This window comes from Theropithecus gelada, chromosome 19 (assembly GCF_003255815.1).
Source record: "Theropithecus gelada isolate Dixy chromosome 19, Tgel_1.0, whole genome shotgun sequence".
NCBI lineage: Eukaryota > Metazoa > Chordata > Mammalia > Primates > Cercopithecidae > Theropithecus > Theropithecus gelada.
In genome coordinates this window covers 2,758,375-2,829,259 of record NC_037687.1, presented here as the reverse complement: position 1 = coordinate 2,829,259, position 70,885 = coordinate 2,758,375, and the positions used below count along the sequence as shown (strand labels likewise).

At 48.3% G+C, this 70,885-nt stretch overlaps 2 protein-coding genes across 3 annotated transcripts; one reads left to right on the top strand and one right to left on the bottom strand.

Annotated features, from left to right (window-relative positions):
* Positions 1-13,066: 13,066 nt before the first annotated feature.
* ZNF77 (zinc finger protein 77) lies at positions 13,067-27,125 on the top strand. The gene is made up of 4 exons (XM_025367854.1): positions 13,067-13,195; positions 21,447-21,573; positions 23,298-23,475; positions 25,517-27,125. The coding sequence occupies exons 1-4, from the start codon at positions 13,193-13,195 to the stop codon at positions 26,841-26,843; spliced, it is 1,635 nt and encodes a 544-aa protein (XP_025223639.1). The 5' UTR covers positions 13,067-13,192; the 3' UTR covers positions 26,844-27,125.
* Positions 27,126-41,916: 14,791 nt separating this feature from the next.
* ZNF57 (zinc finger protein 57) lies at positions 41,917-66,820 on the bottom strand. 2 transcript variants are annotated; one of them, XM_025369246.1, is made up of 4 exons: positions 66,675-66,820; positions 44,506-44,632; positions 43,932-44,100; positions 41,917-43,259 (listed from the first exon to the last, which is right to left on the bottom strand). In XM_025369246.1, the coding sequence occupies exons 1-4, from the start codon at positions 66,675-66,677 to the stop codon at positions 42,062-42,064; spliced, it is 1,497 nt and encodes a 498-aa protein (XP_025225031.1). In that variant the 5' UTR covers positions 66,678-66,820; the 3' UTR covers positions 41,917-42,061. The 2 variants fall into 2 exon arrangements, with proteins under 2 accessions (XP_025225031.1, XP_025225032.1); XM_025369247.1 differs by lacking the exon at positions 66,675-66,820 and adding an exon at positions 60,375-60,426.
* Positions 66,821-70,885: the final 4,065 nt, after the last annotated feature.

Genomic DNA, 70,885 nt, shown 5'->3' with positions numbered 1-70,885 from the left:
GTAGTGGTGCGATCTTGGCTCACTACAACCTCTACCTCCTGGTTCAAGTGATTCTTCTGCCTCAACCTCCCAAGTAGCTGGGATTACAGGTATACACCACCATGCCTGACTAATTTTTTGTATTTTTAGTAGAGATGGGGTTTCACTGTTGTTGGCCGGGCTGGTCTCAAACTCCTGACCTCAGGTGATCTGCCCACCTTGGCCTCCCAAAGTGTTGGGATTACAGAAGTGAGCCACCACGCCTGGCCTTGTATTTTTTTAGTAGAGACGGTGTTTTGCCGTGTTGGCCAGGCTGGTCTCGAACTGACCTCAGGTGATCTGCCCTCCTTGGCCTCCCAAAATGCTAGGATTACAGGTGTGAGCCACTACGCCCGGCTGGGATATATTTATTATACATGCTGTTTATCAACATGGTTAACTTTCTGTCCCTCTCTACTGGAATCTAAAGGATATAGAGAAGGATATCTGTGGTGTTTACTGCTGTGTTTCCCAGTGCAGAAAATAGAGTCTGAGACATAGGAGATGCTTTATGAGTATTTTTTTTTTTTTTTGAGACAGAGTCTCGCTCTGTCGCCCAGGCTGGAGTGCAGTGGCCGGATCTCAGCTCACTGCAAGCTCCGCCTCCCGGGTTCCCGCCATTCTCCTGGCTCAGCCTCCCGAGTAGCTGGGACTACAGGCGCCCGCCACCTCGCCCGGCTAGTTTTTTGTATTTTTTTTTAGTGGAGACGGGGTTTCACCATATTAGCCAGGATGGTCTCGATCTCCCGACCTCGTGATCCGCCCGTCTCGGCCTCCCAAAGTGCTTGAGCCACCGTGCCCGGCCGCTTTATGAGTATTTATTAGACAATAGGCACACATTTTTGCATGCATACACACAATGTCTTTTTTTTCTTTTCTTTTTTTTTTCTTTTGAGACAGAGTTTCATTCTTGTTGCCCAGGCTGGAGTGCAATGCTGCAATCTCGGCTCACCGCAACCTCCGCCTTCCAGTTTCAAGCGATTCTCATGCCTCAGTCTCCCAAGTAGCTGAGATTAAAGGCATGTGCCACCACATCCAGCTAATCTTTATATTTTTGTAGAGACAGGGTTTCACCATGTTGGCCAGGCTGGTCTCGAACTCCTGACCTCAAGTGATCCGCCCACCTCGGCCTCCCGAAGTGCTGGGATTACAGGCATGAGCCACCGTGCCGGGCCACACACAACATCTTTGGAAGGTGGTATCCAAGGTAATCACCATACAGGACTTGTCTCTGGGGATGGGGCGAGAGAGGTGGTAAAACTGTTATTGGAAAGGGGTCCCGATCCAGATCGCAAGAAAGAATTTGGGGTGCGACCACAGCGTTGAGTGAAAGCAAGTTTATTAAGAAAGTAAAGGAATAAAAGAATGGTGGCCGGGCACGGTGGCTTACGCTTGTAATCCCAGCACTTTGGGAGGCTGTGGTGGGCAGATCATGAGGTCAGGAGATCGAGACCATCCTGGCTAACATGGTGAAGCCCTGTTTCTACTAAAAATACAAAAATTGGCTGGGTGTGGTGGCGGGCACCTGTAGTCCCAGCTAGTTAGGAGGCTGAGGCAGGAGAATGGCGTGAACGCGGGAGGCAGAGCTTGCAGTAAGCTGAGATTGTGCCACTGCACCCCAGCCTGGGCAACAGAGTGAGACTCCTCCATCTCAAAAAAAAAAAAAAAAAAAAAAAAAGAATGGCTACTCCATAGGCAGAACAGCCCCCAGGACTGCTGTCTGGCTATTTTTATGGTTAATTTTAGATCATATGCTAAACAACGGGTTGATTATTCATGAGTTTTCCGGGAAAGGGGTCAGCAATTCTCGGAGCTGAGGGTTCCTCCCCTTTTTATTATTTATTTATTTATTTATTTATTTATTTATTTTGAGGCGGAGTTTCACTCTTGGTGCCCAGGCTGGAATGCAATGGCACGATCTCTGCTCACCACAACCTCTGCCTCCCCAGTTCAAGCGATTCTCCTGCCTCAGCTTCCCAAGTAGCTTGGATTACAGGCATATGCCACCACACCTGGGTAATTTTGTATTTTTAGTAGAGACGGGATTTCTCCATGCTGGTCAGGCTGGTCTCGAACTCCCAACCTCAGGTGATCTGCCCGCCTCAGCCTCCTCCCCTTTTTAGACCATATAAGGTAACTTCCGGACATTGCCATGGCGTTTGTGCGCTGTCATGGCACTGGTGGGAGTGTCTCTTAGCATGCTAATGCATTATAATTAGCATATAACGAGCAGTGAGGACAACCAGAGGTCACTTTCTTCACCATCTTGGTTTTGGTGAGATTTGGTGGCTTCTTTACCGCATCCTATTTTAACAGCAGGGTCTTTCTGACCTGTGTCTTGTGATACCGTCCTGCCAACCTCCTGTCTCCTCCTGTGACTAAGAATGCCTGACCTCCTGGGAATGTGGCCCAGCAGGTCTCAGCCTCCTTTTACCCAGCCACTATTCAAGATGGAGTCACTCTGTTTTTTTTTTTTTTTTTGAGCCGGAGTTTCGCTCTGTCGCCCAGGCTGGAGTGCAGTGGCGTGATCTCAGCTCACTGCAACCTCTGCCCCCTGGGTTCAAGCGATTTTCCTGCCTCAGCCTCCTGAGTAGCTGGAAATTACAGGCATGCACCACCATGCCCAGATAATTTTTTTTGTATTTTTAGTGGAGATGGGGTTTCACCATGTTGGCCAGGCTGGTCTTGAACTCCTGGCCTCAAGTGATCCACCTGCCTCGGCCTCCTAAAGTCCTGGGATTACAGGTGTCAGTCACTGCACCCAGCCAGGCTTTTGCATTTCTGACAACCAGATGGATCCCCCCATCCCATCCTGTGGCCTCCACCCAGAAGTGGACTCAGGGCATGAGGGCCGTGTTCCATATCCCTATGATTGTATCCCCAACCAGCCAGCAGACCCAGACCCTAGCCTCCTGGCCACCATACTATCTTTGAAAAACCCGCCTGTAATCCCAGCACTTTGGGAGGCCGAGGCGGGTGGATCACGAGGTCAGGAGATCGAGACCATCCTGGCTAACATGGTGAAACCCCGTCTCTACTAAAAATACAAAAAACTAGCCGGGCGTGGTGGCAGGCGCCTGTAGTCCCAGCTACTCGGAGGCTGAGGCGGGAGAATGGCGTGAACCCGGGAGGTGGAGCTTGCAGTGAGCCGAGATCGCGCCACCGCACTCCAGCCTGGGCGACAGAGCGAGACTCCGTCTCAAAAAAAAAAAAAAAAAAAAAAAGAAAAACCCTGCCTGGGTGCAGTGGCTCACGCCTATAATCCCAGGAGTTTGAGAGGCCGAGGCTGGTGGATCCCTTTGAAGTAGGAGTTCAAGACCAGCCTGGCCAACATGGCAAAACCCTATCTCTACTAAAAGTACAAAAATTAGCCGGGCGTGGTGGCGGGCGCCTATAATACCAGCTACTCAGGAGGCTGAAGCAGGAGAATCGCTTGAACTCGGGAGGCGGAGGTCGCAACGAGCCGAGATTTCGCCACTGCACTCTAACCTGGGCGATAGAGCCTTGGGGGAGCTTGGTTTGAGTAATGACTCTGTTTCCTGCATGGCATAGCCAGCCTCAGGCCAACTAAACTCTCTTTACTGCAATGCCATGGCCTTTGCGAATCAATTTTGTTTGTGCAGTGAGCAGGAAGAACCTGTCGGGCAGTTACAACTGTTGCTAGTGGGCTGGGCAGGTTATTGGCTTCACTGCACAAATAATTTGAGAGCAAGTCCAAAGTGTGAGTAAGCAAAAAAATGTATTGCAAAAGGGAAGTACTCTCTGAGAGGCAGGGCAGGCTGTTCACAGGGAGAGGCAGCAGCTAGTGGCTTAAGAGAAATTGCTTTTTGGGGGCTGTAGGTACATAGTCAGAAAATACTGGTGAGGTCAGGTGTGCAAAGGTGGACCTGCGGTTGGACTCAGTATCTGCATGCTCTAACACACATCGCATGTATCAATAGTGTACAAAATCTCCACCTAGGGGTGGGTTTTTTTTTTTTTTTTTTGAGACGGAGTCTCGCTCTGTCACCCAGGCTGGAGTGCAGTGTGGCCGGATCTCGGCTCACTGCAAGCTCCGCCTCCCAGGTTCACGCCATTCTCCTGCCTCAGCCACCCGAGTAGCTGGGACTACAGGCGCCCGCCAACTCACCCGGCTAGTTTTTTTGTATTTTTTAGTAGAGACGGGGTTTCATCGTGTTAGCCAGGATGGTCTCGATCTCCCGACCTCGTGATCCGCCCGTCTCGGCCTCCCAAAATGCTGGGATTACAGGCTTGAGCCACCGCGCCCGGCCTTGTTTTTGTTTTTGTTTTTGTTTTTTTGAGACGGAGTCTTGCTCTGTCACCCAGGCTGGAGTGCAGTGGTGCAATCTCGGCTCACTGCAACCTCCGCCTCCCGGGCTCAAGCAATTCTCCTGCCTCAGCCTCGGTTGTTTTTTGTTTTTTGTTTTTTTTGACTATTAAAATGAGGAAAAGGTTGGCTGGGCGAGGTGACTCATGCCTGTAATCCCGACACTTTGGGAGGCTGAGGTGGGCAGATCACCTGAGGTCAGGTGTTCGAGACCAACCTGGCCGACGTGGTGAAACCTGTCTCTACTAAAAATACAAAAATTAGCCAGGTGTGTTGGCAGGCGCTGGTAGTCCCAGCTACTTGGGAGTTTGAGGCAGGAGAATCGCTTGGACCCAGGAGGTGAAGGCTGCAGTGAGCCATGATTATTCACTCCAGCGTGGGCAACAGGGTGAGATTCCATCTCAAAAAAATACAATAAAATGAGGAAAAGTTACTATTGGCTAAACCTTGACTCTAGCTGCACATGTGGGACCTGGAAGAATTCCCTGGCGCCTTTTAACGCAGGAATTTGTAGCTAATAGCTTCTTGGGCTTTTTGATGTTGATTGGCTGGAGATTGGAGAAGCTACAGCAGGAATAAGGGACTTTTGTTCTCTTTTGCGGGCTGTACCGGGTAAGAGGAACTTGTAACCCACCTGGCGGTCTGCTGGTATCCTTTAGGACTGCTTACCTTACAAAAGAGATAGGTGCTCACACACGAGAATGCAAGGGATGTCACACAAGGGGACGAGTCAGTATGGCCTCCTAATCTTACCTATCCTGCCTCACAATGGAAGGTAAAGACTCCTGCATTTTTCCTGGGTCTAAACTCTAAAGCCAGCTTCTCCAACTCAGGGCCTGCAGGCGGGATGAAGCCCAGGATGGCTTTGAATGCAGCCCAACACAAATTCGTAAATTGTCTTAAAACATTATGAGATTATTGGCCGGCCGCGGTGGCTCAAGCCTGTAATCCCAGCACTTTGGGAGGCTGAGGCGGGGCGGATCACAAGGTCAGGAGATCGAGAACATCCTGGCTAACACGGTGAAACACCGTCTCTATTAAAAATACAAAAAAATTAGCTGGGTGTGGTGGTGGGCGCCTGTAGTCCCAGCTACTCGGGAGGCTGAGGCAGGAGAATATCGGGAACCCAGGAGGCGGAGCTTGCAGTGAATGGAGATCGCCCCACTGCACTCCAGCCTGGACGACAGAGTGAGACTTGGTCTCAAAAAAAAAAAAAAAAAGAAAAAAAGCATTATGAGATTATTTTTCGATTTTTGTTTTGTTTTAGCTCATCAGCTATCGTTAGTGTTCCTGTATTTTATGTGTGGCCCAAGATAATTCTTCCAATGTGGCCAAAAAGCCAAAAGATTGGAGACCTATGTCCAAAGCAACACAACAAAATATCCGCAAATTTGAAAATGTGAGCTACGTGGCCATCTAGTGGCCAGAAGGGAATATCACAACACACTCATTAATAAGAAAAGCCACATGTAAATGCATAAAAATGACCCTATTTCTGGAAGAAATAAGAGACATTCAAGGAAGAAAAATCCCAACAATGGGAATATCTTTGTACAGGAGTATGTTAGCACGAGGAATGTATTGACTGGAGGAAATGAGCGTTTATTACTTATTTTAGCGTTTATTATTCAGGGTAATCGGACGCTGGGGGATTGCGCGAAAGACCACGCCCCCAGCCTCGTCCTGGGACCTCGGTCTAGTTTTAGCCACGCCCCGGGGCGGATCCAGTACAAGCCGCGCCTACAGCGCGATTCTGACCCGAGACTTTCCCTCGAGGGGCGGATCTGCCACCAAGGCCAATCACCACCCAGGGGGCGGGAACTAGCTTTTCCTGCTCAGCGATTGGAGGACGCAGGTCGTCCCTCCCACCTTTGAGGCTCCACCAATCCCAAGCTCATTACTAGCCCACTTTTCCGCTCCCGGCCGCCGCGGGTCCCAGATGGATGCTTCAGCTTCCGGTTCCGGGGCGGCCGTCTCCTTTACTGGCCGCAGCGCCTCACGTGAGAGCGGTATCTCCTCCTTTCACTGATGGACCTGGCCCTGTATCTTCTTGGTGGCAGAGGCCAAGCGAGGGGACTCCGGTGCACGGGCGTGGGGGTTTTGGGTCAAAGGATGGGAGCGGAGTTCAAAGGGCAGGGGGCTGGCTCGTTTAATGGCGAATTCCTGGCACCGCGCCCCAGGGAGGAGGCTCCGGAGGCCAGTAGAACCCCGCTGGGCTTCGGGGGTCTTGGTTGGGGATGCGGGGCGTTTTGACCCGCTAGGCCTGAGGACCCATCGGATTTGGAGGGAAGAGTGGGGTTTAGGTGAAATGTAAATACAGCGTGGTTTCCATTTGGCTCAGAGCAAGCCTTTAAAGGAGTCACTCTCGGGTCCGGGCTGCGAAGTGCAGCTGGGTCCTGTTTCCTTGGGAACCACAAGATAAGACCGCTGTAGATTGTTATATCCGGAAACCCCTTATCAGAGCCCTGCACCTGGGTTGGAAATGGAGACGGATTCCCTGTCCAAGACCCTCCGGGCAGAGAAGGGAAGTTCATTCTTACTGATAAAATGTCAATCACTGTGTATGATTGTAATGGGCATGGTATTTAGCGAGCTAGAAGGCATTGATGGCTCAGAAAAAGGTGTCTTTGGCAGAAATATTGTTTTCTGTTAATTTTCCAGCTGATATTATCTGGGTCTGTCTTCCCAGCCTGATGAATGTGTAGGCAGATACTTTCTCAGTCGGAGTTGATTTTTATTTATTTATTTATTTTTTTTTTGAGACAGAGTCTTGCTCTGTCGCCCAGGCTGGGGTGCAGTGGCCGGATCTCAGCTCACTGCAAGCTCCGCCTCCCGGGTTTAGACCATTCTCCTGCCTCAGCCTCCCGAGTAGCTGGGACTACAGGCGCCCCCCACCTCGCCCGGCTAGTTTTTTTTGTATTTTTTAGTAGAGACGGGGTTTCACCGTGTTAGCCAGGATGGTCTCGATCTCCTGACCTCGTGATCCACCCGTCTCGGCCTCCCAAAGTGCTGGGATTACAGGCTTGAGCCACCGCGCCCGGCCTATTTATTTATTTTTTGAGGCGGAGTCTCGCTCTGTCGCCCAGGCTGGAGTGCAGTGACGCCATCTCGGCTCACTGCAAACTCCGCCTCCCAGGTTCACGGCATTCTGCCTCAGCCTCCTGAGTAGCTGGGACTACAAGCGCCAGCCCCCATGCCCGGCTAATTTTTTTTGTATTTTTTTAGTAGAGATGGGGTTTCACCGTGCTAGCCAGGATGGTCTCGATCTCCTGACCTCGTGATCCGCCCGCCTCGGCCTCCCAAAGTGCTGGGATTACAGGCTTGAGCCACCGCGCCCGGCCCGGAGTTGCATTTTATTATCTTGATCGTTGCATCCTGTGCCTAGAGGTTTTCTGCTCAGCTGGGCTCCATCCTGGGGTCCCAGTTGTGGCCCCAAGCCTTAATCAGCTCTCGGGTGATATTAGGCAAGTTGCCAAGCCCCTCAGTGCCTCAGTTTCCACATCTGTAAAATGAAAGTACATGACATGACCTGCACTTGTCAAATAATGAGTGCTGTGTGTGGATGATTATTGGCAGCGCATCACCATTATCACCCTCCTGTAAACGTGTTGGACCCCTTAAGTGAAGACAGCAGGGTTACGGCGGATAAAATGATGGACTTTGGAGAAAAGACTCTAAGGCCAAATAGAATCTAAAGCAGCGATTATCAAAGAGGGGAGGAGAAGTGTTATGCCCGGGGGACACTGGACAATGTCTGCAGATTTGGTTGTCACAGTCGGGGACGGGATTGGGGCTACTGGCAACCAGTGGATGAGGAGGTCTAGGGTGCTGCTCAACACCTTACAATGAATAGCGCGCCAGTCATTTTGGATTTGAGCTCACCTTAACGATCTCATTTTATTTTATTTTATTTATTTTTTTTTTTTGAGACGGAGTCTTGCTCTGTGCCCCAGGCTGGAGTGCAGTGGCGCGATCTCGGCTCACTGCAAGCTCCGCGCCCCCGGGTTCACGCCATTCTCCTGCCTCAGCCTCCCAAGTAGTTGGGACTACAGGCGCCCACCACCTCGCCCGGCTAATTTTCTTGTATTTTTAGTAGAGACGGGGTTTCACCGTGTTAGCCAGGGTGGTCTCGATCTCCTGACCTCGTGATCCGCCCGTCTCGGCCTCCCAAAGTGCTGGGATTACAGGCTTGAGCCACCGCGCCCGGCCTGATCTCATTTTAATGACCTCTTTAAAGGCCTATCTCCAAATACCTTCTGAGGTACTGTGGGTTAGGCCTTCACCTTATGGATTTGTGGGGACGCAATTCACCCCTTAACACTATACATACACAAAAATTCGTAGAATACACCTCAAAAGAAAAATTCAACTTGACCATTTCATACTACAAAATAAAAGAAGGTGCAATACCTGGTTTGTGGTTGGATCTTCGGAGGACCAGCTATAAAGAACATTTTGGGTATAATGGAAGGAAATATGATTATGGACTAGGTATAAAGGAAGGATTGTTAACTATGTTAAGTGTAAATATGAAGTGTGGACTTTGATAAAAATTAGATTTTTCTCTAAAATAGCATCGGGAACTATTTAAGAGCAGAGTGTTACAGTGTCCTCTATTTATTTATTTATTTTTTTTTTTTGAGACGAAGTCTCGCTCTGTAGCCCAGGCTGGAGTGCAGTGGCACCATCTCTGCTTACTGCGAGCTCTGCCTCCCAGGTTCACGCCATTCTGCTGCCTCAGCCTCCCGAGTAGCTGGGACTACAGGCGCCCGCCACCACGCGCGGCTAATTTTTTTGTATTTTTAATAGAGACGGGTTTCACCGTGTTAGCCAGGATGGTCTCAATTTCCTGACCTCGTGATCTGCCTGCCTTGGCCTCTCAAAGCGCTGGGATTACAGGCGTGAACCACCGCCCCCGACCACTCAATTGACTTTGAAATCATTCTATGTAGATAGTGAGTACACACAGGCTGTCAGTCGGCTAGAACAATTGATTTGGAAATATGGGCTCTCTGTCTTCACAGGATACCTGATATGTTGAGTAATGTGAGTATAACACGAATTTCATATTTGTTTATGTTAAGTTTCATCCTCAAGAAACACTAGGTGAACAGAGGAAATTGCACATAACTGAAGAGAGCCTGGTAGAAAAACAGAAAATGCGCATACACACCTCAAATACCAAGTCACACCTGTTTCCTGTGTTTTAAAACTTGCCATTAGATTTCCGACAACTCTCCACCACTGCGTACTAACTCTGGAAATGTAGATTCCCTTGCCAAATTCCACAAGCAACCTTTGGATCTTCTGCAAGGTACACTGCTACATTTACTATGGTAGTTATGTATTTTTTTTCTTTTCTTTTCTTTCTTTTTTTTTTTTTTTTTTTGAGACGGAGTTTCACTCTTGCTGCCCAGGCTGGAGTGCAATGGCAGGATCTCAGCTCACCACAACCTCCGCCTCCCAGGTTCAAGTGACTCTCCTGCCTCAGCCTCCCGAGTAGCTGGGGTTACAGGCATGTGCCACCACGCCCAGCTAATTTTTGTATTTTTAGTGGAGATGGGAGTTTCTCCATGTTGGTCAGGCTGTTCTTTGACTCTGAACCTCAGGTGATCTGCCCACCTTGGCCTCCCAAAGTGCTGGGATTACAGTCGTGAGCCACCGCACCTGGCCTATTTACGTGTTTCTTAATGATTTAATGTGAAAGGCTGTACTACTGTTTCCTTCTTCAGGGACTCCGCTAATAGGCATGTTTTTCTTTCCTGTCTTTTGTTCCCACTACTTCCTCTCTGACAGTTATTCTTATTCCATTCTTTTCCTATCACTTCCAATTCCTTTGTGGTTTCCGTGCCTCTCATCTTCGACACAATGTGAGTATCCTAAGCTTCATTAATACCCATTGATGAAGGCCGAGGCAAACAGATGAGGCAAGCAGATCACTTGACGTCAGGCGTTTGAGACCAACTTGGCCAACATGGTGAAACCCCATCTCTACCAAAAAATACAAAAATCAGCCAGGCGTGGTGGCCCAACATAAGACAAGCTCTGAGTAGCTAAAGATTGGAAACAAGTCTGCTGCCTCGCTGTCTATTTAGAGAACTTGTTACATCAACATATCATCTATCATCTTACACACATTTGTAAGGAGTAAGGAAGTCACCTATGAAGATGAAGAGAGCTGGAGGATTTATTTTTTTCACTGAGCCAGAAAAACAATTGTAATGCAATGTGTACACCATGGTACTTTTTTTTTTTTTTTGAAATGGAGTCTCGCTGTGTCACCCAGGCTGGAGTGCAGTGGCACAATCTTGGCTCACTGCAAGCTCCGCCTCCCTGATTCACACCATTCTCCTGCCTCAGCCTCCCGAGTAGCTGGAACTACAGGTGCCTGCCACCATGCCTGGCTGATTTTTTGTACTTTTAGTAGAGATGGGGTTTCACCGTGTTAGCCAGGATGATCTCCATCTCCTGACCTCGTGATCCACCCGCCTTGGCCTCCCGAAGTGCTGAGATTACAGGCATGAGCCACCGCGCCCGGCCACCATGGTACTTTTAAAAAGTAGTAAAGTTGGGGGAAACAAAACGTGTTGTTCAAATGGCTTTTTTTTTTTTTTTTTTTTTTAAGATGGAGTCTCTGTCACCCAGGCTGGAGTGCAGTGGCCTGATCTCTGCTCACTGCAATCCCCGCCTCCTGGGCTCAAGTGATTCTCCTGCCTCAGCCTCCTGAGTAGGTGGGATTACAGGTGCACACGCCCAGCTAACTTTTGTATTTTTATTAGAGATGAGGTTTTGCCATGTTGGCCAGGCTGGTCTCGAACTCCTGACCTCAGGTGATCCACCTACCTCGGCCTCCCAAAGTGCTTGGATTATAGGCATGAGCCACCGGGCGTGGCCCTAGAGAATTTTTTAAAGTAAAAGACTGTACTGTTCCTATGGCAATTGAATTCTTATTTTAACTCATTTGAGAAAATAATCATAGAAGTTTAAATAAATTTGAACTGGATGTGAAAATTCTGAATACTTTTATTCAGTTGTGCCACAATACCTAAAGCCTGAAACACGACTGCTCATCTCCGAGAAGACCTTCCAGCTTGAGAGAGTGGAAGTATAAACTCTATATCGTCTGCCATTTTATGTACGAACATAATTGTCATAATTCATGTTTTTACTGTGTCAATCTAAATAACGGGCGGTCTCAAAACGATGGTAACAGTGCATTGCAATGAGAATAAGCCTCCACCCCCGCGGGCTCCAGAGATCCTCCGGCTTCAACCTACCAAGTCACTGGGACACACCTTTATTCCCAGCTTATTTTTGTATTTTTTGTATATATGGGGTTTTGCCATGTTGCCCAGACTGGGACAAAGGTTTATAAAGGAAAAAAAATTAAAAAAAAAAAAAAGTGAGGATTACGTCATTGTTCAGAAATAATTATCCTTGTCTGCAAAGATCAGTAACAAGGGTCACACCAGTGACTGTGTCTGTAAAAGTATTTTTTGTTTAAGTCTGTGGTTTTTGTAGAGTCTTTTTTGTTATTAAGCATATAAATGTGAGAACTCTCTCTTAATGACCTTCCCTGGTTCTATTTGTGGGAGGGCTGCTTTTTTTTTTTTTGAGACTCGGTTTCACTCTTGTCGTCCAGGCTGGAGTGCAATGTCGTGATCTTGGCTCACCGCAACCTCTGCCTCCTGGGTTCAAGCAGTTCTTCTGCCTCAGCCTCCCGAGTAGCTGAGATTACAGATATGTGCCATCACACCTGGCTAATTTTTTATTTTTAGTAGAGACAGGGTTTCTAAAAATTATCTAGGAACACACTCAAACTCGGACCTAAAAGTGTCCGCTCCCCCAAGGCCAAGTGCACACTTGAGAGTTTTCTTTCTTTCTTTTTGAGATAGAGTCTGTTGCCCAGGTTGGAGTGCAGTGTCCTGATCTTGGCTCATTGCAATCTCCGCCTCCTGGGTTCAAGCGATTCTTCTGCCTCAGCCTCCCGAGTAGCTGGGAATACAGGCGCCCGCGACCGTTCCCGACTAATTTTTGTATTTTTAGTAGAGAAGTGGTTTTCGCTATGTTGGTCAAGCTGGTCTTGAACTCCTGACCTCTAGTGATCCGCCTGTCTCCGTCTCTCACGCTGCTGGGATTACAGGCGTGAGCAAATGCGCCCAGCCGAGAGTTTTAACACAAGGCGCGCCTGGTGGGGTCCGGCCTCCTGGGGCCTCGGCGCCTGGTCTCCGGATCTCTGGACCCCGGGCGTCCGCGCCCACGCGGGACAGCACGGTGACGTCACACATGCGGGTCCCGTCCCCACGCAGGACTCCGCCCCACGGGACTCCTCGCCCTTCCCCTCCTCCTCGCACGAGAGGCCGCTCCGAGGGGAAACTGAGTCTGGAGTTCCCGCGCAGTCAGGGAGGAGGACGCCGCGCCCTCCCCGGACTGGAGTGAGTTCGCCCAGATCCGCGTGTCCCCGGCTGGAGGGTCAGCCACGCGTGTTCTCGACGCCCCCGTCACTCAGGGGAGAACTATCCAATCAGGACAGGCAGGGGCGGGGCCCAGGGAACTGTCCAATCAGAGACGTTAAGCCGAAGTGGAGCCCTGCCCAATCAAAGGCGCTAGGGGGACGGACTGGGGAACTCTCCAATCAGGGGTGCGGAGTTGACAGTATTGTCCAATCAGAGTCGCGACTTCTCGAGCTATGTCCAATCAGGCCCTGGGGACGGAAAGCCCAGTTCCCGTCTGCCCTGTGCGCTTCCCCGCCTTCCCCCGAGCGACTCAGGTGGCCAGTGGTACTCACCTGCGCCGGCCGCTGGACCGCGGGGCGCTCGCCCCGGAGAGCCCAGGAGCGGGCGGGACATGGTGAGTGCGGGGCGCGAGCCGAGCCCCGGCCCAGGGCGAGGTGGGGCGGCAGGAACCGGCGTCCGCCCGAGTTTGCGGCCGGAGGAAGCTGAGGGACGCGCGGGGCGGCGCAGGACGAGCGCCTGGGCCCCGGGAACGCGGTCACAGCGGCCGACCGGTAGGGCTGGGGGCAGTCTGGGGAGCCAGCAGGGGCGGTCAGGGACTCGAGGGGTAGTGTCTGGGGACAGTAGAGGTCAGGAGTTTGGGGGGAGCTTGCGGGGACAGCAGAGGTGGTCAGGGGCTTGGGGCAGTTTGCGGGGACAGTAGAGGCGGCCAGGGACTCAAGGGCCGTTTTGGGAGAGTGGAGGAGGAGAAGGGCAGTTTGCGGGAACAGACTTGGTCAGGGGCTCGGCGGCAGTTTGGGAGCTCAGTAGAGGGGAGTCAGGCTCAAGGGCAGATTAGGGGGCCAATAGCAGCGGTCGGGAAGTCGGGGGCAGTTTGGGGGGGCAGTAGAGGCGGTCATGGGTTTGAAGGGGGCAGTTTTGGGGAACAGAGGTGATCAGGATCTCGAAGGCAGTTTAGGGGGACAGTAGTTGCAGTCGGGAGATTGGGGGCAGCTCGAGGGGACAGCAGAAGCGGTCAGGGGCTCGGGCACTTTGGGGGGCAGTAGAGGCGGTCAGGGGCTTGAGGGCAGTTTGGGGGGACAGTAGAGGCAGTCAGGGGCTCGGGGAGAGTTTGAGGAGAGGGCAGGGGCCGTCAGGGGCTTGGCGGTCAGTTTGGGAAGGTCTGCCAAGGAGGAGGTGGTGCCCTGTCCTGGAGCCTGTCAAACAAAAATAAAATCCTGGGCCGGGTGCAATGGCTCACACCTGTAATCCCAGCACTTTGGGAGGCCGAGGCGGGTGGATCACCTGAGGTCAGGAGTTCCAGACCAGCCTGGCTAACATGGCGAAACCCCGTCTGTACTAAAAATACAAAAGTTAGCCGGACGTGGTGGCGGGCGCCTGTGGTCCCAGCTACTCGGGAGACTGAGGCAGGAGAATGTCGTGAACCCGGGAGGTGGAGCTTGCAGTGAGCCGAGATCCCGCTACTGCACTCCAGCCTGGCGACAGAGCGAAAACCAAATATATATATATATAAAATATATATAATATAAAATATATAATATACACGCATAGATATATATACACACACACATATATATACACATATACACACACACATATATCTCTCTCCCGGCTAGAGAAGGAGAGAGAAAAATAGGAATAAGCCCCAGCCTCAGAAACCTGCCCGCTCTCAAAATGAACCAGAAAAAGGCTTTACTTTCATAAACAAGAAAGGGTTTGGAGGAACTTTTTAGGGGACAAGCAGAAAGGGGGTTGACAGTAAATGTACCTGCTCGTGGTCAGCTCGCTCAGGGGAGGTGATGAGGGGGCTCCACACTTACTGCTTGCTCAGACTCAGGGCGGCCACTCAAAGTTCAGGGACCTGTGGAGAGGACAGAAGGCTGAGTAAAGTTTGGGGAAGAAACGGGACGCTGTGGTTAAGCCTGTGTCAACCCAAACATAGTAAGGAAACTTTTATGAAAAAGGATTATTGCAAGGTATTGGGGGAGGGGGAGAAGGGGCTGTTGCAATAGGGAGAAGGGTTAGTTGGATTAGGGGAAGGGGAGTAATGCCAGAGGCTTGGGGTTCTATTGCAGTGGGGTGGGGGTACAAGCAACAGGGACATGGGGACAGTTGATGATTGGGCTGGGGGACTAATGCCATAGGCACAGGGAGACAGCTGCAGGGGGAAAGCTCTGTGACCATCAAGTATGCAGGCATCTGAGGAGTTGGCTAGGCCTGGTGCAGTGGTTCATGCCTGTATTCCCAGCACTTTGGGAGGCTGAGGCGGGTGGATCACTTGAGGTCGGGAGTTCAAGACCAGCCTGGCCAACATGGTGAAATCCCATCTCTACTAAAAAATACAAAAATTAGCTGGCATGGTAGCGTGTGCCTGTAATCCCAGCTGCTCGGCAGGCTGAGGCAGGGAGAATTGCTTGAACCCGGGAGGTGGAGGTTGCAGTGAGCCATGATCACACCACTGCACTCCAGCCTGGGCCACAGAGCGAGACTCCATCTGAAAAAAAAGAAAGAGTTTGCTAAAAAAAGTTTTTCTTTTCTTTCTTTCTTTTAGTCAGGTCTCACTCTGTTGCCCAGGCTGGAATGCAGTGGTGCGATCATGGCTCATTGCAGCTTCAACCTTCTGGACTCAAGCAGGCCTCCTGCCTCAGCCTACTGAGTAGCTGGGACTACAGGCATGCCCCACTACACCCAGCTAATTCTTTTTTTTTTTTTTTTTTTTTTGAGACGGAGTCTTGCTCTGTCACCCAGGCCGGATTGCAGTGGCCGGATCTCGGCTCACTGCAAGCTCCGCCTCCCGGGTTCTTGCCATTCTCCTGCCTCAGCTTCCCGAGTAGCTGGGACTACAGGCGCCGCCACCTCACCCGGCTAGTTTTTTGTAATTTTTAGTAGAGACGGGGTTTCACCGTGTTAGCCAGGATGGTCTCGATCTCCTGACCTCGTGATCCGCCCGTCTCGGCCTCCCAAAGTGCTGGGATTACAGGCTTGAGCCACCGCGCCCGGCCTTACACCCAGCTAATTCTTAACAAAAATGTTGTAACGGCCAGGTGTGGTGGCTCACACCTGTCATCCCAGAACTTTGGGAAGCCGAGCCACGGTGATGCTTGAGACCAGAAATTTGAGACCAGCCTGGGCCATCTAGTGAGACCTCGTCATTTTTTTTTCTTTTCTTTGTAGAGAAAAATACATTGCCCAGGCTGGTCTTGAACTCCTGGGCTCAAGTGATCCTTTCCCCTCGGCCTGCTAATGTGATGGGATTACAGGCGTGAGCTATTGCACCTGGCCTTGAAGCAGTTTTTTGTTTTGTTTTGTTTTGTTTTTGAGATGGAGTCTAGCTCTATTGCCCATGCTGAGTGCCGTGGCGTGATCTCAGCTCATTGCAACCTCTGCCTCCGGGGCTCAAGAGATTCTCCTTCCTCAGCCTCCCAAGTAGCTGGGATTACAGGTGTATGCCACCACGCCCAGCTAATTTTTGTATTTTTATTTTTTTTGAGACAGAGCTTCTCTCTTGTTGCCCAGGCTGGAGTGCAATGGCCTGATCTCGGCTCACCGCAACCTCTGCCTCCCAGGTTCAAGCGATTCTCCTGCCTCAGCCTCCTGAGTAGCTGGGATTATAGGCATGGGCCACCACGTCTGGCTATTTTTTGTATTTTTAGTAGAGATGGGGTTTTTCCATGTTGGCCAGGCTGGTCTTGAACTCCAGACCTCAGGTGATCTGCCCACCTTGGCCTCCCAAAGTGCTGAGATTACAGGCCTGAGCTAACGTGCCCGGCTGATGTTTGTATTTTTATTAGAGACAGGGTTTCACTGTGTTGGCCAGGCTGGTCTCGAACTCCTGACCTCGTGATCCGCCCGCCTCGGCCTCCCAAAGGGCTGGGATTACAGGCGTGAGCCACCGCTCCTAACCTAGCGAATCATTTCTGAGACAAAGAATGGGACTTCGGAGGGTCTGAATCTGGCCTTGTCATCTGCATTAATCTTACCTAAGTCGTATGGGAAGGGAGGGTCCTGGCTGTGCCCAATTCCAGAGCACAGCAGGATGGGGTTCCCCTTTGCTGGTTTCCAGGCACACAGAACTGAAGTCAGTTCAACATTGTCACCTGACAGCTGCGAACAGCCTTGTCTGTGTCCAGCTCAGCACTAATATTGTTCCTATTTCAGCCCCAGGTTTTAATAAATGTAAAATAATGAGGCTGGGGATGCGCACCTGTGGTTCCAGCCACTTGAGAGGCTCGGGGAGGAGAATCGCTTGAGCCCACGAGTTTGAGGCTGCACCACTGCACTCCAGCCTGGGCAACAGAGCTACACCCTGTCTCGGGAAAAAAAAAAAAAAAAAGCCGGACGTGGTGGCTCACACCTGTAACCCCAGCACTTTGGGAGGCTGAGGTGGGCAGATCACAAGGTCAGAAGTTCAAGACCACCCTGACCGACATGGTGAAACCTCATCTCTACTAAAAATACAAAAATTAGCTGGGCGTGGTGTTGCGCGCCTGTAATCCCAGCTACTTGGGAGGCTGAGACAGGAGAATCGCTTGAACCCAGGAGGCGGACGTTGCAGTGAGCTGAGATTGCGTCACTGCACTCCAGCCTGGGCAACAGAGCTAGACCCTGTCTCAAAAAAAAAAAAAAGAATAAATGCTTTTTGTCATTTTTTCTTGTCCTTAGTGAGGGCAGTCAGTAGTGTCTCAGATGTGTTCTTTGCCTTCTGCCACTGCCTGGTGTAATTCTGTGGCTTAGCCTGAGAAGGCTGCTGTGGAAAACTCTCAAACTTGGAAAACTTTGCTTCTTCCATTAGGACGAGGGGAAAGGCGCACACACAGCCCCACGCCTTATTGTGAGGTGGGCGAAGGTGTGGATTGAAAACATTCATGAAACTAGCACCGACTTAGGCAGGGTGCAGAGTTTGTGACAATGTGTGACCCTGCTCCGTCTCGTGTTAGTATCTGCGCATCAGATGGATGCACATTCTGTAAAATGTGGCCCACAGTACTGACAGCCACAGTACAGAGAAGCGGCAATTCCGATTAGGGGATTGACGAGCAATTTATCATGAGGATAATCGTGAACTGATACCTGTTTTCTGCACGGGACCCGCTGTGGGATAAAAAACCTTCTAGATTAGTCTTTTAGAATCCAGCACTCACCCCTTTGTCCTTTAACACGGGCTGAAAGTGGTGATTTGACTGTGTTCTTATTTTTATTTTTTGAGACAGTCTCGCTCTGTCGCCCAGGCTGGAGTGCAGTGGTTTGGCCTCGGCTCACTGCAACCTCCGCCTCCTGGGTTCAAGCGATTCTCCTGCCTCAGTCTCCAGAGTAGCTGAGATTACAGGCGCGCCACCATGCCCGGCTAATTTTTGTATTTTTAGTAGAGACGGGTATAAGGTTAGCTGAGAGAAAGGATGAGAGAGAGACCCAAGGTCAGGCAAGGAAGTTTATTGAACCTACTGGCTGCTCCACTACAGACAGAGGAGGCAAGCCTGAGCTTACAAAATGAGGGGTTTCTATGGGGGACAGAGACCCTGGGGTTGTTTGCTGGTTACTTTTGCCCCATATTACCTTGTGACATTTATTACGGGAGGGTGTAGGTAAAGTTTGTTTATGCTTCCCATGACCTCCCTCTGTGCGGTCCGGATGGTTTGTAATTGGGGTTTGCTTATCGCAGCAAGGTCTGATCAGTGAGAAGTCTTCACTGCAGTGAGAAGCTTCACTAGCTTCACTGCGTTGCCTAGATAAGGGCTTAAAAATGTAAAGAGGCGCTGGGCGCGGTGGCTCACGCCTGTAATCCCAGCACTTTGGGAGGCCGAGGTGGGCAGATCACGAGGTCAGGAGATTGAGACCACGGTGAAACCTTGTCTCTACTAAAAATACAAAAAATTAGCCGGACGTGGTGGCGGGCGCCTGTAGTCCCAGCTACTTGGGAGGCTGAGGCAGGAGAATGGCGTAAACCCAGGAGGCGGAGCTTGCAGTGAGCTGAGATCCGGCCACTGCACTCCAGCCTGGGCGACAGAGCGAGACTCCGTCTCAAAAAAAAAAAAAAAAAAGAAATGTAAAGAGGCTCGAGGGAAGGGTGGATACAGAAGAGTTGCAGAGCATCTAGGGGAGGGGTGGGCAGCGCCAAGAAGCTTTTTTGAGGCTGTTTGTCCCTAACAACGGGCTTTCACCACGTTGGCCAGGCTGGTCTTGAGCTCCTGACCTCAAGTGATCCACCTGCCTCAGCCTCCCAAAGGGCTGGCGTTACAGGCATGAGCCACTGTGCCCAGCCTCAGCTGTGTTTGTATTCAGACCCCAGGTTAAGGGACTTTGGTTGAAGCGGGTGTGGCACCTGAGGTGGGACCAGTGTGCTTCATGCCATTCGTATGTCTGTGGATGAACACCGCTTTGCGATGCAGATTCCCACCTGATACTTCTCAGATTTTTGGATACGGCTGGATGGTGGATAGAATAAACCGCTTGTTTGGGGCATCTATGAAGATGACTTGGCAGTTTTCCTTTAATGTGAATTATGAGTTCATACCATTTTTGTTTGTTTGTTTTGAGACGGAATCTCACTCTGTTGCCCAGGCTGGAGTGCAGTGGTGCCATCTCGGCTCACTGCAAGCTCCGCCTCCCGGGTTTAAGTGATTCTCCTGCCTCAGCCTCCTGAGTAGCTGGAACTACAGGTGCCCGCCACCATGCCCGGCTAATTTTTTGTTTTTTTTGAGACGGAGTTTTGCTTTTTTGCCCAGGCTGGAGTGTAGTGGCGCAATCTCGGCTCACTGCAACCTCTGCCTCCCAGGTTAAAGCGATTCTCCTGCCTCAGCCTCCCAGGTAGCTGGGATTACAGGCATCCACCACCATGCCCGGTTAATTTTTTTTTGTATTTTTAGTAGAGATGGAGTTTCATCATGTTGGACAGGCTGGTCTTGAACTCCTGACCTCAGGTGATTCACCCGCCTTGGCCTCCCAAAGTGCTGGGATTACAAGTGTGAGCCACCGCGCCCAGCTAACTTTTGTATTTTTAGTAGAGATGGGGTTTCATCATGTTGGCCAGGCTGCTCATGAACTCCTGACCTCAAGTGATCTGCCGGCCTCGGCCTCCCAAAGTGCTGGGATTACAGGTGTGAGCCACCTCGCCCGGCCTTTTTTTTTTTTTTTTTTTTTTGAGATAGGGTATCACTGTGTCACCCACGCTGGAGTGCAGTGGCAACATCTTGGCTCACTGCAGCCTCAACCTCCTGGGCTCAAATGATCCTCCCTCCATCTCAGCCTCCCGAGTAGCTGGGACTCCAGGTGTACACCACCATGCCTGGCTGATTTTTGTATTTTTTGTAGAGACAGGGTTTCACCATATTGTCCAGGTTGGTCTCGAACTTCTGGGCTCAAACAGTCCTCCCACCTCAGTCTCCCAAAGTTCTGGGATTGTAGGCATGAGCCACCAAGCCCAGCTGCTGATAGCATTTTATTGTAGAATAGAACACATGTAGAAAACTTTTGTAAGACAATTACAGAATCAGCTTAAACATCCTAAAGTGAACAGTGTGTAATGCCAGCCAGGCCTTGACATCCCGTTTGAAATGATACATAATGGTAGGCTTCTCCCTCCAGTTCAGGCCAATATGCTAAATTCTTTTAGCTTTTTGTGTGTGTGTGTGTGTGTGCGAGAGACAGGGTTTTACCATGTTGCATAGGCTGGTCTCGGACTCCTGAGCTCAAGTCATCTGCCTGCCTCAGCCTCCCAAAGTGCTGGAACTACAGGCGTGAACCACCACACCTGGCCAGTGTCCTAAATTATAAGGATATAGTCTCTTTTCTTTCTTTTTTTTTTTTTTGAGACTGAGTCTCGCTCTGTCGCCCAGCCTGGAGTGCAGTGGTGTGATCTGGGCTCACTGCAAGCTCTGCCTCCCGGGTTCACACCATTCTCCTGCCTCAGCTTCCCAAGTAGCTGGGACTACAGGCGCCCGCCACTATACCCAGCTAATTTTTTTTTTTTTTTTGTATTTTTATTAGAGACGGGGTTTCACCATGTTAGCCAAGATGGTCTCGACCTCCTGACCTCGTGATCTGCCTGCCTCGGTCTTATTTTATTTTTTTGAGATTGGGTCTTACTCTGTTGTCCAGGCTGGAGTGCAGTGGCACAGTCATAGTTCACCGCAGCCTTGAACCCCTGGGCTCAAGCGATCGTCCCTCCTCACCCTCCTAAGTAGCTGGGACCACAGGTGTGTGCCACCATGGCTGGTTAATTTATCATATTTTATTGTTTTTGTAGAGACAGGATCTCGCTATGCAGCCCAGGCTGGTCTCCAACTCCTGGCCCTAAGCAATCCTCCCACCGCAGCCTCTCAAAGTACTGGGATTACAGGCATGAGCCACCAGCCTTAGCTTAATGATGTTTTCACATTTTTTAGTGTTTACTCTGCCCTGCAGATCTGAGATCTGCCATTTCTCAGTAATTCCTTGTAAGTCTCCCGCAGAGGCCATCATCGCGCCTTGCTTCCTGTTGGGAAGGTACTCACAGCATTGAGCGTACCGCACCTTTTCATATTGTCTGTCACCTCTCACAAGAACATAAGCTCTGTGTGGCTCAGTTCCCCAGGCTGTCGGCCTCACCCCTCTTCCTGCGCACATGGGGGAGGATGGTGCCTTGCTGAAGTGGGATGTGTGGAATGTTTTAGGACTCCGTGGTCTTTGAGGAAGTGGCTGTGAACTTCACCCCAGAAGAGTGGGCGTTGCTGGATCATGCTCAGAGGAGCCTGTACAGAGATGTGATGCTGGAGACCTGCAGGAACCTGGCCTCCTTAGGTAAGACTGGCATCATTCCTTCCCTGTGTCCCTGGAGAGCAAAGATACCTTGTTTTTCTTTTTATTCGAGCTCAGAAATTGAAATATGTTGGAAAAGAGATAGACATGATCCCAACCCCCATGGAACATGGGAGTCAAAACGCTTCTCCCTGAAAACAAAGTTTTGTGTATTATTGATATTTAGGTTTTCTTGATCACCAGTCTTTTGGCTGCCCACGTTTTATAAGTGTGAGCAGAGTATTCTGTGTCACGTTGGGGCAATGGAGGCAGCTTTGTGGTTCACCACACAGAGTAACTGTACTTGGAAAATCAAAGTACACTGTGATAAAGTAAATCAAAGTGACACGGTGAGTAATCCATATTTGACATGGCAATTATGCTGCAGTTAAAACTCACACTCAGTCATCATCGGTGGTCTGGGAGGTCAAAGTGTTGGCCTGTCTCGGGGAACATTTGTTGCCTTTCACAATCCTTCCTCATCATGTGATTCTCAAGGAGTGGGCGGCGCTCACACCTGAGGGCAGCCGGGCACAGCGGAGAGGAAGGACTCCTGGAAGGGCCCTGTGCCTGTGAGCACCAGGAGAGCAGCAAGCAGCCCTCGGGCAGAGTGGGTTCTGGATAAGAAGGTTGTGTTTGGCAGTGTGGGTTAGAAACACAGACCCTTCTCTGAGAAGGAGGACGTGTGTCCTCTCTCAGCTGCCCTGTGTGGCTTTTCCTCCATCCTCCCGCACCGTCCTCCTTCGCAGGGGAAAGCCTCTGTATTTCCTCGTATAAAAGGAGCATTTGTCCATGTGCATTTTGCCCACCAACTTCGTACTTTGTTTTTCTCATAGTATTTTACTTAACATCAGTCTCCATCTCTTTGGAACTATTCTGTTTCTTAGTAAACAGGCTGCCATGTTCATCTCTTCTGTTTTTTTGAGACAGAGTTTTACTCTTATTGCCCATTGCCCCGGCTGGAGTGCAATGGCGCAACCTCGGCTCACTGCAACCCCCCACCTTCCAGGTACAAGTGATTCGTCTGCCTCAGCCTCCCAAGTAGCTGGGATTACAGGCACGTGCCACTATGCCCGGCTAATTTTTTGTATTTTTAGTAGAGACGGGGTTTAACCATATTGGTCAGGCTGGTATCGAACTCCTGACCTCAGGTGATCCACCCGGTTCGGCCTCCCAAAGTGCTGGGATTATAGGCATGAGCCTCTGCGCCCGGCACTATTCTTTTTTTGAGACAGGATCTCACTCTGTCACCCAGGCTGGAGTGCCGTGGTGCGATCATGGCCTACTGCAGCTTTGACTTCCTGGGCTCAAGTGATCCTCCCTCCTTGGCCTCCCAAGGAGCTGGGATTATAGGCACACAACACTAATACCACGCGTGGCTAATTTAAATTTTTTGTTGTTGTTCAGAGATGAGGTCTCCTTATTTTCCTACGTTGCCCAGGCTCCTCTTGAACTCCTGGGCTCAAGCAATTCTCCTACCTTGGCCCCCCAGTGCTTTGGGGTTACAGGCATGAGCCACTGCACCCGGCTCATCTGTTTTTTATTATTGCCAAATTCTCAAATAGATGAGGTCATCAGAGTCTCACTTTGATAGCATGTCTATTCTTCCTTATAAACTGTGGTTACATTTTTGGATTAGTATATGAAAAGAAATCTATATGTGGTCTATTTTCTTTTCTTTATCCCAACATATTTCCCCTAAGAAATTGTGTAATTGATTGTTGCAGATTGTTGCATTTATGTTAGAACCAGTGGATCAAGTTCTCAGAGGGACGTTCTGGGGAATGGAATATCCAATGATGAAGAAATTGTAAAGTTCACAAGTGATTACTGGTCTATTTTTGGAGAAAATTGGAGATTTGATAACACTGGAGATCAGCACCAAATCCCAGAGAGGCATTTGAGGTGAGTGGCTCACAACCAGAGAACCAGAGGGATCGCCTCTCCGCAGAGTGTCAAACTAACTTGCAATTAAACGAAAAGTATTGGCCAGGCTAGGGGGCTCACGCCTGTAATCCCAGCACTTTGGGAGGCCGAGGCGGCCGGATCACCTGAGGTCAATAGTTCGAAACCAGCCTGGCCAACATAGAGAAACCCCGTCTCTACTAAAAATACAAAAAATTAGCTGGGCGTGGTGGCCCATGCCTGTAATCCCAGCTACTGAGGAGATTGAGGCAGGAGAATCACTTGAACCTGGGAGGCGGAAGTTGTGGTAAGCCGAGATTGCGCCATTGCACTCCAGCCTGGGCGACAAGAGCAAAGCTCCATCTCAAAAAAAAAAAAAAAAAAAGTATAAACCAGCTACGCAATTGTAGACGCACAGAGACTTTTTTTTCTTTTTCTTTATTTTCACTTTTTAAAAATATATTTTAATAATTACTTTTATTCATTTTTTTATTTTTTTTATTTTTATTTTTTATTTTTTTGAGACGGAGTCTTGCTCTGTCGCCCAGGCTGGATTGCAGTGGCCGGATCTCGGCTCACTGCAAGCTCCGCCTCCCGGGTTCACGCCATTCTCCTGCCTCAGCCTCCCGAGTAGCTGGGACTACAGGTGCCCGCCACCACGCCCAGCTAGTTTTTTGTATCTTTTAGTAGAGACGGGGTTTCATCGTGTTAGCCAGGATGGTCTCGATCGCCTGACCTCGTGATCCGCCCGTCTCGGCCTCCCAAAGTGCTGGGATTACAGGCTTGAGCCACCGCGCCCGGCCTATTTTATTTTTAAATTTATTTTTGAGATGGGGTCTCACTCTGTCACCCAGGCTGAAGTGCAGTGGCACAGATCTTGGCTCACTGCAACCTTCGCCTCCTGGGCTCAAGCAGTCCTCCCATCTCATCCTCCCAAGTAGCTGGGACCACAGGCACACACCACCACACCTGGCTAATTTTTGTGTTTTTGTAGAGGCAGAGTTTCACCATGTTGCCCAGGCTGGTATCAAACTCCTGGACTCAGCAGTCCACCTGTCTCAGCCTCCCAAAGTGCTTGGATTACAGGTGTGATCCACCGTACCTGGCCGAGACTTTACCTAAGAGAGTATTTTCATAAATGTGATGTCGATGTCACTTGTCTGAAACAGTTGGAAACAATATCAGGAAACCTCATCTATAAGAAACACTGTGGGCGGGGCACAGTGGCTCACGCCTATAATCCCAGCACTTTGGGAGGCCAAGGCAGGTGGATCACCTGAGGTCAGGAGTTCGAGACCAGCCTGACCAACATGGGGAAACCCCATCTCTACTAAAAAAAAAAAAAAAAAAAAAAAAATACAAAAAAGAATTAGCCAGTGCATGCCTGTAATCCCAGCCACTTGGGAGGCTGAGGCAGGAGTATCACTTGAACCCAGGAGGTGGAGGTTGTGGTGAGCCAAGATTGTGCCATTGCACTCCAGCCTGGGCAACAAGAGCAAAACTCCATCTCAAAAAAAAAAAGAAAGAAAAAGGCCAGGCACGGTGGCTCATGCCTGTAATCCCAGCACTTTGGGAGGCTGAAGCGGGCAGATCATGAGGTCAGGAGATCGAGACCATCCTGGCTAACATGGTGAAACCTCGTCTCTACTAAAATACAAAAAATTAGCCAGGCGTGTTGGCGGGCGCCTGTAGTCCCAGCTACTCGGGAGGCTGAGGCAGGAGAATGGCGTGAACCCGGGAGGTGGAGTTTGCAGTGAGCCAAGGTGGCGCCACTGCAATCCAGCCTAGGCGACAGAGTGAGACTCTGTCTCAAAAAAAAAAAAAAAAAAAAAAAAAGAAACACTGTGAAATTTATGGCTGCAGTTGAGCCTTCAGCTGGAGCATTAAGCTTGTTCTCTATAGAAACCAGGCAGACAGTGCTGAAAATAGACCCATTCAGTGAAATTGGAAAATATATAATCAAAATAATCACTAAAAACCATTTATCAGTTAATCACTTATAATCATTAATGACTAGTAGTGTGCTTCCCATTTTGAACAGAAGTCAATTGGGGAGCCTCTGTGAAAGTAATGAAGGTCATCAATGTGGAGAGACCTGGAGCCAGACTGCGAACCTTCCTGTGCACAAGAGTTACCCTACTGAAGCTCAACCCTCTGAGTGCACTAAGTGTGGCAAAGCCTCTGAGAATCAGCAGAGATCTCACACCAGACAGAGACTGTGTAAGGAATGTGGGCAAGCCTGTAGCTGCCTCTCCTGCCAAAGCCCTCCTATGAAAACGCAGACTGTAGAGAAACCCTGTAATGGCCAGGACTCAGGGAGAGCATCTGCGACATATGTGAAAAGTCTCAGCAGTAAAAAGTCTTATGAATGTAAGAAATGTGGAAAAGCTTTCGCTTGTCCCTCCTCTTTCAGGGGACATGTGAATAGTCACCATGAGCAGAAAACTCATGCATGTAAAGTATGTGGGAAGACCTTTATGTATTATTCCTACCTTACACGGCATTTAAGAACTCACACAGGGGAGAAACCCTATGAGTGTAAGGAGTGTGGGAAAGCCTTCAGCTGTCCCTCATACTTTCGAGAACATGTCAGAACACACACTGGAGAGAAACCATATGAATGTAAGCATTGTGGAAAATCATTCAGCTGTTACTCCTCCTTTAGAGATCATGTGAGAACGCACACTGGAGAGAAACCCTGTCAGTGTAAACATTGCGGAAAAGCGTTCACTTGTTACTCATCTCTTCGAGAACACGGGAGAACGCACAGTGGCGAGAAACCCTATGAATGTAAGGAATGCGGCAAAGCCTTCCGGTACCCCTCCTCTCTGCGAGCACACGTGAGAATGCACACCGGAGAGAAGCCCTATGTGTGCAAGCAGTGTGGGAAGGCCTTCGGATGTCCCACTTACTTTAGAAGACATGTGAAAACACACAGCGGGGTGAAGCCCTATGAATGTAAGGAGTGTGGGAAAGCCTACAGTTTTTCCTCCTCCCTTCGAATCCACGTGAGGACGCACACTGGAGAGAAGCCCTTTGAGTGTAAGCATTGTGGGAAAGCCTTCAGCTGTCACTCCTCCCTTCGAGAGCACGTGCGAACCCACAGCAGAGAGAAACCGTACGAATGTAATCAATGTGGGAAAGCCTTCAGCCACGCTCAGTACTTTCAAAAGCATGTGAGATCACACAGTGGAGTCAAACCCTACGAATGTCCTGAATGTGGGAAAGCCTACAGTTGTTCCTCGTCCCTTCGTGTGCACGTGAGAACACACACTGGAGAGAGACCGTATGAGTGCAAGCAGTGTGGGAAAACCTTCAGGTATCTCGCGTCGCTGCAAGCACACATGAGAACACATGCTGGAGCGTGAATCCACGAATACAGTGGACCTGGGGGAGTGTTCAACCCTAAAACCTTGTTGTAAATGCGAGAAAACACTGGCAAGAAACCTTATTTATGTAGGGCATGTAGGAAGACCTTCTGGGATAGCACTTATTTTGTACCTGAAAACTCCGAGTAGGAGAGAAATCTCTTAATTATGATTAATATGGTATTGCCTTTACATGCCTCAGCCTTAATAGTGATTCCTTGTGTATAAATTTCTCGTTTATGTTTGTGATGTAAACTTAATATCCTGTTTTGTACGCTTTCAGCTATACTATGTATATTTTGTCAGTTAGGACTTTAAGTAATTGTAGTTACATAAAATTGGTCTCATTTCCATTGCAATGTCTTTTGGACCTGGGGGTGATTGTTTTTTTGTTTTCATGCACAACTTGGTGTGAGTTTAGATGAAACGTTTTTGATTCCTTTTTTTTTTTTTTTTTTTTTTTGAGATAAGAGTCTTGCTGTGTTGCCCAGGCTGGAATGCAGAGGCACGATCTTGGCTCACAGCAACCTCCACCTCCCTGGTTCAAGCAATTCTCCTGCCTCAGCCTCCCAAGTAGCTGGGACTACAAGCACATGCCATCATGTCCAGCTAATTTTTGTATTTTTAGTAGATATGGAGGTTTTGCCATGTTGGCCAGGCTGGTCTCGAACTCCTAACATCAGGTGATCTGCCCGCCTTAGCTTCCCAAAGTGCTCGGATTACAGATGTGAGCCACCGTGCCTGGCCTGATTTCCACTTTCCGTTAAATTTCCAGTGTGTGATCATGAGACTGTTATTTCTTTTCTAGTCCACTATTGCAAGTACTGGAATTTGCTGTCACTCTACCTTTCCCTTCAATCATATTTTTTTAATTAAAAGTTTTATTTTATAGCGATAGCGTCTTGCTATGTTGCCCAAGCTAGTATTGAACTCCTGGGCTCAAGCAGTCCTCTTGCCTTGGCCTCTCAAAGTGCTGGGATTACAGGCATGAGTCTCCATGCCGAGTGTCCTTCAGTCTTTATTATTTAAAGATGGGTCTTCCACATTTGTTTGTTCCTTGTGGATACCACTTGCGTGTAACGCAGATACATTAGTCCTTATAGAAGACAGACATCATTCTTAACTGGTTTCTGGTCATATTTTGAATTACAGGTGTGAGCAACCGCACCCAGCTCTATTTTCTTGCTCACTGTCCTTGATCTTGGTTGGAAATTGGACAAACTGCATTAAGAGGAAAGACCTTTTGACATGAAGATGAAAGTTAGTGTATAGCTCGTTCTACTTGATTGTACTGTCAGCCCTAATAAGGTTGGAAACTAGATATCCCAGAGTCCCTTCTGTTTATGGTTCTGAGTTAAAGTTCATGAGAAGGTGAAGGCACATCAGTTTTGAAAAGTAAAGTGAAGAAGGCATTATTCTCAGTTCTAATAGCCTACCCAGAAACAAGTATGTGGCAACCTTATGGACCTATGTTGCAACACATTTTTTTTTTTTGAGATGGAGTCTCGCTCTGTCACCCAGGTTGGAGTGCAGCAGCGCGATCTTGGCTCACTGCAACCCCCACCTCTTGGGTTCAAACAATTACCCCACTTCAGCCTCCTGAGTAGCTGGGACTACAGGTGCCCACCACCACACCCGGCTAATTTTTTTTCTTTTTCTTTTTTTTTTTAGTAGAGACGGGTTTCACCATGTTAGCCAGAATGGTCTCCATCTTTTGACCTTGTGATCCGCCCACCTTGGCCTCCCGAAGTGCTGGGATTACAGGCATGAGCCACCGCGCCCAGCTACAATACATTTTTTCTGACCTGGCTCTGCTAGTCTAGAACAGCTCCCAAAGCCAACATGACATTGGACTTTAGTTTCCTCTTAGCACACTCCATAGACTTTTCCACAAGCATCCCCACCAGGGACCCTCCTTAGGATTCACGTACACAGAGATCCTTGGATTTCACCATCCCTCTGGTTTTCATCAGGCCATTCCAGGCTATTGCATTTAGTGATCTCCTCTCTTCCTGTGAACCCCTTTATCTCCAACTCTTCTCATAGTTACATGATTTCTGTAGTAAGCATCTTGTTCCTTAATCGTAACCTGTTTCCTCACTCCACTCTGACAGTTTTAATGTTGCAGCCAAGAATGCATTGCATTGTTGATGTTGAGTGGCAGCATGACCACTGAGCCTCCATTTTATTTATTTCTTTTTTTTCTCTTGAGACAGTTTTCGCTCTTGTTACCCAGGCTAGAGTGCAATGGCACGATCTCAGCTCACTGCAACCTCCATCTCCTGGGTTCAAGCGATTTTCCTGCCTCAGCCTCCCAAGTAGCTGGGATTACAGGTGTGCGCCACCACACCTGGCTAATTTTTTTTTGTATTTTTAGTAGAGACGGGGTTTCACCATGTTGCTCAGGCTGGTCTTGAGCTCCCGACCTCAGGCGATCCACCTGCCTTGGCCTCCAAAAGTGCTGGGATTACAGGCATGAGCCACAACACCCACCCTTTCTTTTCCTTTTTGATACTGAGTCTCATTCTGTTGCCCAGGCTGGAGTGCAATGGGGTGATCTTGGCTCACTGCAAGCTCTGCTTCCCGGGTTCAAGTGATTTTCCTGCCTCAGCCTCCTAAGGAGCTGGGACTACAGGTACACACCACCACACCTGGCTTTTCTGTATTTGTATTTATCTATTTATTTTTTTTAGACAGTGTCTTGCTGTGTCACCCAGGCTGGACTACAATGGTGCGATTTTGGCTCACTGCAACCTCTGCCTCCTGGGTTCAAGCCATTCTCCTGTCTCAGCCCCCCAAGTAGCTGGGACTTCAGGCATGAGCCACCACACCCAGCCAATTTTGTATTTTTAGTAGAGACAGGGTTTCACCATGTTGGCCAGACTGGTCTCGAACTCCTGACCTCAAGTGACCTGCCTACTTCAGCCTCCCAAAGTGCTGGGATTACAGGTGTGAGTCACCACACCTGGCCTATTTATTTATTTATGTTTGAGACAAAGTCTCGCTCTGTTGCTCAGGCTGGAGTGCAATGGCACAATCTCGGCTCACTGCAACCTCCACTTCCCGGGTTCAAGCGATTCTCCTGCCTCAGCCTCCTGAGTAGCTGAAATTACAGGAGTGCACCACCACACCCAGCTAATTTTTTGTATTTTTAGTAGAGATGGGGTTTTGCCATGTTGGCCAAGCTGGTCTCAAACTTCTGACCTCAAGCAATCCACCTGGCTGGGCCTCCCAAAGTGCTGGGATTACAGGCATGAGCCACCATGTCTGGTCTTCTTTTTAATTATTAAAAAAAAAAAAAAAAAAATAGAGACAGTTTCACCATGTTGCCCAGGGTGGTCTCGAACTCCTGAGCTAAAGGGATCCACCCACCTTGGCCTCCCAAAGTGCTGGGATTACAGGCATGAGCCAGCGTGCTTGGCCTCTATTTTCTTTTTTCTTTTTTTTGAGACGGAGTCTCGCTCTGTCGCCCAGGCTGGAGTGCAGTGGCACAATCTCGGCTCACTGCAAGCTCCGCCTCCCGGGTTCACGCCATTCTCCTGCCTCAGCCTCCCGAGTAGCTGGGACTACAGGCGCCCGCCACCTTGCCCGGCTAGTTTTTTGTATATATATATATTTTTAAGTAGAGACGGGGTTTCACCATGTTAGCCAGGATGGTCTCGATCTCCTGACCTTGTGATCTGCCCGTCTCGGCATCCCAAAGTGCTGGGATTGCAGGCTTGAGCCACCGCGCCCGGCCGGCCTCTATTTTGTTTTCTTTTTTTCTCTTTTTTTTTTTTTTTTTTTTTTTTTGAGCTGGAGTCTTGCTGCTTCACCCAGGCTGGAGTGCAGTGGTAAGATCTTGGCTCACTGCAATTTCCACCTCCTGGCTTCAAGTGATTCTCCTGCCTCAGCCTCCTGAGTAGCTGAGATTACAGGTGTATGCCACCACGCCCAGCTAATTTTTGTATTTTTAGTAGAGATGGGGTTTCACCATGTTGGCCAGGATGGTCTCGATCTCCTGACCTCGTGATCCGCCCGCCTCAGCCTCCCAAAGTGTTGGAATTACAGGCGTGAGCCACCGCGCCCGGCCCTATTTTCTATTTTGGTTATTTCAGACTAGGAATACAGAGATGCAGAAAACCACAGCTGTGCACTGAGACCACTGACACTTGGGAGTCACTGCACTCTAGGCACAGGGACCGCCACGGACAAGCGAGTCCCCCCCAGACACGCAGGAGTCGCCCCCATGGCCGACAAAAATCACAACATTTGTTCTGGGGACAAAAGGATGGACACATCCAGAGACACGGACACACCCACAAATCATCGCCCCCCACTCTTCAGCCCCACAGCGCCCCCCTGGTCCCTCCACAATCTCTGCCATCTGTCACCTCCATACCCAGAGCATCGTCCATCGTGGGTGGGGGCCCCGCCACAGAGATGCCACTCCCCAGACCCAGAAGATGACCGCAAGCTACTGCAACGCGGGGCAGGGGTTCAGGGTGTCCGTAATCTCCCGCCTCGTCCTGTCTCTGAGTCCCCTTTTCTGTCGCTTGGAAAAACCACATCAGCGGCCCTCGCAGAAGTAGGGAGCTTCGCCCGCGGCTTCCGTAATCCCAGGGGACCCCGCGGCACGCGGTTAAGCGCCAGAGCGCGCTGCATGCCGGGAGGAGCCTGGCGGACGGGGTTTTGAGCGTCTGCGCAGCCTCCTTTTGAGGTGGCCATTTCCCACAAGCCTCCGGGGCAGGGGCCTCGCCGGCGCGGTAGTCTGGCTGGAACTGCGCGCGTGGTGCGGCGAGCTTCGTGGTCTGGTGCGGCTGTGCAGGTGCAGGCACTGCCTCCGGCCTCGGTGATTGCGAAACGGAGGGGCAATGGGTGCGGGTGCGCCTGTGGGTGTGAGGGACCGAAGTGCGGTGGGTGCAGGTGCGCCTGTGGGTGTGAGGGACCGAGGGGCGGTGGGTGCGGGTGGGCCTGTGGGTGTGAGGGACCGAGGGACGGTGGGTGCGGGTGGGCCTGTGGGCGTGAGGGACCGAGGGGTGGTGGGTGCGGGTGGGCTTGCTGGTGAGGGTGGGTGTGGGTGCGCCGGTGGGTGTGGGGGACCGAGAGGCAGTGCATTCGGGTGCGCCTGCCGGTGTGGGGGCACCGAGGGTGGGTGTGGGTGCGCCTGCAGATGTCGGAGACAGAGAAGCAGTGGGTCGGGGGATCCTAGGGTGGGCGTGGGTGCATCTGCGCTGGCTATGGTGGGGCGCCTTTGAGGTTGGTGGTTGCGGTTGTCCTGGGGCGCCGAGGTGGCTACAAGGCTGTGGGGTGCCTGTGGCCGTGGTCGGCGGGTGGCCGTGGAACATGGACCCAGCCACTCTTTTTCTAGCGCTTTCTCCTCGCGGCTGCGACTGTGCTCCCGAGAGGGTGCAGGTGCGGGTGTTTAATGAGGCTTATGGAGAAGAAGTCGTGGAACTGGGTTGTTACGGGAGCTGAGAGTCGAAACTGGCCTCAAGCCAAGTCCTCAGGTGATGCCTGAGAATTAGGACCCGACCCCCCACTAGGTAGAGTCCCCTTTGGGAGAACTGGAATGCGCCTTTAGGTTTCAAAACCACAGCATCTCCAGAGATCTGACCCTGGGGACCTGAATAAACTCAACTCTCACAGAAGCGCTCTTGGCAGGTGCGGCCCGCAAGGGCATTTCCTAACGTCAGTACAAGCAAGTTTGGGGCATGAGTCCTCCTTCCTCAGACCTTCAGTGCTTCCTAAATATCCAAAGGTGGTAAAAGAAACGTTGCACGTTTTCTTTTCTTTCTTTCTTTTTTTTTTTTTTTGAGACGGAGTTTCGTTGTTGTTGCCCAGGCTGGAGTGCAGTGGCGCTATCTCGGCTCACCGCAACCTCCGTCTCTCGGGTTCAAGCGATTCCCCTGCCTCAGTCTCCTGAGTAGCTGAGATTACAGGCATCTGCCACCACTCCTGGCTAATTTTTTGTATTTTTTGTAGAGACGGGGTTTCCCCATGTTGGTCAGGCTGGTCTTGAACTCCTGACCTCAGGTGATCTGCCCGCCTCGGCCTCCCAGAGTGCTGGGATTACAGACGTGATCCACTGCCCAACCACGTTGCACGTTTTCAATTAAAGTTCAGGAGGGTTTACATTTTCTTCCCAAGCGGTTTGTTGTTTATTATTATTTTTAATATACACACAGGAAGACTAAGCGTATTTCTATGAGTTTTCATAAGTGCATATTTACACCACCAAAATAGAGAACATTCTGTCACTCCCCACATACTTGGGTTGCCCATTTGTACTCAACCTTTCACCCCATCCACTGATCTATTTTAGCTACCTGTATCTTTGCCTTTTCCAGAATGTCATGTTATGTGAAACATGTAGCTTTTTGAACCCTGTTTGTAAAATTCGATGCCATATTTGTAAAATTAGCTAATTATACTTGTCATTTATTGATTGATTGAGAGACAAGGGTCACATCCTGTCACCTAGACTGGAGTGGGAGGGGCACAGTCATAGCTCACTGCTGTCTCAAATGTCTGTCTGGGCTTAAGTGATCCTCCCACCTCAGCCTCCCCAGTAGCTGGGACTCCAGGCATGCACCACCATGCCTTGCTAATTAAAAAAAAGTTTTTAGTAGAGACAAGGTCTCCTTGTGTTGCCCACACTGGCCTCGAACTCCTGAGCTCAAGCAATCCTCCCACTTTGGCCTCCCGAAGTGCTGTGTTTACAGGCATGAGCCATGGCAACCAACCTATTATTGTCTTGTAGAGTTCTCAGTTTGAAAACTTTTGATGGGCCGGGCAATATGGAGAAACCCCGTCTCTACTAAAAATACAAAAAGTTAGCCGGGCGTGGTGGCACATGCCTGCAATCCCAGCTACTCGGAAGTCTGAGGCAGGAAAATCGCTTGAACCTGGGAGGCAGAGGTTGTGGTTGCCATGAGCCGAAATCGCGCCATTTCTCTCCAGCCTGGGCAACAAGAGCGAAGCTCTGTCTAAAGAAAAAAAAAAAAAAGGCCGGGCACGGTGGCTCAAGCCTATAATCCCAGCACTTTGGGAGGCCGAGACGGGCGGATCACGAGGTCAGGAGATCGAGACCATCCCAACATGGGCTAACATGGTGAAACCCCGTCTCCACTAAAAAATACAAAAAACTAGCCGGGCGAGGTGGCGGGCGCCTGTAGTCCCAGCTACTCGGGAGGCTGAGGCAGGAGAATGGCGTGAACCCGGGAGGCGGAGCTTGCAGTGAGCTGAGATCCGGCCACTGCACTCCAGCCTGGGTGACAGAGCGAGACTCCGTCTCAAAAAAAAAAAAAAAAAAAGAAAATGCATTAAAAATTTCCCAGTTTCGGGATGTGAGATGTGCTGGGGGTCCTCAAGGCCACCCCCAGTGGCTCAGGGATTTGTGAGGGGTACTGAGGGGAACTGGCGGATGGTCAGCCTCACAGCTAAAATTTATTACAGTGCAAGGACTCAGAGACAAATATTAGCAATGGGATGAGGCACATGGGGTGAAGTTGAGGAAACCAGGCACAAGCTTCCAAGGGTCCTCCCTGGTTGGTGTTGTACAAGATGCCTTTACTGCCCGGGCAACTAATTGTAACAGCACGTGCGACTGTTTACCAACCTGAGAAGCTCAATAGAGACTCTGCCAGGGTTTTTTAATTGCCAGCTGGTTATGAAGCACTCACTGCTTGGCAAATACCAAGATTCCAGATGCCCAGAATGAAAGATGTTTTGCATAAGCCATATTGCTTGTGCAATTTTGACACAGCTGACCTTGTAAACAGGGCTTCCAAGGGATAGTACTCAGGCCTGCTTTGCTACATTTTTTGCAGTGCAGCCTATTGGCCCCTGCTTTACAGCAAAACAATTATCAGTAGGACTGTCACAGTGCGGGGGACACGGGGGAATGAGCTTGCAGGAATGATTCCAGCTATGCCCTTTAGGGGTTTTGGACTTAGTTAAAATAAAGGTCTATTTTAGAAAGTCGGCCGGGCGCGGTGGCTCAAGCCTGTAATCCCAGCACTTTGGGAGGCCGAGACGGGTGGATCACGAGGTCAGGAGATCAAGACCATCCTGGCGAACACGGTGAAACCCCGTCTCTACTAAAAAATACAAAAAACTAGCCGGGCGCGATGGCGGGCGCCTATAGTCCCAGCTACTCGGGAGGCTGAGGCAGGAGAATGGCGTGAACCCGGGAGGCGGAGCTTGCAGTGAGCTGAGATCTGGCCACTGCACTCCAGCCTGGGCGGCAGAGCGAGACTCCGTCTCAAAAAAAAAAAAAAAAAAAAAAGAAAGTCACCCGGCTTCCTTCTTAAACTTATGTATTAATCCTTTTTTACCTGCCCTAAGTTACCAAGTGTGTGGTAGAGCACAACTCTTGCCAGTAATTTGAAGCTGCACTGACTGCCTTCCACAGCTCCGACAGTGTCCCGATAGGTTCCACACCTGATGACAGTCCCGCAGGACACACAAGGTACTGCTGGAAACTGAGTTGACAATTTTCAGGGCAACCCAAGCAAGACATCCATTAGTCGGCAGTGAAGGTTAACAGACACTCAGTGCAGCCTCCCCCTGTAGGGAGAATTCTCAGTTCTGTCCAGTGAAGTGAGTTTAGTCCCTGATGTCAGAGAGACTGCCTGAGGCAGTCAGTTCCACATGGTTTGCTTGTCTACGAGGACAGATCATCACTTTCACCAGTGTGGCCCTCAGGGTGTTCTGCAGGGCAGGTATAGCAGCTAGGGCACGCCGGGCTCCCTCACAGCCTGTCAGGGTGGTCTAGGCTCAGCAGTCAGTGTGCATTCAAAGAATTTACGGGGGCCAGGCGTGGTAGCTCACGCCTGTAATCCCAGCACTTTGAGAAGCTGAGGCAGGTGGATCACCTGAGGTCAGGAGGTTGAGACCAGCCTGACCAACATGGTGAAACCCCGTCTGTACTGAAAATACAAAATTAGCCGAGGATGGTGGTGCACGCCCGTAATCCCAGCTACTTGGAAGGCCAAGGCAGGAGAATCGCTTGAACCCGGGAGGTGGAGGTTGCAGTGAGCCAAGATCACGCCATTGCACTCCAGCCTGGGTGACAAGAGTGAAACTCTGTCTCAAAAAATAAATAAAATAAAATGAAAAGAACTCATGGGAATTTGGAAAGCAGCACAGAGGGTTTTCCTTCAGGAGGAAGGAAGAGGTTGCAGGAAAGATTCTGAACACTGGCCTCTGCCCTCCCCCAGCCACCTCCTCAGATGCTTTTGGATATTTCCTCCTGTTACAAAATCACTGTGTCCCATTTGGCAATCATTTCACATTTAAAAAGTCATCCCTTAGTGTTATCCAGATCTTCCTTCTGGAAGGGTTGTATGGAATACGAACAAAGTTTTTCCACAGAAAAACCTTTTTTTTTTTTTTTTTGAGATGGAGACTCGCTGTGTCGCCCAGGCTGGAGTGCAGTGGCCGGATCTCGGCTCACTGCAAGTTCCGCCTCCCAGGTTTACGCCATTCTCCTGCCTCAGCCTCCAGAGTAGCTGGGACTACAGGCGCCCGCCACCATGCCCGGCTAGTTTTTTGTATTTTTTAGTAGAGACGGGGTTTCACCGTGTTCGCCAGGATGGTCTCGATCTCCTGACCTCGTGATCCGCCCGTCTCAGCTTCCCAAAGTGCTGGGATTACAGGCTTGAGCCACCGCGCCCGGCCCAGAAAAACCTTTTAATACAATTTACTCAAAGACACAGGTTTAAAAATTGGTTGTGATAAAATCTGAAATTTTCAAAAAAATTTCAAGATGGCTTTACATAACTTCCCATCCCTTTTGTCCTGATCATTTATTCAGTGAGCAGCTCAGAAAAGATCAGTCTGTTTCTGAGGGATAACTGCCTTACTAAGTTGTGTGTACCAGGAGAAGGTGAGGGAAGCAGGGTCAAACTGTCCATCCACGGTTACAAACAGCGGTGAATCCAGAAAGCCAAACGCGAGCCGTCAGCAGTGAGACATCCCCCAGGTGGAGGGGTCAAGAGCCCAGTGTCAGGAATGGGTGGAGAGGTCACGGTGCCTGGGTTATGCCCTCGCCACACTCTAATGTTTTGTGTCAATTTGTAATATTCAGGTGCAAGAGCCACGTATTACAAAGGCTTTTATGTTTTCGTTTTTTTTTTTTTTTTTGAGACGGAGTCTCGCTTTGTTGCCCAGGCTGGAGGGCAGTGGCATGATCTCGGCTCACTGCAAGCTTCGCCTCCTGGGTTCACGCCATTCTCCTGCCTCAGCCACCCGAGTAGCTGGGACAACAGGCGCCTGGCCACGCCCAGCTAATTTTTTGTATTTTTAGTAGAGACGGGATCTCACCGTGTGAGCCAGGATGGTCTCGATCTCCTGACCTGGTGATACGCCCACCTCGGCTTCCCAAAGTGTTGGGATTACAGGCGTGAGCCACCGCGCCCGACTAATTTTTGTATTTTTTAAGTAAAGACGGGGTTTCACCATGTTGGCCAGGCTGATCTTGAACTCCTGACCTCAGGTGATCTGCCTGCCTTGGCCTCCCAAAGTGCTGGGATTTACAGGCGTCAGCCACTGGGCCTGGCCATACAAAGGCTTTTATGAAAGCCCCCTCCCCCCTTTTAAAATAATTGCAAATGTGCCCCTAGTATTAAATTCAGCATTTGTCGCTTTAACATCATAGCTGCCAGGGAACATCCAGGTTGGAATGCAGGAGAGCCTGGAGAGGGATCTGCTACAGCAGGAGCTAGGCTAACACGCAGCTTACGACTTGTGTAGGTAGGTAAGATGCTCTGTGGTCCACATCAAATGGGAACCCTCTGATCAGAATGCACACGTTCAAATTCATGACCACATATCACATGGCCTAACAGTTTCAACCATTGTAAAAATGAAGCCGAAGCATACCCCTGTGTTGATTGTTACGGGGAGTCATTACCTGTTGCGGGAAGTCAGGGACCCCGAACGGAGGGACCAGCTGAAGCCATGGCAGAACATAAATTGTGAAGATTTCATTGACATTTATTAGTTCCCCAAATTAACACTTTTATAATTTCTTATGCCTGTCTTTACTACAGTCTCCGAACATAAAGTGTGAAGATTTCATGGACACTTACCACTTCCCCAATCAATACCCTTGTGATTTCCTATGTCTGTCTTTAATCTCTTAATCCCATCATCTTCATAAGCTGAGGAGGATGTATGTCGCTTCAGGACCCCGTGATGATTACGTTAACTACACAAATTGTTTGTAGAGCATGTGTGTTTGAACAATATGAAATCTGGGCACCTTGAATAAAGAACAGGATAACAGCAATGTTCAGGGAACAAGGGAGATAAGACTTTAAACTCTTGACTGCCGGTGAGCCAGATGGAACAGAGCCATATTTCTCTGCTTTCAAAAGCACGTAGGAGAAATATCGCTGAATTCTTTTTCTCAGCAAGGAACATCCCTGAGAAAGAGAATGCGCCCTGATGGTAGGTCTATGAACGGTCCCCCTTGGAGGCATCTGTCTTTTATGGTCGAAGCCAAAGGGATGAAATAAGCCCCGGTCTCCTGTAGCGCTCCCAGGCTTATTAGGACGAGGAAATTCCCACCTAATAAATTTTGGTCAGACAGGTTGTCTGCTCTCAAACCCTGTCTCCTGATAAGATGTTATCAATGGGCCGGGCGCGGTGGCTCAAGCCTGTAATCCCAGCACTTTGGGAGGCCGAGACGGGTGGATCACAAGGTCAGGAGATCGAGACCATCCTGGCTAACACGGTGAAACCCCATCTCTACTAAAAAATACAAAAAACTAGCCGGGCGAGGTGGTGGGCGCCTGTAGTCCCAGCTACTCGGGAGGCTGAGGCAGGAGAATGGCATAAACCCGGGAGGCGGAGCTTGCAGTGAGCCGAGATCCGGCCACTGCACCCCAGCCTGGGCGACAGAGCAAGACTCCGTCTCAAAAAAAAAAAAAAAAACAACTATAATTATTTCTCCCTGTCTCCTTAGCCTTTTGCAAAGGGTATGTATTGCTTTGNCCCCCCCCCCCCCCCCGGGGGAAAAAAGAAAAACCCCCCACAAAAAAAAAAAAAAAAAAAAAAAAAAAAAAAAGATGTTATCAATGATAATGCGTGCCCAAAACTTCATTAGCAATTTTAATTTCGCCCCAGCCTGTGGTCCTGTGATCTCGCCCTGCCTCCACTTGCTTTGTGATATTTTATTACCTTGTGAAATATGTGATCTCTGCGATCCACACCCTATTCGTACACTCCCTCCCCTTTTGAAAATCACTAATAAAAACTTGCTGGTTTTACGGCTCGGGGAACATCATGGAACCTGCTGACGTGTGATGTCTCTCCCGGACACTCAGCTTTAAAATTTCTCCCTCGTACTCTTTCCCTTTATTTCTCAAACCAGCTGAGACACTTAGAGAAATAGAAAAGAACCCACATTAAATATCAGGGGTGGGGTTTCCCCCAATAATTACTGTCAACTCCAAAAATGCACAACTGTGTATCTATTGCTCCCCACCATTTAAATACCCCTGAGTAGTTCTTCGGTTAAGATTGTTAGGTAGGAGTGCCGGTCGTGGTGGCTCATGCCTGTAATCCCAGCACTTTGGGAGGCCGAGGCGGGCGGATCACGAGGTCAGGAGATCGAGACCATCCTAGCTAACACAGTGAAACCCCGTCTCTACTAAAAATACAAAAAATTAGAAGGGTGTGGTGGCAGGCACCTGTAGTCCCAGCTACTCAGGAGGCTGAGGCAGAAGAATGGCATGAACCCAGGAGGCGGAGCTTGCAGTGAGCCGAGATGGCGCCACTGCACTCCAGCCTGGGCGACAGAGCGAGACTCCATCTCAAGAAAAAAAGAAGTTATGTTAATGTCAAAAGTTTTAAGTATATAAAAAATTGATCTTTAAGAAGAGTGCATGAGCTGTACACATCCGGTAATACTAATAAATAGTGCCTAAATTGACAAAATTACAAAGTGGATTTCATATTCCATAATTGGAATGGAATATTTATATTTTCAGAGTAAAAATGTTTGTTAGTATACAGTTTATCTGAACATGGTTCATAGAATCTAAGAAACAACTACAGAGGAATTTGACAAAAAGTGTCTTGTTCTTAATAGTATATAATTAAACATAGTATTGAACACATACTGAAGGGTTGCACTTAGCTCTGAGTAATAGGAAACTGAGTCTGCCTGATATGAGAGAGGTGATTATTCTTACATGGATGGACTAAGTAGTCATTCAGCGATGCTGTACACGATCAGACGTTTGTGTGTGTGATTTTTGGTTTGTGTGATTTTTGGCTGTCATGTTGTGTCTGCACACAGAACCATAAGCAGTACTAAGAGTACAAAAGAACAAAATGTTCAGTATAAAAATAAGGTAAGACCTGGGTTGGGTGCGGTGGCTCACGCCTGTAATCCCAGCACTTTGGGAGGCTGAGGCAGGCGGATCCCAAGGTCAGGAGTTCGAGACCAGCCTGGCCAACATAGTGAAACCCCGTCTCTACTAAAAATACAAAAGTTAGCCGGGCATGGTGGTGCTTGCCTGTAATCCCAGCTACTCGGGAGGCTAGGCAGGAGAATCGCTTGAACCCAGGAGGCAGAGGTTGTGAGCCGAGATCACGTCACTGCACTCCAGCCTGGGCAACAAAGCGAGACCCTCTGTCTCAAAATAAATAAATAAATAAATAAATAAAATAAGGTAAGACCTAAAGGAGGGAGTCAGAGCTTCAGAGATGATCACCACAACAGTCAGGATCAGTGGCCTGGTGGACATGGCAGGTGTTGTAGGAATCCGAACTAAATGTATTCATGTTGGGGGAGCTCATGGAGACGTCTGGCTGAAAGTTAAGCAGCTGGTGTCTGTTGTAGGGATGCTCTTCATTAACAGGGGCAGGAATCAATACAGTGATCCAGAAGGCCGTGTGTGTGGTGCACCTGTGTGCTACCTTGATGTCGCTGAGTATGCTGGCTCTACAAAGCGGGTAATGACTTCTCAAGTCCTAACTGCCAAACCTCATGCAAAGTAGAAAATGAGCAGATTTTAACGTGGTGCCATAAAGGAAAGACATTCAGGGAAATGTCTTTCCCAGCCTTACACATATATCCATAACAAAACCATCTGTAGGCCGGGCGCGGTGGCTCAAGCCTGTAATCCCAGCACTTTGGGAGGCCGAGATGGGTGGATCACGAGGTCAGGAGATCGAGACCATCCTGGCTAACCCGGTGAAACCCCATCTCTACTAAAAAATACAGAAAACTAGCCGGGCGAGGTGGCGGGCGCCTGTAGTCCCAGCTACTCGGGAGGCTGAGGCAGGAGAATGGTGTGAACCCGGGAGGCGGAGCTTGCAGTGAGCCGAGATCCGTCCACTGCACTCCAGCCTGGGCGACAGAGCGAGACTCCGTCTCAAAAAAAAAAAAACAAAAAAAAACAAAACCATCTGTAGATTGATTCTTGTCGTATAGGTCCCCATTCCTAATTCAAAGGCTACTGTCTAACTCCCAGTGAGAAATGAGGAAAAACAAATTGCAAAAGATGATTAGAGACTATACTTGATAGAGAACTTTGCATATTTACAAGGTTTTGCAAAACAATTTTGGTAAGGTACAATATTTAAAATAGATAAGTGATATCCACTATCTGTAGCAGTAGGCCAGTAAGAATAAAAAATACCAAAGTTTCATTGTTGTAATGATGCCACACAGAAAAATATAGAAACTATAAAAATTCTGTCATGTTCAAAGTACACTCACACATGGGTCTAATACAGTTCAAAATGAAAATATTTAAGAGGCCGGGTGCTGTGGCTCACGCCTGTAATCCCAGCACTTTGGGAGGCCGAGATGGGCAGATCACGAGGTCAGGAGATCGAGACCATCCTCGCTAACACGGTGAAACCCCATCTCTACTAAAAATACAAAAAATTAGCCAGGCGTGGTGGCGGGCGCCTATAGTCCCAGCTACTCCGGAGGCTGAGGCAGGAGAATGGCATGAACCTAGGAGGCAGAGGTTACAGTGAGCTGAGATCATGCCCCTGCACTCCAGCCCGGGTGACAGAGCTGGACTCTAAGAGATAAAACACAGGTATTATAGCTGAAAGAGGACTTAGAGAATTATTTTCTCTAATGGCTCTGTTTGACAAATGAGGTATTGACAAGGACAATATCATACTTGTAATATTTCTCTCCTGGGCGAATTAGACATGAATTAATGTGAGGTTACCCCCATGTTACTTAGTTACAGAATTTCTCTTCAGTGTGTACTCTCACTGGTTTTAGAAAGAATGACTTGACAACTGAAGGCTTTTGAGTGTGATTGACATTCGTGGGATTTCTGTCCTGCGTGCATCTTCAGATGGTTTCGGAAGGAGGACGGCCACTTGAAGGACATCCCACATTGTTTACATTTGTGAGGTTTCTCTCCAGTGTGCATCCTCACGTGATTATATAAGGTTGAGGACCAAGTGAAGGTTTTCCCACATTGTTTACACTCATAAGGCTTCTCTCCAGTGTGCGTCCTCAAATGACCTTGGAATGATCTGGAAGAGGTAAAAGCCTTCCCACAGTGTTCACATTTATAGAGCTGCTCTTGTGTGTGAATTCTCGAATGTTCTCTAAACGTTGAGGACCAAGTGAAGGCTTTTCCACATTGTTTACACTCATAAGGTTTCTCTCCCGTGTGCGTCCTCAAATGACCTTGGAATGATCTGGAAGAGGTAAAAGCCTTCCCACAGTGTTCACATTTATAGAGTTTCTCCCCAGTGTGGATCCTCGTGTGTACTCGCAAGGTTTCAGACCAACTGAATGTTTTCCCACACTGCTTGCATTCATAGGGCTTCTGTCCCATGTGCGTCTTCTCATGTCTTTGAAAAGCCTGGGGGTAACTGAAGCCTTTCCCACAGTGTTGACATTTATAGGGCTTCTCTCCAGTGTGTGTTGTCATGTGTCTTTGAAATGTCGAGGGATAAATGAAGGCTCTCCCACACTCCTGACATTTATATGGCCTGTCTTTTGTGTGAGTTCTCACATGTTTAGTGAAACTTGCGAACCCATTAAATGCCATCCGACACTGCTCGCACTTATAGGTTTTCTCTGCTGTGTGAGTCTTCACGTGCTGAGAGAGGGAACGGGGATGTTGGAAAGTTTGCCCACATGCTTGACACTTATAGGGCTTCTCCTCAGTGTTGGTTCTTCCATGACTGTGTAGGTGTGAGGGACAAATGCAGACCTGCTTATATTCCTCACACGGAGGCGCTTTTCGTCCACACACAGACGTGACGTGCCTTTTAAGAGAAGAAACATGCGTGAAGACTGTCCCACACTTGGTGCATTCATACGGTTTTTCTCCAGCAGAAATTTCCTTGAACAGGGTAAGATTTGGCATTTGATGGATGGCTTCTCCATATTGATTACCTTCATTATTGTTACAGAATCTGTCCACCATACGATTTCTGTTAAAAATGAGAAACATTTTTATTTATGGTATGTTTGGCAATGATTTGTTGATATGTATTAACAAGTATTAGAAATACATTTCTAACTACATTTCAGTGTACATGAAATTTTTCTATTCTGAATTGTTTGAAGAGACATATTTATTAATGCAGTATTTATTATATATGGGGTTTTCCTGTAATGTCTTTTGTTGTTGTTTTTTTTTTTGAGACGGAGTCTTGCTCTGTTGCCTAGGCTGGAGTGCAGTGGTGCAATCTCAGCTCACTGCAAGCTCCGCCTCCCGGGTTCAGGCCATTCTCCTGCCTCAGCCTCCCGAGCAGCTGGGACTACAGGCGCCTGCCACCACGCCCAGCTAATTTTTTTGGTATTTTTAGTAGAGACGGGGTTTCACCGTGTTAGCCAGGATGGTCTTGATCTCCTGACCTCACGATCTGCCTGCCTCGGCCTCCCAAAGTGCTCGGATTACAGGCGTGAGCCACCATGCCTGGCCCCCTGTCGTTATCTCTAGCAATTATGTTTCAAATTCTCAATGTCTAAATCAAATACAAATTTTTTTTTGGTTAAAATTTGGAGCAATGCTTATGTTTGGAGCAATACTTATATATATATTTAATTGCATACAAAGATTTTCTCCTAGATGACTTATTTCTCTTGTGAGTGCATCTCACCTCAGATTCTTGTGGTGATCTGCAGTGCCATAGCCTTCACAAGTTTTTTCTAAAGTGTAGGCACAGGAATTATTTCTTGTGAAGTTTGGTATTGTCTGTCCCTTAGATTTTTCTTCCCTGTACGTATCCTGCTGAGAAACTGACCCATTGGCTTTAAATTGAGTCTTATCTGAAACAAAAAAGTGAACAAATCTCATAAGGAATGAGACACGTATTAAGCAAAGGAAGACACTGAGGAGTTTAGCATTTTGAGGACTTCATCCGTAACAGACATCAGGGGTCAAAATGTTAGGTATTTCACAAACACAGTAAGTCACAGGTATCAAACAAGGAACCACTCTGTGATCCTAAATGACCAATGAAATCTATACCCATACTAATTTCACGAAAGGAACTTCAAGTCCTTTAAACCAAGACAGAAATAACATCTGTTTCACACACGTTTCCACTGTTAAGAGAATAATGATTAGATTCTAGGTCCATGGTGGCTGTGAATATGTGTACCTTAGTCCTTTCCCACATTTCAAATCTTGAGTTCATTAAAAACCAAGTGAAGGAATGATGTCGTCCTTACCTACTGAGGCCAGGTTCCGGAAGGTCTCCAGCATCACATCTCTGTAGAGGTTCCTCTGAGCAGAATCCAGCAAAGCCCACTCCTCCAGGGTGAAGTCCACAGCCACATCCTCAAAGACCACTGAGTCCTAAGAAAAACCACGTAGGTGTGCAGGAGGATTGGTGACCCCGAAAGTACTGGGAACTGGACTCAATTCACAAATTCAAACGAGATTCTGTCGTGTCCCAACACCTCCTCTATGACGTGAATGTTAGATCTTTCACTTACTCACAATCACTTCCTAATAGACTTAATAGCACCACTATGAGTCTGAACTTACCTCTACCTTTTTACCGTGACTGTTCTTATCTTCCTCTACCAGCAGGCTCTGGAGAGATGATGCTATGCAAATGAAGTAACTTTTCCATTTGAAACGCTGCATAACGCAGCAGGCCTCAGTTGTCCAAACGATGCACATTTCATAGGTCTTTCGGACCAGCCTTTGATCAGCTACTGGAGAAAACTGTAAGTCCTTGGAATCCACTGCCTGGTAAGAGGATCTTTGTATAGACGGGCCTAAGGCCAGCCAGAGAGCTTCTAACAATGTGAGGTAAGAATTCCTGTTTTTTGGCCGGGCGCGGTGGCTCAAGCCTGTAATCCCAGCACTTTGGGAGGCCGAGACGGACGGATCACAAGGTCAGGAGATCGAGACCATCCTGGCTAACACGGTGAAACCCCGTCTCTACTAAAAAATGCAAAAAAACTAGCCGGGCGGGTTGGCGGGCGCCTGTAGTCCCAGCTACTCGGGAGGCTGAGGTAGGAGAATGGCGTGAACCCGGGAGGCGGAGCTTGCAGTGAGCCGAGATCCGGCCACTGCACCCCAACCTGGGCGACAGAGCAAGACTCCGTCTCAAAAAAAAAAAAAAAGAATTCCTGTTTTTGTCTGCAGTGGAGCCCTGGGTCACCCTGTATCAGTTTTTTCCCACTTATTTTCTTAAATTATTTTAAAGGCAACTGTATAAATGTTTGTAAAGTACTGTTACTGTATAACACATAAGAATACTTACCTATTTGCCAATAACAGCACAAAGGAGGTGAGTGAGAGGGAGCAAAGGCGGCAAGGGACATGACTATCGATGGTAAAGTGCTAATTAAAATGCACTGTTTTGGCGTATAATATTCATGGATGTAGTATGTATTAATAATGCCATAAAAGTTGGGGGGCAGGAAGGAATACAGCTACACAGGGGCACCACTTCTGTATCTCACTGGAATCAAGCGATTAATATAAACCTGCAGCTCATCTGATAAGCCTCATGTTTATAATACAGTAACCCCTAAAGAAACTAACAAATAGTAAAAAGTTAAACAATTGAAATATTTCATTAGAAAACAGTTAATGAAAATGAAAGTAGTGGTCGGGCATGGTGACTTACTCCTGTAATTCCAGCACTTTGGGAGGCTGAGGTGAGAGGATCACCTGAGGTACGGAGTTTGAGACCAGCCTGGCCAACATGGAGAAACCCCGTCTCTGCTAAAAATACAAAATTAGCCAGGTGTGGTGGCGAGCACCTGTAATCTCAGCTACTCGGGAGGCTGAAGCAGGAGAATCACTTGAACCCAGGAGGTAGAGGTTGCAGTGAGCTGAGATCGCACCATTGCTCTCCAGCCTGGGCAACAGAGTGAAACTCCATCTCCAAAAAACAAAACAAAACAAACAAAAAAACAAAGTAGTAAAGGAGTTATAGCAACAAGAAAGGCATAAAACCCACAGAAAACAAAAAGTAAGATGGCAAACATAAGTATGTCTAACTCAGTAATAACACTAAATGGGAATGAATTACAGAACCCAATTAAATGGCAGAGGTTGTCAGAATGGATAACAAACATAGTCCAACTATATACACTGTATAAGATACACACTAGCCGGCCGCGGTGGCTCACGCCTGTAATCCCAGCACTTTGGGAGGCCGAGGCGGGCAGATCACGAGGTCAGGAGATTGAGACCATCCTGGCTAACACGGTAAAACCCCATCTCTACTAAAAATACAAAAAAATTAGCCGGGCATGGTGGCAGGCGCCTGTAGTCCCAGCTACTCAGGAGGCTGAGGCAGGAGAATGGCGTGAACCCAGGAGGCGGAGCTTGCAGTGAGCCGAGATTGCGCCACTGCACTCCAGCCTGGGCAACAGAGCAAGACTCCATCTCAAAAAAAAAAAAAAAAAAGATACACATTTTTGATCCAAAGATACAAACAGATTGCAAGTAAAGGATGGGGCTGGGTGCGGTGGCTCACGCCTATAATCCCAGCAGTTTGGGAGGCCAAGGTGGGCAGATCACTGGAGGTCAAGAGTTTGAAACCAGTCTAGCCAACATAGTGAAACTCTGTCTGTCTCTACTAAAAATACAAAAACTAGCTAGGTGTGGTGGCTTATGCATGGAATCGCAGCTACTCTGGAGGCTGAGGCAGGAGAATCTCTTGAACCCAGGAGGTGGAGGTTGCAGTGAGCCAAGATTGCGCCACTGCACTCCAGCCTGGGTGTCAGAGCAAAGACTCCATCTCAAAAAAAAAAAAAAAGATAGCAAAAGATATTGTGCAAATAGCTATATTAATATCAGACATAACATTAAAATAAAAAGTGTTAGTAAAGAAGGAAATTGTATAATGACAAAAGGTTCAATCCACCCTGTAAAGTTATAATTATATGTGCACCTAAAAACAGAGCACCAAAATACATGATGCAAAAAAATGGCAAAAATAGGCTGGGCACAGTGGCTCACGTCTGTAATCCCAGCACTCTGGGAGGACAAGGCCGGCAGATCACGACGTCAAGACATCCAGACCATCCTGGCCAATGTGGTAAAACCCCGTCTCTACTAAAAATACAAAAATTAGCTGGGCGTGGTGGTGCACACCTATAGTCTCAGCTCCTCAGGAGGCTGAGGCAGAAGAATCACTTGAACCTGGGATGTGTAGGTTTCAGTGAGCCAAGATCGCACCACTGCACTCCAGCCTGGCGAGAGAGTGAGACTGTGTCTCAAAAAAAAAAAAAAAAAAAAAAAAAGATAGTTAAATATAACAGTTGGAACAGAAATACCCCCCCTTTTTTTTTTTTTTTTTAAGTTGAACACAGCATCATCTATTAACCCCACTTTTTAATGATAGAACATCTAGGTGGAATACAGGGAAATAAAATAATAGAACACTGTAAGTCATTTAGACATAACAGATACCTGCAGAACACTCAACCCAACAATAGCAAAACATGCATTCTTTTCAAGTGCAGGAAGAATGTGCTGTAAAAGAGATACTTTCCTAGGCCATGGAAGAAACCTCAACAATTTTTTTTTTTTTTGGAATGGAGTCTTGCTCTGTTGCCCAGGCTGGAGCGCAGTGGTGCGATCTCGGCTCACTGCAAGCTCCGCCTCCTGGTTTCACATCATTCTCCTGCCTCAGCCTCCCAAGTAGCTGGGACTACAGGCACCCGCCACCACGCCTGGCTAATTTTTTTTTTTTTTTTTTTTTTTTTTTTTTTTTTTTTTTTTGAGACGGAGTCTCGCTCTGCCGCCCAGGCTGGAGTGCAGTGGCCGGATCTCAGCTCACTGCAAGCTCCGCCTCCCGGGTTCACGCCATTCTCCTGCCTCAGCCTCCCGAGTAGCTGGGACTACAGGCGCCCGCCATCTCGCCCGGCTAGTTTTTTGTATTTTTTAGTAGAGACGGGGTTTCACCGTGTTCGCCAGGATGGTCTTGATATCCTGACCTCGTGATCCACCCGTCTCGGCCTCCCAAAGTGCTGGGATTACAGGCTTGAGCCACCGCGCCCGGCCCTGGCTAATTTTTTGTATTTTCAGTAGAGACAGGGTTTCACCGTGTTAGCCAGTATGGTCTTAATCTCCTGACCTTGTGATCCACCCGCCTCAGCCTCCCAAAGTGCTGGGATTACAGGCGTGAGCCACCACACCCAGCCAACAAATTTTAAACAATAGAAATACAAGGTATTGGCTGGGCTCGGTGACTCACACCTGTAATCCCAGCATTTTGGGAGATCAAGGCAGATGGATCGCTGGAGCTCAGGTGTTCGAGACCAGCCTGGGCAACATAGTGAGACCCTGTCTCTACTAAAAATGCAAAAATTAGCTGGGTATGGTGGCACACACATGTAGTTCCAGCTCCTTGGGAGGCTGAGGCACGAGAATTGCTTGAACCCAGGAGACAGAAGTCACAGTGAGCTCTGATCACAGCACTGACAGAGCAAGAGTCAGTTTTCAAATAAATAACAAAACAACCCCAGAAATAAGTATGTTCTCTGACCACCATGGAATGAGAAATGAAATTGGAAACTTACACAGAAAATTGGGCAAATTCACTAATATGTGGATATTTACACACTCTTCCATAACTAATGGATCAAAGAGAAATCAAAAGGGAAATACTTTGAGATGGATGGAAAATAAAGACATACCAAAACTTATATAAAGGAAATTAATAGCTATAAATACCTATCCTAAAGATTGCAAATCAACAACCTAACCTTGTCCACCTCAAGACAATAAGAAAATAAAACTAAATCTAAGCAACTAGGAGGAAGGAAATAATAAATATTACAGCCAAATCAATGAAATAGAGAACAGTAAAACAATAGAGAAAAATCAGTGAAACCAAAGCTAGTTGTTTGAAAAGATCAAACAAAACTGATTTAGCTAGATTGACAAGAAAAGAGACTCAAACTTCTTAGAACCAGAACATTACCACCAACCTTAAACGAATACAAAGGATGATAAAAATACTATGAACAGTTACACATCGATACATTAGTTAACATAGATAAACACATTCTTAGAACCACCTTAACTACCGAAACTAAAGACACAGACAATCCAAATACACCTATTAGAAACGAAGAGACTAAATTATTTATCAAAATCTACTGAAGATGAAAAGCCTGAGCCCGATTCAGGGCCTCTCCCCTGAATTCTACCAAAAATTTAAGGGAAATTTAATGCCAAATGTTTATAAGACATTTTACAAAAGTTGCAAAAGAAAGGAACAATTCCCAACTCATTTTATGAGTATTATCCTGGTACCAAAACCAGATAAAAACATCACAGTAAAACTACAGACCAATATTTATTTGGTTATGGATTCCAAAATCCTCAATAAAATACCAGCAAAGCAAATTCAGTAATATAGAAAAGAATTCTACATCATGACTAGCTGGATTTTTTTTTTTTTTTTTTTTGAGATGTAGTCTCACTCTGTTGCCCAGGCTCGAGTGCAGTGGTGCAATCTTGGCTCACTGCAACCTCTGCCTCCTGGGTTCAAGCGATTCTCCCTGCCTCAGCCTCCCGAGTAGCTGGGATTACAGGTGCTTGCCACCACGCCCAGCTAATTTTTATACTTTTAGTCGAGATGGGGTTTTGTCATTTGGCCAGACTGGTCTTGAACTACTGACCTCAGGTGATCCACCTGCCTTGGCCTCCCAAAGTAATGGAATTACAGGCATGAGCCACTGCGCCCAGCCAACTAGCTGGAATTTATCTAAGAAGTGCAAAGTTGGTTTAACATATATCTCATAAAGGACTTGGATCTAGAATATATGAAGAAAGAGGCTGGGCATGCTGGCTCACACCTGTAATGCTAGCACTTTAGGAGGCTGAGGTGGGTGGGTCATAAGGTCAGCAGTTTGAGACCAGCCTGACCAATATGGTGAAACCCCATCTGTACTAAAAATACAAAAATTAGCTGGGTGTGGGGGCAGGTGCTTGTAATCCCAGCTACTCAGGAGGCTGAGGTGGGAGAATCACTTGAACCCAGGAGGTAGAGGTTGCAGTGAGCTGAGATCACACTACTACACTCCAGCCTGGGTGACAGAGCAAGACTCAGTCTCAACAACAACAAAAAGTGGGGAAAGGATGTGAACAGACATTTCTCCAAGAAAAATAAACATTGTCAGTAACTAGTCATCAATGAAATGCAAATCAGAACAAAAGGACACTTCTCTCCCACTAGGATGAGTAAAATAAAAAAAATAAAAAGGAAAATAAGTTTTGGCAAGGATATGGAGAAACAGGAATCTTCACACATTGCTGGTGGGAATGTAAAATAGTACCACCAATTAAGAAAACAGTTTGGCAGTTCCTTTTGAAAGTTAAATGGCTGGACGCAGCAGCTCATGCCTGTAATCCCAGCACTTTGGGAGGCCAGGGCGAGCGGATCACGAGGTCAGGAGATCGAGACCATCCTGACTAACACGGTGAAACCCTGTCTCTACTAAAAATACAAGAAAAAATTAGCCGGGCGTGGTGGTGGGCACCTCTACTCGGGAGGCTGAGGCAGGAGAATGGCGTGAACCCAGGAGGCGGAGCTTGCAGTGAGCCAAGATTGCGCCACTGCACTCCAGCCTGAGCGAGACTCGGTCTCAAAAAAAAAAGTTAAATGACTTAGTTTTTGGTCTAGCATGTAAGGAGCTTGGAAGTTATTACTCCACTGTAACAATTAAAAAGCTGAACAAACTGAAACCTCAACAGCTCTTCTTCCATCCTTCAGAGAACTGATGTCACAGGGCAAGCTCTGCCCCCTCAAACTGAACAGAGAGGTGGATACGGAGAATCACAACTTACCAGAACATGCTACCATGAACAGAAGCCTCTGGGAACGATTACTTAGATGGGAAAGCCTGAGCTGTAACTGATGAATTCCTGGGGGCACAGCATGCACAAGTCTGAGGAATCTCGGGGTAGGGGGGCAGTATTCTAGAGGAGAAAAATAATGATTTTGAAATAGGCCAGATATTTCTGTTCTTTCTCACTGGGCCTTTCCCTTAAGAGAAACTATTTTACCAGAGTCTCACCTGTAGGGGTTTCATCAGAGTCTAAGTGACCTGTGGAAAGAGATGTATCCCACATCAGCTTCCTCTATTCATCCTGTCCCGCCTAAGTGAGAGGAGAAGGAAGAACTGAGAAGCACTTGTGAAGTTCAGTGTCGCGGGGCACAGGTTCACTAAAAGACTGAGACCTCATCAAAGGATCAGGGAATCCTTGCCCTCTGCCCGCACCTCACCACGGCGTTACTAGAGGTCTGTTTACTTCAGTGCCTTTCGCCCAGTACACTGTGTCTAGCTTTCCGGAAAGAAATGACAAGGCATAGTAAACGGCGCAAGACACAGCTTGAAGAGACAAAGCAGAACTCCTCAGATATGGCAGGGACATTGGAAGTACCAGACTGGGAATGTAAAACAAGTACGATTAACAGGTGAAGGGCTCTAATGGAAAAAGTAGACAACATGCAAAAATAGGCAATATAAGCCAAGAAGTGGAAATCCTAAGACTGAAAAGGCAATGGGAGAGATGAAAAGCACTGTAACAGAAACGGAGAATGACGTTAACGGACTCATGAGCAGACTGGGTGTGGCTGAGGAAAGGCTCTGAGCCTGAAGACATGTAACACAATCTTCTAGGCCGGGTGCGGTGGCTCACGTCTGGAATCCCAGCACTTTGGGAGGCCGAGGCAGGCAGATCACCTGAGGTCGGGTGACCAACGTGAAGATACCAGCCTGACCCACATGAAGAAACCCTGTCTCTACTAAAAATGCAAAATGAGCCGGGTGTGGTGGCGCATGCCTGTAATCCCAGCTACTCGGGAGGCTGAGGCAGGAGAATCGCTTGAACTTAGGAGTCGAGGGTTGTGGTGAGCCGAGATTGTGCCATTGCACTCCAGCCTGGGCAACAAGAGTGAAACTCCATCTCAAAAAAAAAAAAAAAAAAAAAGATAAAATATCTCCAAAGAAGCCAGAGGAAAAAAAACTTTACCTACAGAGCAATGACAAGAATGACATCACATTTCTCCTCAGAAACCATGCAAGCAAGGAGAGTGGAGGGAATTATTTCAAGTGTTCAGAGAAAAAATCCCCACCAACTTAGAATTTTGTGAACTATTCTTCAACCTGAAGGAGAAATAAAGACTTTCTGAGACAAAAAAAAAAAAAAAAAATTGGGGGAATTTGTAGCCAGTAGACCTACCGATATTACAAGAAGTGTTACAAGAAGTTTTTTGAGAGAGATGAACATTATAGAGGTTCGAACTTTGTATCTACATAAAGAAAGGGCATCAGAAAAAGAATAAGGCAAAATAAAAACTTATTTTTGTTATTAAGTTACTTATAACAAATTGTTCATTTGTTATGTTGTAACAGTGGCATTGTATTCAATAACTATATCTTACCTATAAGTGAAATCGTACCAGTGATACAAGGAAAAGGAGGGAGAAGTATGGAATAACTACTGTAAGATACTTCACAACCTGGGAAGCAGTATAGTGTTATCTGGATGTGGATTGGCTGTATATTGAAGACTGAAGACTCTAGCCAGGTGCGGTGGCTCATGCCTGTAATCCCAGCACTTTGGGAGGCTGAGGCGGGAGGACTGCTTGAGGCCAGGAGTTCAAGACCAGTCTGGGCAACACAGTGAGACCCTGTCTTTACACAGTTTTTTTTTTTTTTTTTTTTTTGAGATAGATTCTCCTTTCATCGCCCAGGCTGGAGTGCAGTGGTGCGATCTCAGTTCACTGCAACTTCTGCCTCTCAGATTCCAAGTGATTCTCCCGCAGCCTCCAGAGTAGCTGGGATTACAGGCATCCACCATCATGCCCGGCTAATTTTTTTTGGTATTTTTGTAGAGACAGGGTTTCACCATGTTGACCAGGCTGGTCTCAAACTACTGAGATCAGGTGATCCACCTGCCTCGGCCTCCCAAAGTGCCGGGATTACCGGCGTGAGCCACCGCGCCCGGCCACAAAAAGTTTTTAAAAATTAGCTGGGCTTGGAGGCACGTACCCTGTGGCACCAGCAACTTGGGAAGCTGAGGTGACAGGATAGCTTGAGCCTGGGAGATTGAGGCTGCAGTAAGCCATGACTGTGCCACTGCATTCCAACCTGGGTGACAGAGCAAGATCCTGCTAAATAAATAAATAGCTCTAGGGCTATCACTAAAAAAAGGAAAGAGAAGCATACCTGACTTGCTAAGGAGAAAAAATTGCACAAAACATGCAATTAAAACCAAAAAAGGCAGAAAAAGAGTGGAAGATAAAACAAGGAACAATGAGCAGGGGCAACAAATAGAAAATAGTAACAAATATGTCAGCTATTAATTTAACTATGTCAGTAATCCCTTTAAAAGTTGATGGACTACAATTACAAACAGCATGGACCAAAAAACTAGACCCAACTATACGTTGTCTATAATAGCAGTCCCCAACCTTGCTGGCACCGGGGCTGGTTTTGTGGAAGACAGTTTTTCCACAGATGGACGGGGTGGGGGCTGGATGCTTTCAGGATGGCGCAAGCACATGGCATTTATTGTGCACTTTATTATTACATACCCACCCCAATGTAGACTCAGTGGGAGTCCTGACCTTGTTTTCCTGTGACTGGAAGGTCTCATCTGGGAGTGACGGGTGACAGTGACAGATCATCAGGCATTAGATTCTCATAAGGAGCACGCAACCCAGATGGCTCTCATGCGCAGTTCACAACGTGGTTCAGGCTCCTAGGCGAGTCTAATGCCGCTGCTGATCCGAGAGGAGATGGAGCTCAGTTTTTTTTTTTTGTTTTTTTTTGAGACAGAGTCTCGCTCTGTCGCCCAGGCTGGAGTGCAGTGGCCGGATCTCAGCTCACTGCAAGCTCCGCCTCCTGGGTTTACGCCATTCTCCTGCCTCAGCCTCCCGAGTAGCTGGGACTACAGGCGCCCGCCACCTCACCCGGCTAGTTTTTTGTATTTTTTTTAGTAGAGACGGGGTTTCACCGTGTTAGCCAGGATGGTCTCGATCCCCTGACCTCGTGATCCGCCCGTCTTGGCCTCCCAAAGTGCTGGGATTACAGGCTTGAGCTACCGCGCCCGGCCCGGAGCTCAGTTTTGTTTGCTAGCCCGCCACTCGCCTCCTACTGTGCAGCCCAGTACTGGTCCATGGCCTGGGGGCTGCGGACCCCTGATTTATAAGAAACCCACTTTAAAGATACATAATAGATTAAAAGTAGGGAGATGGAGAAAGATAAATCATGCTAACACTATTCAAAAGAAAGCTGGAGCACATATATTAATTTCAGGCAGAGGAGGTAAAAACTGCTAGAACTGTAAGAAAAAAATAAATGAATCCACCATCATAGCTGAAGACTTAAGCATCTATTAGAAATAGATGAACCAGGCGGAACATTAGTAACGACAGAGTTGAATTCAACAGCACCCCCAATAATGAATGTCTGTAGACAACTGCAACAACAGCAGAAAGCACGTTCTGGTCAAGCTCACATGGAACATTCCTCAACCTAGACTGTATTTTGGGGCATAAAACACCTTAAGTTTAAAAGAATATCATACATCATATGCTCTTAGACAACAGTGGAATTACAGCAGCATTGCCCTAAAATAAAATATTTAGGTATAAATCTAACAAAATGTATACAAGATCTAAGGAAAATTATAAAACTCTAGCAGAAGAAATCAAATAACTAAGTAAATAGTTATTCCCTGTCCGTGGATAGAAGACTCAATATTGTCAAGACTTCGGTTCTTCCCAACTTGATATACAGATTCAACACAATCCCAATCAAAATCCCAGCAAGTTATTTGATGGATATTGACAAACTGAGTCTAAAGTTTATATGGAGAGGTAAAAGACCCAAATTACCAACACAGTATTGAAGGGGAAGCTTAAAGTTGGAGGACGGACACTGTTCATCTTCAAGGCTTTCTGGAGAGTCATAGTCATCAGGAGTGTGATATAGAGTGAAGAATGTACAAATAGGCCAGGTGTGGTGGCACATACCTGTAATCTCAGCACGTTGGGAGGCTAAGGTGGGAGGATTGCTTGAGCTCAGGAGTTTCAGACCTCCCTGGGCAATATGGTGAGACCCCATTTCTAAAATTAAGAAAAAATTAGCCAGGTGTGGAGGCTAAAGACCTTAAGACAACTCATCTGTGAAGATACATAGATGGCAGATGTGTATGTAAAAAAATGCTCCAGATCATGTCATCAGGGAAATGCAAATTAAAACAAGATACCGGCCGGGTGCAGTGGCTCACACCTGTAATCCCAGCACTTTGGGAGGCCAAGGCGGGCAGATCACGAGGTCAGGAGCTCGAGACTATCCTGGCTAACAGTGAAACCCCGTCTCTACTAAAAATACAAAAAATTAGCCAGGTGTGGTGACGGGCGCCTGTAGTCCCAGCTACTCGGGAGGCTGAGGCAGGAGAATGGCGTGAACCTGGGAGGCGGAGCTTGCAGTGAGCCGAGATCACACCACTGCACTCCAGCCTGGGTGAAAGTGTGAGACTCCGTCTCAAAAAAAATAAAATAAAAAATAAACCAAGATACTATGACACAACTATCAGAATGTCAGAATCCAGAACACTGACACCACCAAATGCTGGCCAGGATGAGGAGCAACAGGAATTCTAATTAATTGCTGGTGGGAATGCAAATTTGTACAGCCATTTTGGAAAAGTGTTTGGTGTTTTCTTTTTTTATTGTTCTTTTTTGAGACGGAATTTCACTCTTTTTTTTTTTTTTTTTTTTGAGACGGAGTCTTGCTCTGTCGCCCAGGCTGGAGTGCAGTGGCCGGATCTCAGCTCACTGCAAGCTCCGCCTCCCGGGTTCACGCCATTCTCCTGCCTCAGCCTCCCGAGTAGCTGGGACCACAGGCGCCCGCCACCTCGCCCGGCTAATTTTTTGTATTTTTTAGTAGAGACGGGGTTTCACCGTGTCAGCCAGCATGGTCTCGATCTCCTGACCTCGTGATCCGCCCATCTCGGCCTCCCAAAGTGCTGGGATTACAGGCTTGAGCCACCGCGCCCGGCCTGGAATTTCACTCTTATTGCCCAGGCTGGGGTGCAATGGCTCACCACAACCTCCGCCTGCCTGGTTCAAGCGATTCTCCTGCCTTGGCCCCCCGAGTAGCTGGGATTACAGGCATGCACCACCACACCCGGCTAATTTTGTTTTCTTGTTTTTTAGTAGAGACAGGGTTTCTCCATGTTGGTCAGGTTGGTCTCGAACTCCCAACCTCAGGTGATCTGCCCACCTCGGCCTCCCAAAGTGCTGGGATTATAGGCGTGAGCCACCACACCCAGCCTGGTGTTTTCTTAAAAGTAAATATACTTTAGCCATCTGTTCTAGCAATTGCAGTTCTTGACCTTTACTCAAAGGAGCTGAGAGCTTATGACTACACAGAAGCCTGTACACAGACGTTTATAGCAGCTTTATTCATAATTGTCAAAACATGGAAATAACCAAGACATCGTCTAGAAGATGAGGGGATTAATAAATGGTACATCCAGATAGTGGAATGTTCTTCAGCATTAAAAAGAGATGAGCTATCAAGTCATGAAAAGACACAGAGAATCTTAAAATGCACAGCACTAGGTGAAAGAAGCCGGACTGAAAAGGCACCTACGGTGTGATTCCTACCTACATGACATTTTGGAAAATGCAATACTGTGGAGACAGTAGAAAGATCAGTGGTTGTCAGAGTTAGCACAGGAGTGAAGGATGAATAGGCAGAGCACAGAGGACTTTTAGGACATGGGAACTACTCTGAGTGACGTGGCAGTGGTGGATTCACGTCCTTGCATGTTTGTGGACATTCATACAATGTACAACACCAAAAGCAGACCCCAGTGTAAGCTACGGACTCGGGTGGAAATGACATGCCAATGAGGCTCATCAGTTGTAACAAACGCAGCACGCTGGTGTGGGCTGTGCACAGTGGGGGAGGCTGTGCATAGGATGGGGCAGGAGATACATAAGCACTCTCTGTTCTTTCTGCTCAATTTTGTTGTGAGCCTAAATTGCTATAAAAAATGAAATTAAGCTGGGTGCGGTGGCTCACACCTGTAATCCCAGCACTTTGAGAGGCCGAGGTGGGCGGATCACAAGGTCAGGAGATCGAGACTATCCTGGCTAACATGGTGAAACCCCGTCTCTACTAAAAATACAAAAAATTAGCCGGGTGTGGTAGCGGGCGCCTGTAGTCCCAGCTACTCGGGAGGCTGAGACAGGAGAATGGCATGAACCTGGCAGGCGGAGCTTGCAGTGAGCGGAGATCCCGCCACTGCGCTCCAGCCTGGGTGACGAGCGAAACTCCGTCTCAAAAAAAAAAAAGAAATTATAGGCCGGGTGCGGTGGTTCACGCCTGTAATCCCAGCACTTTGAGAGGCTGAGGCAGGCGGATCACAAGATCAGGAGATCGAGACCATCCTGGCTAACATGGTGAAACCCCGTGTCTACTAAAACCACAAAAAATTAGCCAGGCGTGGTGGCGGGCACCTGTAGTCCCAGCTACTGGGGAGGCTGAGGCAGGAGAATGGTGTGAACCCGGGAGGCGGAGCTTGCAGTGAGCTGAGATCGCGCCACTGCACTCCAGCCTGGGTGACAGAGCGAGACTACGTCTCAAAAAATAAGTAAAATAAAATATATTAAAAAGAAGAAAAGTTAACATAGTATCAAATGGAAATTCCACTCCTAAATATATACTGAAGAAATCTGAAAACATATTCAAAGAAACATTTGTACCCACATGTTCACAGCAGTGCTATTCACAATAGCCAAAAGGTGAAAACAACTCAAATTTGATCAACTGATAAACAAGATGTGGTACTGTCCACATAGTAGATATGGCTCAGCCATGTAAGGAATGAGGATCTACAGGCTAAAACATGAATGACCCCTGAAAACATGTCCAGTGAGAGAAGCTGGTCAGAGAAGACCACATATTAGGATTCCACTCATATGAAATGTCAAAAGAACAAAAAGGAAAAAAAAAAAGAAAAAAAAAAGAGAAACAACATACGAAATGTCAAGAACAGCCAAATCTCTAGAGACAGAGGCAGATGAGTCATTTCTTGGGGTGGGGGAGGGGCTCCGGGGCACTAGGAGAGTGGTAACCGAAGGGCTGGGGGTTTCTTCGTGAGGTGATGGAAATGTTCTCAACTTGACTGTGGTCTTGGCTGCAGGATTCTGTGACTCTAAAAACCAATGGGCCGGGAGCAGTGGCTCAAGCCTGTAATCCCAGCACTTTGGGAAGCCAAGGCGGGTGGATCACGAGGTCAGGAGATCGAGACCATCCTGGCTAACACAGTGAAAGCCCGTCTCTACTAAAAATACAAAAAATTAGCCGGGCGTGGTGGCGGGCACCTGTAGTCCCAGCTACTGGGGAGGCGGAGCTTGCAGTGAGCGGAGATCATGCCACTGCACTCCAGCCTGGGCAATAGAGCGAGACTCCCTCTCAAAAACAAACAAAAAAAAAGAAATGTACACATTAAATGGCTGTACGTATATATGTCAGTAAAGCTGGTTTTTAAAAAACATGTAAAGAATGTGAAGTTCACTGTCTTCCTCAAAAACATGATACACAAAATGAAGATGCCCGTGACCTCACCTCTAGTCAATGTTATACTAGTTCCAGCACCACCAGAAAATATACAAGAATTATAAAACATAAACTTGTCTTTATGCAAATTTCTAAGAATTATGCACATAAAACCCCAAAAGAGCAAAGAGATAATCCTAGAAAAAGATTTTGACCAAGATTCCAAGAAATTGCATTCTGTTTCTACTTAATAATAGTTGGAAAATTAATTTTTTTTTTTTTTTGAGACGGAATCTCACTCTGTTGCCCAGGCTGGAGTGCAGTGGCTGGATCTCAGCTCACTGCAAGCTCCACCTCCCGGGTTTACGCCATTCTCCTGCCTCAGCCTCCCGAGTAGCTGGGACTACAGGTGCCCACCACCACGCCTGGCTAATTTTTTGTATTTTTTAGTAGAGATGGGGTTTCACCACGTTAGCCAGGATGGTCTCGATCTCCTGACCTCGTGATCCGTCCGTCTCAGCCTCCCAAAGTGCTGGGATTACAGGCTTGAGCCACCATGCTCGGCTGGAAAATTAATTTTTAAAAGCTGATACATACTATGGGAAAATCCAAAGTTAAATAAGTACTTAAGGCTAGTGAAGGATTCCAATGGAGAAACAAATCTCGATCAGGGCCCTGTGCGGTGGTTCATGCCCATCATCCCCACATTTTGGGAGGCCAAGGCAGGAAGACTGCTTGAGGCCAGGAATTTGAGACCACCCTGGGCAACAGAAGGAGACAGTCTACAATTTTTTTTATTATCATTTTTAAAATTAGCCAGGCATGATGGCATGTGCCTGCAGTCCTACCTACTAGGGAGGCTGACGCAGCAGGACCACTTGAGCTCAGGAGGTTGCAGTGAGCTGTGATCACACCACTGTACTCCAGCCTGGGCAGCAGAGTGAGATCCTCTCTTAATGAGACTTTTTAGGACTTAACAAAACTACTTTCCAAACCTAACTGAGAAAAAAAAGTCTAAAAATAGCCACAACTTTCTGAAGAAAAGGGTGAAGGCTTACCTAACACAGGGCAAGGATTTTAGAGCTGTCAATCTTGCCAATACAGTATTAGCAGAAGGACCGTCAAATGAACCAATGGAAAAGAATGCATATCGCTGTGAAATAATGAAAATACCGCAGCTTTTTGAAGTGTAGGATAGGGGAAAAGTAATTCTTATGACATTATGAAGTGGAAGAGGGTAGCTGGCCTTGGGGATGAGACGGTTTTAGATTTTAGAGATTTAATTTGAGCTCTCAGGAGAGCCAGGCGCGGGGACAGGCTTGTGGGCCTGCTGCAGAACTTGCCAGGTGGGGCGAGCTGCTGCATCCCATTAGACTCGGGTCCCCACCACCAGTTTGTTCATATTTCTGGTCGTTATCTGAAGCAGCAGCCTAGGGAAGAACCATACCTCATTTGTCAACAGCCACGGCCAGAGCAAGCCTAACACGTTTTAGGTCTATCTGGGTTTTGGAGAGAACGTGTTCCTCACTTACAGGTTTTACTCTGATCCATCTGTGCGATCACAAATCAGCCTACTTGTGCGACAACAAGGTCTAGATTCTGTATAAATGCAGTGACAATGGGATTCCACTGCGCCCCCCACCCCCGGACGGCGCCCCCCGCCTGGATGCCTTCTCTGGGGGGGGGGTTTCGAAGCCTCCACTCCAGCCTCAGGGAATCTCAGACCAGTCCCGGTGGCGGTGAATTGGCCATGGGGATCTGGAGCAGGACACTGTCCTCCCATGTGGAGGCTCCCACAGGCCCTGTGCCTCTCTGCCCCGAGCTGCCCTGATGCCTTGGGTGGTGAGATTCACGGGTCCACAGAACCTCCTTCCTGAAATGGAAATGATCCTTAAAGCACCGAGGCAAACCTGGGCCCTCTGGCCCTTCCCCCGAGGACAGTCTTGTGCACACACAACACAGATGTTCAAACCACTCTAACCACACACAGCAGACAGCGACTGTCTGGAAGCTTCACAGGCAGGACGACGCTCCCCGGTAGCCACGCAGCAGATGACTGTGTGGCTTTGGACTGTTTACTGGCCAGCCAGGGAGGGGGCAGTTTCGGCAAAGGGGCTTCTAGTTGCATATGGGTAGACCGGCAAGGCTGCACAATCAACTCCACGGTGACAACAGAATAATCAACATTGCTAAAATATTTGATCTGAGCCTCACTGGCATATCTTTCTTGCTCTGTCTTCAATGCTCCAAAGCGCTTTCAGAGCCTGCTTGTCCTTAATAAGATACACTGCGTGGGCATTGTTAACCTTTTAAATTTCACACTCAGGGCCGGGCACAATGGCTCATGCCTTTCATCCCAGTACTTCGGGAGGCTGAGGTGGGAGGATCACTTGAGCCTAGGAGTTTGAGACCAGCCTGGGCAACATAGCAAGACCCCAGCTCTCTCTCTCTCTCTCTCTCTCTATATATATATATATATATATTTTTTTTTTAAAGACTGAGTTTTGCTCTTGTCGCCCAGGCTGGACTGCAGTGGCATGATCTTGGCTTACCGCAACCTCTGCCTCCCAGGTCAAGCAATTCTCCTGCCTCAGCCTCCCAAGTAGCTGGGACTACAGGCATGCGTCACCATGCCTGGCTAATTTTTGTATTTTTAGTAGAGACAGGGTTTCATCATCTTGGCCAGGCTGGTCTCGAACTCCTGACCTCATGATTCACCCGCCTCGGCCTCCCAAAGTGCTGGGATTACAGGCGTGAGCCACCGAGCCCGGCCAAATTAGCTGGGTGTGGTGGCATGAATCTGCAGTCCCACCTACTCAGGAGGCTGAGGCCGAAGATTGCTTGAGCACAGGATTTTGAGGCTGTAGTGAGCCATGACTGCATCACTGCACTCCAGCCTGGACAACAGAGGTATTTTATATCTAATGAAGGATATAAAATAATCATCATGGAACAATTATAAAACACTACTGAATGACATCAAAGGAGAGCGAAATGAGAGATGGCACACGGACTCAGCAAGGAAACAATGCCACCACATCAACAGATCTCTCAGGCTGATCTAGGGTTTGAATAAAATTCCATTAAATCCAAAACCAGCCTTTTGTTTTGTTTTTCCTTGTTTTTGCATTTATGAAAAACTACTTCTAAGAACTGAAATGAAAGGCAAATGTCTTAAGAACCACCAGGTTTCCTGCAGAACAAGGTAGAGGGGCAATTCTAAAACACATCAAGGCACTTAAATCACAATCATAAGTAGGAGAGGGCCAGGTGCGGTGGCTCACGTCTGTAATGCGAATACTTTGGGAGGCTGAGGGGGCGGATTACCTGAAGTCAAGAGTTCCAGACCAGCCTGGTCAACATGATGAAACCCCATCTCTACTAAAAATTTAAAAATTAACTGGGTGTGGTGGCACGTGCTTGTAATCTCAGCTACTCCGGAGGCTGAGGCAGAAGAATCGCTTGAACCCAGGGGACAGAGGTTGCAGTGAGCCAAGATCGTGCCATTGCACTCCAGCCTGGGCAACAGAGTGAGACTCCATCTCAAAAAAAGAAAAAATAGTAATTAGGAGGATGGTATCGGCAGGATGGACAAATTGACCGACAGAAAAGGATGGGAAGCTGTGTTTATGGTGCATGAATATATGACAGAGCAAGCATTGCTACAATGCTGGAAACGAGCGACAGTTTAACACCTGGGCAAGGGGAGATGCTATCTATGGGAGAATAAGGAATGTCCATATCAACTGCAAGTTCAATCATCAGCATAATGCATATTTCACTGTGAATGATAAATGCAGAACCCATTCAGAAGTTAGTGTTCTTACAATGTCCAGGTACAGCAAGTGTGCATTATGCCCACACACAGACATTAGTAAGCTACAAGGAAGGCCAGGTGCAGTGGCTCACGCCTGTAATCCCAACACTTCGGGAGGCTGAGGCAGGTAGATTACTTGAGGCCAAGAGTTTGAGACTAACCTGGCCAACATTATGAAACTCTTGTGTCTACTAAAATATAAAAATTAGCCAGGCTTGGTGACACATGCCTGTAACCACAGCTATCTGGGAGGCTGAGGTAGGATTGCTTGAACCCGGGAGGCGGAGGCTGCAGGGAGCCAAGATCGTGCCACTGCACTCCAGCCTGGGTAACAGAGCAAGACTCCGTCTCAAAACAAACAAAAAAAACTTTGGCTGGGTGTGGTGGTACACACCTGTGGTCTCAGCTACTTGGAAAGCTGAGGCAAGAGGATTACTTAAAGCCAGGAGTTTGAGACTGCAGTGAGCCATGATCATACCACTGCACTCCAGCTTGGGCAACAGAATAAGACCTTGTCTCTAAAAATAAGTAAGTACATAAAATAAACAAACATACCCAAGCCTGACAAACGCTGGAATGACTGAACTAACTGGGTCACGCACTATCTGAGACACCAGCATGTGTGCAAAGGAAAGAAACCACAGAAAAGCCTTTCGAGGTGCATTAATGGTAACAGCCACTTATGATAACAGTCACTTACTGAAATTTCAGGCCAGGTGCAGTGACTCATGCTTGTAATCCCAGCACTCCGGGAGGCCAAGGAGGGCAGATCGCTTGAGTCAAGGAGTTCGAGACTAGCCTGGGGCAACAGCAAGACCCCCCCCCCCCCCCCCCCCCCCCCCCCGTCTCTACAAAAAAAAATTCGCCGGGAATGGTGGCATGCACCATTGGTGGTGAGCTGTGCTCACGCCACTGCACTCCGGCCTGGGCAACAGAGTAAGACCCTGCCTGGGGGAAAAAAAAAATTTCAAAGGAGGCAAAATTAAAACTCTGTATGACAATAAATAATAAATGGTAAAGGTAGAGAGAATGAAAAAAATCAATCAGGACAGTGGTTACCCTGGGGGCAGCACAGTGATGAGCACTGCTAGAAGCACACAGGTGTTGAAGAGATGCTGAAGGCCTATTTATGTGGGCAGTAAGGCCACTGGTGTTTATAGGAAAACTTAATCCAGGCCGGGCGCAGTGGCTCACGCCTGAAATCCCAGCACTTTGGGACGTGGAGGAGGGTGAATCACTTAAGGTCAGGAGTTTGAGACCAGCCTGGTCAACATGGTGGAACCCCGTCTCTACTAAAAATATAAAAATTAGCCAGTCATGGTGGCGGGTGCCTGTAATCCCAGCAACTCGGGAGACTGGGGCAGGAGAATTGCCTGAACCTGGGAGGCAGAGGTTACAATGTGTGAGATCAGGCCATTGCACTTCAGCCGGGGAGACACAGCAAGACTCTATCTCAAAAACAAAACAAAACCCTTAATGCATAAATTAAACCAGCTGCTTAGAAACTGCCCCTAGACAACCACAGGTGCAACCTCAGAAAGGCTAAACCGCCCACAAGCACATCTCCCGGATAATCGTCATTCCGATGCTCAGCAGCCTCAATCAGCATGAACAGTTCCTGCTGTGGCTGTTCTACGAGGCAGGAGGTCTGAGCAGGGGGAGGCTGCCGGGCCAGACTCGGCTGCACCCTCAGCGGCCTCCGGTGCAGGCCCAACAGTGGGCTCAGCTGGAGTCACTGGTCTCCGGGCTTGCCTCCCTGCTCCAGGTGCTACACTTCAAATGCCACGAAGACCCCCATCCTGCAGAGTGAGAATGCAACAGAATCACTACTTTCCCCCCATGTGTAAGGTAAGTAGGGGAAGGGAGTTCCCAGGCAGTCTTTATGACTTTACAAGGCCAGAAACTGCTTTTCCCAGTCAGCAAACAGATGATGGATCAGTGAAGCAATACTATTGGTGACAAACTGGAAATTAACCAGAATGGAACACGCCTCAGTTTTACAGGTTTTTGCAGAATTTGCATTAATCTCATGTCTAGATGAACTGAAATGGAACAGGATCACATGCTGTCGCAAAGTCTGCACCTTGTATGGAAGAATAACTGCTATTATTTTTTGTCTGATTGCTTTAGCATTTGAAAAACTATTTTTTTTTTTTTGAGACAGAGGCTCGCTCTGTTGCCCAGGCTGGAGTGCAGTGGCGCGATCTCGGCTCACTGCAGGCTCTGCTCCCTGGGTTCACACCATTCTGCCTCAACCTCCCCAGTAGCTGGGACTACAGGCGCCCGCCGCCTCAGCCGTCTAAGTTTTTGTATTTTTAGTAGAGATGGGGTTTCACCGTGTTAGCCAGGATGGTCTCCATCTCCTGACCTCGTGATCCGCCCGCCTCAGCCTCCCAAAGTGCTGGGATTACAGGCCTGAGCCACCGCGCCCTGCCGAAAAACTACTATTTTTATGAACATTTTAATCCATCTCTATCTGCTATAAGATGTGGAACTGCGCACCCTTTCTCTACAGTTGTGGTGGGCGAGAGAATATTCCTGAGAGAGTTCCTTAGGCCATTCTTAACCTGTACCCCAGAATAAACAGGTGTTATTCTGACGGACCAGAAGGCAGGAAACAGACTTGAAAAATTTCCTGTTGTCACTGAAAAGACAAAAGGCAAACAGGAGACACTATATTTACTGAAACCAGCTGCCCGAATAAAGATTTCAGGGTATTAGGGATACCCCGCGACAAAACCCCCAGGGCAGGTCACTCCCACCGCCGAGGTCATCCCCCAAACTGCCTCTGACCCCCGGACCGTCCCTTGCTGTCCCCCCAAGCTGTCCCCTGTAAGGTCCTCTGAGCTGGCCGCACCTTGGTCAAGCCATCGTGACATCCCCCCTCCTTGTGATAATGTACTTGGTGATATCCCCCCGCCCTTGTGCATGTACTTTGTACCATACATCCTCCTCGCCCTTGTGAATGTACCCCACCCTTGTGACAATACACTCTCGCGCCCTTGTGAAGGTACTTTGTAACATTCCTCCCCGCCCTTGTGACAATACATCCTCCACGCCCTTGTGAATGTACTTGAAACATCGTCCCCGCCCTTGAGAATGTACTTTGTAACACCCACCCACTGTCCGCAAAAAAAAACTGCTCCTAACTCCACCGCCTATCCCAAACCTGTAAGAACAAATGATTGCCGGGCGCGGTGGCTCACGCCTGTCATCCCAGCACTTTGGGAGGCCGAGGCGGGCGGATCACAAGGTCAAGAGATCGAGACCATCCTGGCCAACATGGTGAAACCCTGTCTCTACTAAACACGCAAAAATTAGCCGGGCATGGTGGCACACGCCTGTAATCTCAGCTGCTCGGGAGGCTGAGGCAGGAGAACCGCTTGAACCCGAGAAGCGGAGGTTGCAGGGAGCCGAGATCACACCACTGCACTCCAGCCTGGCGACACAGCGCTACTCCGACAAATCAATCAATCAATCAATCAATCCACCATCCTTTGCTGACTCCTTTCTCGGACTCAGCCCACTTGCACCCAAGTGAGTAAACAGCCTGGTGGCTAAGCCTGCTCAGGTGGTCTCTTATACGGACGCGCGTAACATCCCCAACCTGCTGACCGTCCCTTGCCATCCCCGCAAACTGGCCCCTGAACCCTGACCGCCCCTACCGTCCCCCCAAACTGGTCCCTGAGCCCTGACGGTCCCTACCGTCCCCCCAAACTGCCCGCGAGTCCCTGACCGCCCCTGCCATTTCCCCAAACTGCCCCCGAGCCCCCTCCTGCCCAGGCCCCCCCCCCCAAGTTATCCCCCAGCTCCTGGCAGCCCCTTCCGTCCCCTCAAACTGCCCCCAGCCCTCCAGCCCGGCCGCTGCGATGGCGTCCCCGGGGCCCAGGCGCTCGTCCTGCGGGTCCCCGCGCGGCCCTCAGCCAAGCCCGGCGGCAGATTTCGGCGGAGGCTGGTTCCAGCCGGTTCCCGTCGCTCCGACCCTCCCCGGGCTCGGCTCCTGCCCCGCACTCACCATGTCCCGCCTGCTCCTGGGCTCTCCAAGGCGAGCTCCCCGTGGCCCCACGGCCGGCGCAGCTGAAAGGGACAGGTACTCCCGGGCCGCTCGGGGTAGGCGGGGCACGCGTGGCAGGGAGGACGAAACCGTCCCGCCCTCGGGGCCTCGGAGCGCAGGCAGCGGCGCCACTGATTGGAAAGTTTCTCAGTCTCCGCCCTTTCAACGCTCTGAGTGGCCAGCGTTTTGGACACGCCCCCTCCAGCCCTGGGGCCTTCGATTCGACACACTCCAGACTCGCAATCCGCTTCCTGGTGCCCGCCCCTTGCCTTGATTGGACAGTTGTCCGGACCCGCCCCCGGAGAGCCTGATCAAGAAATCCGGGCCAGGCGTAGTGACTCACCCCTGTAATCCCAGCACTTTGGGAAGCTGAGGCGAGTGGATCACCTGAGGTCAGAAGTTCGAGACCAGCCTGGCCAAATGGCCAAACCCCGGCTCTACTAAAATACAAAAATTAGCTGGGCCTGGTGGCGGGTGCCTGTAATCCCAGCTACTCGGGAGGCTGAGGCAGGAGAATCGCTTGAACCTGGGAGGCCGAGCTTGCAGTGAGCCAAGATCCCACCTCTGCACTCTAGCCTGGGTGACAGAGTGAGATTCTGTCTCAAAAATAAATAAATAAATAATAAAGTTAATTTAATTTAAAAATAAAATAAATAAATAAATTTGGGATAAACAGTTAACTGTCAGTCTCTCTCTCTTATTTTTTTTATTTTTTATTTTTTGGTTTTTGTTTTTGTTTTGTTTTGAGACAAGGTCTAGCTCTGTTGTCCAGGGGTAGAATGCAGTGACATCACAGCTCACTGTAAACCAGAACCCATGGACCAGTTAACTCTTTTGTTAATTTTTTGTAGACAGGCTCGCCTTCTGCTGCCCACGTTGATCTTGAACTCATGGCCTCCTGCCAGGCCCCCAAAATGCTGGGATGACAGGCATGAACCACCGTGCCTGGCCCACTTAACTCTTAATATGCTTACAGAATGCAAATGCATTTGAACTGAGGAGTCTTCACCCCCACAAAGTTGTTGATGTACCCATGGGCGACCCCTCTGTCACCTTCTCATGAGATACCTGAAATTGTCCTCACACAGACCCCGCAGGTGCTGTTTAGCCTCTTCTTCAATATTTTGTATAGTTTCTCCAGAAAATGAAATTTTAGTCCACCAATGCATTTAATTATGTATATTGCATGTATTTTATCAAGTTCTGACAGTTTTGCAAATATGTTTGGTTTCTCCAAAAAGCAATATTATCACTCTCAGTGACAAGGTTTGCTTCTACCGTTACATTCTTTTTATTGATCATGGTGATTTTTGATGATGTTATACATTCAACCAGGGATACATAATTGAAGTGAAAATGGTGTTCCTTTCACTTGGAAGCCTGCTGGCATCTGTTCTTCTCATGTTCTGCAGTCAGACCTCCTATGAGTAGCAGGCTGGCCTGTCAGTCATTGTGTCTGAAAGTGACCAGAGAAATTTTAGCAATGGAAAGTAATTGAAAAAAATGTGGCTGCCTACTTAGTAAATTTTATGCAATTGGGCCAGATGTGGTTGCTCACACTTGTATGCCCAGCACTTTGGGAGGCTGAGGCAGGAGGATTGCTTCAGTCCAGGAGTTCGAGATCAGCCTGGGCAACATAGGGAGAGCCCATCTCTTAAAAAATTGTAACCTCTTTTTTTTTTTTTTTTTTGAGACAGAGTCTCACTCTGTCATCCAGGCTGGAGTACAGTGGCACAATCTCGGCTCACTGCAAGCTTCATCTCCCAGGTTCACAGCATTCTCTCGCCTCAGCCTCCCGAGGAGCTGGGACTACAGGCGCCCGCCACCACGCCCGGCTAATTTTTTGTATTTTTAGTAGAGATGGGGTTTCACTGTGTTAGCCAGGATGGTCTCGATCTCCTGACCTCGTGATCCGCCCGTCTCGGCCTCCCAAAGTGCTGGGATTACAGACGTAAGCCACCAGGCCCAGCCCATTCTAGTTATTCTTGAGAGCTACGGTCAACAGCGGGGAGAATTGGGTCAGTCTCAGGCCACCTGGAGACCTTCCCTTGCTTTTGCCTTGCTCATTCATGATCACCCCGTGGCCCCATCTGATGTTGGGGTTGTGTAAAATCATTTCTGTTCAACAGAATCATGTGGCGTGGGGTGAATGCCAGGCCGGGTCCCAGTTCTGAAGGGCTGATTTTTCTTTCCGTGTAGAGTTGAATGTTGTTTACCATATATCTGGCACTATTTTGTTTCCCATAAATGAATTCAATGAACATACACAAATTCACTTAATCCTCCAAGACTATAATGTAGATATATTTATTGTCTCCTTTTGTGGGTAACAGACTTACAGATTACAAAGCTAGCAAGTTATAAGGTAGGATCAGAATTCAGAACAAGTCTTTCTAGGCTGGGTGCAGTAGCTCACGCCTATAGTCCCAGCACTTTGGGAGGCTGAGGTGGGCGGATCACTTGAGCTCAGCAGCTCAAGACCAGCCTGGGTAACATGGAGAAACCCCACCTCTCCAGAAAATACAAAAATTAGCCACGTGCTGTGGCATGTGCCTATAGTTCCAGCTACTTGGGAGGCTGAGGCAGGAAAATCACTTGAGCCTGGAAGGCAGAGGTTGCAGTGAGCCGAGTTTGCACTACTGCACTCCAGCCTGGGCAAGACAGAAAGACTCTGTCTCACAAGAAAAAAAAAAAAAAAAATTCCTTCTAGACCAAAGACCATGATTTTTACCTGATCCTAATTTTTGAGCCTTTGTTATATACCAGGCATTGTAAGCGCAAAACAAAAAATTAGGCTGAAAAGTAATCAAGGCATAGTAGGCTCTCAATATAGAATAAGTGCTTGCAGTTTGAGTGCATGTATTTTTCTGGGAAACGAGATTAAAAAAAAAAAGTAAAGATTTTAACGTAAAAAGTAGAGACTTGATATAAAAAATATGGGTCTTGGGGACCAGGTGCGGTAGCTCACACCTGTAATCCCAGCACTTTGGGGGGCTTAGGGGGGCGGATCACGAGGTCAAGAGATCGAGACCAGCCTGGCCAACATGGTGAAACATCGCCTCTACTAAAAATACAAAAATTAGTCAGGCGTGGTGGTGGGTGCCTGTAATCCCAGCTACCACGGAGGCTGAGGCAGGAGAATCGCTTGAACCCGGGAAGTGGAGGTTGCAATGAGCTGAGATCGTGCCACTGCATTCTAGCCTGGTGACAGAGCGAGATTTCATCTGGAAAAAAAAAAAAAAAAAAAAGGGTCTTGGAAGAAGGAGAGGGATCCACAAGGGAGATAATCGGGAAAACAGAGGGACGTATTTTGCATTTTTTCTATGGAGGGGGGGGCACTGGAGAATGAGGATGTATTTATTCATTTATATTTCCATCACTCAGTATGTCTTAAGTAAACACTATTACAGGGACTGCTCAGGATGTTTGTAAATAGTGTGGGGTGATACCCAGTCCTGCAGTCATGGAGTTAACAGCGTGATAATTCCCTACAAAATAAAACTCTCATGGTCCATCTTTATTTATTTATTTATTTTTTGAGACAGAGTCTCGCTCTATCACCCAGGCTGGAGTGCAGTGGAGCAATCTGGGCTCACTGCAACCTCCGTCTCCCAGGTTCAAGTGATTCTCCTGCCTCAGCCTCCCGAGTAGCTGGGATTACAGGCACATGCCACCATGCCCGGCTAATTTTTTGTATTTTTAGGAGAGACGGCGTTTCACTGTGTTAGCTAGGATAGTCTCGATCTCCTGACCTCGTGACCCGCCCGCCTCGGCCTCCCAAAGTGCTGGAATTACAGGTGTGAGCCACCGTGCCTGGCCGGTCCATCTTTATTTTTGCAATGCTCAAAAGCTTTAGGTCATATGATATGTACCTACGAAGTGAAAAGGTCAACAGAGTCTCACCAGTTATTTGGGCCATCAAATGTGGCTGTTTATAGAGTCCTTTTGAAGGAATTGTAAATTGTGTTAAAGAGGTGGCCTTCTCAATTTGCTGCTCGTCTAGTCTGAGAGAATTTGTAGCCTAGAAAGCCACAGACTTGCCCCTGGTTTGTAAAAGAATATGGTCATCCGCACAGTTTTACTCCAGCATGTGCCCGTTCCTACAAGCAGAATGATAGCTGTGCAAGTTCTTGGTGATCTGGGAGATGCAAAAAGAGCTGTGGATGGTAAGA

Coding starts and splice junctions, on each gene's coding strand:
- ZNF77 (XM_025367854.1), top strand. Junction 21,574..23,297: donor CAGGAACCTGGCCTCCTTAG/GTAAGACTGGCA, acceptor TGATTGTTGCAG/ATTGTTGCATTTATGTTAGA. Junction 23,476..25,516: donor ATCCCAGAGAGGCATTTGAG/GTGAGTGGCTCA, acceptor CATTTTGAACAG/AAGTCAATTGGGGAGCCTCT.
- ZNF57 (XM_025369246.1), bottom strand. Junction 44,101..44,505: donor CCGGAACCTGGCCTCAGTAG/GTAAGGACGACA, acceptor TTTTTGTTTCAG/ATAAGACTCAATTTAAAGCC. Junction 43,260..43,931: donor GATCACCACAAGAATCTGAG/GTGAGATGCACT, acceptor CATTTTTAACAG/AAATCGTATGGTGGACAGAT.